Consider the following 72,089-nt stretch of genomic DNA (forward strand, 5'->3'; position numbering starts at 1 on the left):
GACATGGTTACATGTATTTTGTACTGTTTGGCTGAGCTAGCCAAAGAAGCTGTGACTACGTAGTTTTCCAGCTTCAAGGATGACAGCTTCTGGGCCTCTTTCTGTATCTAGACTATACTCTTTAGCTGCAAGGAGGCACTGTTGGCTACTTGGTGAGTGAAATGAAGACATACTGCCGTGTAGTGACTCCTAACACTACTCAAGCAAACAAAAGACACTGCTGTGTATCATACAGCTGCTTGGTGTGAGGCAACTGATATTGATTGTTTCTCACTTTGACACATACCCACATACACACACATTTAGTGTCAGGTTGCCTTTTACTGAAGCTGTACATTGGGAAGAGGCAGGATGCCAGATAAAAGTGACTGACTGATGTCCCTTTTTGACATAAGATGAACCCATGGTCTTGTTTCATTCATATCAAATGACTATGATAATGTTGTAGCTCATCAGAAAATATGTATTGTGTTTCACAGAGATTAGAGGAAAACTTCTCCAACTCTTTATGGGTCTGATGGTGCGACAGTGCAGCTGCTAGTGACCCCAAACAGTCTCTTCAAAATGTACTTTGAAGAGAGAACTGTTTCGTGGTGAATAATAACATTGAATGTAATTGTGTGATATACACTCTTAGAAAAAGGGTTCCAAAAGGGAACCCTGTGTGAAAAAGGGTTCTACATTAAACTCAAAGGGTTCTACCTGGAACCAAAAAGGGTTCTTCAAAGGGTTCTCCTATGGGGACAGCTGAACAACCCTTTTAGGTTCTAGATAGCACCTTTTTTTGAAGAGCGTAGACACTGACATGTGAAGTACTGATTGAATTCAGCATAAGAGAAGCAAAGCATGTGGCAGCAAAATCTGCCAAACATTAAAATACAGTTTTCCAGCCAAAGATTTAGCCTACTAGTCCTGAATTTAAAAAGTACTTTACACAGGAAAATCAGGTTTTTGACTGCACTGGCCCTTTAAAACAGCCCAGCTCTAACTTTCTATCTTTTCCCCCTTTTATATTGAAAGATGTGAAGGTAAAGTGAGGGATACTTTCAGAAGTTCCCTGCAAAGGCAAAACCCTAATTTCAAGTCCCTAGGTCCTTCATCTTATGTTTGGAAATGTAGAACACGGCATTGAGGATATCGGCCTTTGAGTAATGACCTGACGGATCTGGGCTATTTCCCCTGGGCCAGAGGGCCTTCCTCCACAGTGCTGTGCTTTGCCGAGGAGCTTTTACACCCAAAGTTGACAAACACGCACACAAAAAAATTATGAAACATGCTCCACATTTTTCCAGTATTTTCCTGTTTTAAGATGTTGCAATGCAAACTGTGTCCTATAAAAAAAAAAAATGATGCCCATGCTGAAAATATATTTTAGATACCTCCATGTTTGTTTTAGACATTGATTTAGCTGAGATTCCACTTCACAGCATCTGAGCAAGCATATAATGTATAGAACACATACTTTTCATCTGCTGCATGGAAAAGTTTCATCCTAGTTTTTAAAGGACTCTTTCAGTGCAAGTGACCAACCATTTTTTTTAACAAACTTGAAGGAGTCAACATCGTGTTTTTAAGCTGTTCAGGGTGGCAGAAGCTGCTATATCATATCAAACTGTCATTCTGTACTACATGAAACTGAATGGTGGAGCAAAAACATATTTGTCTTCTTGACCCAAAAGACCTCGACCTTAGCCTACATGCCATAAGTAGATTTGCTGATGAACCTCTTACTGCAAATTAAATTCACATGGACATTTTAGGATATGGCCCCATGATTGTAATGGATTGGTTGTGGATCATATCAAACTTGCAAGCATTTCGCTACACCCGCAATAACATCTGCTAAACACGTGTATATGACCAATACAATTTGATTTGGTTTGATCAAGACAGGTGTGTTTTAGACATCCAGTTGGACACCAAAGATCAGTTCCTGGTGATCCAGGATTATACCATTTTCATCACACCACTCCACAGGTCGATAAACACTGGTATTCCTCATTGGGTAGAATCATCTGAGAATTTGATTGCATAAGTGTTTTGGAACAGTTGCATAATAAACAGCTCCCTCCAATGTGAAATCCTGACTAAAATATTGAGACTCAAGGTTATAGCACAATCTGACAGTGCTGAAAGATGCTGTGGACCAGCTCTGCACCTAGCTGTTTATCTGTGTTAATGATAAAAGCCATCTGTACTCACTGTACCATGCAAACCATCCACAATTTAGAGTTGATGTGTGATGCATTAATCTACTTATTCACTGCTGATTCATTCATACAGTTTTATGTAGACATTTTGTGCAGTATAATCCACTCTTTGAGAGAATCCGTAATTGCATGTAGCCACAGATCTACAACAATAATAATTTGGTGGGTGCTTATAATTATTTGTCCTATTTTTTTGTGCATTTGCCAACTACACCTGAGACACCCTCAGAGTGGTATCACGGGTTACCCTATCCCTACATTCGGTTGAAAACTCAAACCCTGGCATTAGAACTAGTGAAATTAAATAGGCTACTTCATGCCGCCATATTTTTCTATAATGTAACGACACTGGGTACACACAATGTGCTATATGCTACATAATGTGTTGTTTTACGTCAGTCAAATGTAGGTACTTTTCAATAAAAGGTTGTGTGCTTAAATCAGAAAATGCCTCTAAGGTTCAAATATATTTAATGGGCTTAGGCTTCAGCAATATGCTACACTCATGGTTAACTTATAACGATGCGTATTTTGCAAGTCTCTAGCTGTAGGATCACGTCCATCTATTGATCTGCAGCCTATGATCAGCCAGCAGAGTATGGCAGGGTGCCACCTGGACGACGTGCATGAAAACCACGCCTGTTCCAAACTCTTCGCCCACTGCTAAATCCATCGACCTTATTCTCCAAGCTTTCTGGAAGGACGAAGTCAGGGTGACCGATAACAGAATGGCAAGCCAAATTTTCCATAAAAAAAGACGCTATACATCCTGAGTAGTTGTAGGCTAGGTTCTGTATTTATTTATAGTCATTAAAATATTAGCTACACTTGTGCTCGATCGAGACATGTAGGCTGGTTAACATATCCCAGGAATTGAACTTGCTGGTGATGATGCTCGTGGATCATGACTGTTCTGGGACTGATGTTCGGTTGGTTCGTCAGCTCAACAAGGGTATGAGGATTCAACCAGGGATATGCAGCGGAGGGACCGAGCAGCAACGGGGATGTAAAACCGGAGACGTCAATGAAAATATTGTTTGTCTGCAATCTCAGGATGAAACGGGACGGGTGTGTCCTGGAAGCCCAGCACTGGCGACAGACACGCGGCTATCCTCCTGTTCCACAGCAGGTAAAGTCCAAAGAAAGCATTGTATATTTTTTTTGTAAGGTTTTCAAAGTAGGCGACACGAGATTAATGAAAACAAATGAATAACCCCTTTACATAGGAGCTCGTATATCTGATTCTGTAGATAAGTGTTGGTGCATGGGTGGTGATACAATGTAGCAAAATGTACAGTGCGCTACAATTTACACTAACACCCCACACTAACTTTAAATTAACAATTCCCGTTTCATCCTGATGAAGCCTAAATGTGATTGTTTTTCTATAGGCCAACTCAGAGTTATTAAACATTAACTTTTTAATTTCCCTTGATGACCCAGATTTAATTGGTTATTTCTCAGCTCATCAGCCATAGTTTTCAAGGTTAATTTTTTATTTGACATAATCTTAGCCAGCAAAACTGCTCACATTCACCCATTATGGAGAGTCATTGACACTAGTATTCCAATATGACACCAAGTGTGGAAATACAAGATGTGAGTCTTTTTAAACCTTTTGCATCATGTTATCTGAAGTAGGCCTACGTAATTGTTTGTAAACGTTGGCACCCTTTCCCCTCAATATATATATTTTTACCTTTATTTAACTAGGCAAGTCAGTTAAGAACAAATTTTTATTTTCAATGACAGCCTAGGAACAGGGGCAGAACAACAGATTTGTAGCTTGTCAGCTCGGGGATTTGAACTTGCAACCTTTCAGCTAGTCCAACGCTCTAACCACTAGGCTACCCTGCCCCCCCAATATAATTAGTCACGTTTCCAAAATGTTAATGCCTTTTTGGCTAATGAATTGCATCTTTTGAGCAGTCTGACTCAACATAGGTCTTGTAGTGTACGTGGAGACAGCATTGCAATTTAGGACCTATTTAGTGCGCCTTTACTTTAAATACATATTGGATAGTTCGGCGCAAATGTTTTCAGTTCATTTTCAGAGTGGCGACAACAAACATCCCCCTGAATTAAAGGAAACATGTATCTCTGAGTACAGTATTGATTATATTGCAGCACTCTCCCCAACCCAGACACAAAGTCCATCCAAAAACAGACGTTATTTATTTAGTACGTTTCAGCAGCCTCTGGCCAGAGTTAGCTCCTCCATTAAAGCTAATCGAACTAATGGGGGCGTTTTTGTCTTCTGTTCTAAAACACAAAACATGTCTTCCAAGAAACTCCAACGCAGTAAATCGACTACTGTGTGTGACCTTGCATGGGATAAATCCAGGTTATCTGGGGAAAATAAACATGTTCTTGAAGGTTGAGTGTGATGTGAGAGTGGCTCTGATCAAGGGCAACCAATGATGATGTTGTCTTTCCAGACCGTGAACCAAGCAGTGGCAGTTACAACGTCTCCACTGGAACGGGAACCTTTTACAGCTGCGTCAGTCAGATCACCATCGGTAATTGTACTTTACAGAATGTCTTACTCTATATCCAAAAGAGAGCGCAAGGGGAGGCCAGATTTGGTTTGGCGGGAAAAAGTCACACTGAAACTTTCAGAAATGTTTGGAAAATAGACCCTGTGTGAAAACGCTGACCAGGCCAAGAAATTCGACTTAAAAAAAAAATGAGTATATCCTTTATCAGGTAGAAGTAGACCAGATCCAATATCATGCATCTTTTACACCTGCACATGAACAATTCCTCAGGTGCTGTATGTGGAGTTCTTGACAAATGAAATTGAAATAGAGTAGCCTAGATAAAAAGCTAATGTTTAATGGATGCATGGATGAGTTTTTGACCAGGCACAAGTCATCCACAGATTGATCATTCTAAATGTAGCACACATGCTTTACCTTGAGCCTCCTCTAGTCTTCAGAAAATGACAAATCAATAGCCTTTCTCAATAAACTGCCTTCAGAGGAGTCAATATACCCCCTGGATGAGTGTGATTTTAAAATCTTTCCCCATTGTTTGGCCAGGATAGGGTACTCTGCATCACTATGGGTCCCCTAAGTGCTAATGGGCGATCAGTCTCCCCTAATTCAACTCTATTGCTTTGCTGTAGTCTTTACTCTAGTAAGTGCTGTTGAATATTGGAAATGAATAAGCATATTATAACCATGGAGAATTCCTGGATTACAAGCAAATGGTGTTCTAAAGTGATGAGTTACATCTAATAAAATGTATTGAATTGATTTATTGATGCAGAATATTCGCCTGGTCAAACATACTGATTGCTGCACTCACCATTGTTTGAATTCACTTATTGACCAGGCTAGCTGATCACAGCCCATGATGAATCCAGATACAATTCCATTTTACTGTAAACAAATTGACCAGACTTTCAGCACGCTTATAGGGAACAACAAGCACTAGCACAAATGACTGAGGATTGGCTGAGAGAAATTGATAATAAAAAGATTGTGGGAGCTGTTTTGTTAGACTTCAGTGCTGCGTTTGACGTTATCGATCATAGTCTGCTGCCGGAAAAACACGTGTTATGACTTTACACCCCCGACTCTGCACTATACACGCCAGCTACTACAGCGAGTGAAATCACTGCAACACTAAACAAAGAGCTGCAGTTAGTTTCAGAATGGTTGACAAGGAATAAGTTAGTCCTAAGTATTTCAAAAACTAAAAGCATTGTATTTGGGACAAATCATTCACTAAACCCTAAACCTCAACCAAATCTTGTAATGAATAATGTGGAAATTGAGCAAGTTGAGATGACTAAACTGCTTGGAGTTACCCTGGATTGTAAACTGTCATGGTCAAAACATGTTGATAAAACAGTAGCTAAGATGGGGAGAAGTCTGTCCATAATAAAGCGCTGATCTGCCTTTTTAACAACACTATCAACAAGGCAGGTCCTACAGGCCCTAGTTTGGTCGACCTGGACTACTGTTCAGTCGTGTGATCAGTTGCCACAAAGAGGGACCTCGGAAAATGACAATTGGCTCAGAACAGGGCCCTTAAATGTACACAGAGAGCTAACATTAATAATATCCATGACATGCTGAATGCACTGAGGTGAGGTGTCTGTTTAAACTACTAGCACACAGCTGAGACACACGTGCCTACCCCAAAAGACATGCCACCAGAGGTCTCTTCACAGTACCCAAGTCAAGAACAGACTATGGGAGGTGCACAGTACTATGTAGAGCCATGGCTACATGGAACTCTATTCCACATCAGGTACAGCGCATTCGGAAAGTATTCAGACCCCTTGACTTTTTCCACATTTTTGTTAAATTACAGCCTTATTCTGAAATTGATTAAATAGTTTTTCCCCCTATCAATTTACACAAAATACCCCATAATGACAAAGCAAAAAACACTTTCCTTTTTGGGGGACATTTTTTTTTTTTTTTAAAACATGTTTTTTTAATGGTATCACATTTACATAAGTATTCAGACCCTATACTCAGTACTTTGTTGAAGCACGCTTGTCAGCGATAACATCATTGAGTCTTGGATATGACGCTACAAGCTTGGCACAACTGTATTTGGGGAGTTTCTCCCATTCTTCTCTGCAGATCCTCTCAAGCTCTGTCAGGTTGGATGAGGAGCATCGCTGCACAGCTATTTTCAGGTTTCTCCAGAGATGTTAGATCGGGTTCAAATCTGGGCTGTGGCTGGGCCACTCAAGGACATTCAGAGACTTGTCCCGTAGCCACTCCTGCATTGTCTTGGCTGTGTGCTTAGGGTCGTTGTCCTGTTGGAAGGTGAACCTTCACCCCAGAGGTCCTGAGCGCTCTGGAGCAGGTTTTCTTCAAGGATTTCTCTGTACTTTGCTCCGTTCATCTTTCCCTCGATCCTGACTAGTGCCCCAGTTCATGCCGCTGAAAAACATTCCCACAGCATGATGCTGCTACCACCATGCTTCACCGATCGGGATGGTGCCAGATTTCCTCCAGACGTGTCGCTTGGCAGTCAGGCCAAAGAGTTCAATCTTGGTTTCATCAGACCAGAGAATCTTGTTTTTCATGGTCTGAGAGTCCTTTAGGTGTGTTTTGCCAAACTCCAAGCAAGCTGTCATGTGCCTATTACTGAGGAGTGGCTTCCGTCTGGCCACTCTACCATAAGGGCCTGATTGATGGAGTGCTGTAGAGATGGTTGTCCTTCTCTGGAAGGTTCTCCCATCTCCACAGAGGAACTCTGAAGCTCTGTCAGAGTGACCATCGGGTTCTTGGTCACCTACCAGACCAAGGCCCTTCTTCCCTGATTGCTCAGTTTGGCTGGCGGCCAGCTCTAGGAAGAGTCTTGGTGGTTCCAAACTTCTTCCATTTAAGAATGATGGAGGACACTGTGTTCTGTTTTGCTAGCACAGACTGGAATATGTTCCGTGATTCTTTCAATGACATTGAGGAGTACACCACATGAGTGCATCGAGGTCGTCGTCTCCACAGTGACTGTACGTACATACCCCAATCAGAAACCATGGATTACAGTTAACAAACGCACTGAGCTAAAGGGTAGAGCTTCCGCTTTCAAGGAGTGGGACTCTAACCCAGAAGCTCATAAGAAATCCGGCTATGCCCTCAGATGAACCATCAAACGGGCAAAGCGTCAATACAGGACTAAGATCGAATTGTACTACACCGGCTCAGACGCTCGTTGGATGTAGCAGGACCTGCAAACTATTACAGACTACAAAGCGAAGCACAGCCGAGAGCTTGCCAATGACACGAGCCTACCAGATGAGCTAAATAACTTCTATGCTTGCTTCAAGGCAAGTAACACTGAAATATGCATGAGAGCATCAGCTGTTCCGGACGACTGTGTGATCACACTTTCCGCAGCCAATGTGAGTAAGACCTTTAAACAGGTTTACATTCACAAGGCTGCAGGGCCAGACGGATTACCAGGACGTATACTCCGAGCAATGCGCTGACCAACTGGCAAGTGTCTTCACTGACATTTTAAACCTCTCCCTGTCGGAGTCTGTAATACCAACATGTTTCAAGCGGACCACCATAGACCCTGTGCCCAAAAACACTAAGGTAACCTGCCTAAATGACTACCGACCCGTAGCATTCATGTCTGTAGCCATGAAATGCGTTGAAAGGCTGGTCAATGCTCACATCAACGCCTTTATCCCAGAAACCCTCCACTCCAATTTGCATACCGCACCAACAGATTCATAGAAGATGCAATCTCTGTTGAACTCCACACTGCCCTTTCACACCTGGACAAAAGGAACACCTATGTGAGAATGCTGTTCATTGACTACAGTTCAGCATTCAACACCATAGTGCCCTCAAAGCTCATCACTAATATAAGGACCCTGGGACTAAACACCGCCATCTGCAACTGGATCCTGGACTTCCTGACGGGCCGCCCCCAGGTGGTGAGGGTAGGTAACAACACATCCGCCATGCTGATCAACACAGGGACCCCTCAGGGGTGCATGCTCAGTCCCCTCCTGTACTCCCTGTTCACTCATGACTGCATGGCCAGGCACAACTCCAACACCATAATTAAGTTTGCTGATGACAGAACAGTGGTAGGCCTGATCACCAACAACGGTGAGACAGCCTATAGGGAGGAGGTCAGAGACCTGACCGTGTGGTGCAAGGACAACAACCTCTCCCTCAACGAGATCAAGACAAAGGAGATGATTGTGGACTACAGGAAAAGGAGGACCGAGCACGCCCCCATTCTCATCGACGGGGCTGTAGTGGAGCAGGTTGACAGATTCAAGTTCCTTGGCGTCCACATCACCAATAAACTAACATGGTCCAAGCACACCAAGACAGTGGTGAAGAGGGCATGACAAAACCTATTCCCCCTCAGGAGACTGAAAAGATTTGGCATGGGTCCTCAGATCCTCAAAAGGTTATACAGCTGCACCATCGAGAGTATCCTGACAGGTTGCATCACTGCCTGGTATGGCAACTGCTCGGCCTCCGACTGCAAGGCGCTACAGAGTCCAGTACATCACCGGGGCCAAGCTTCCTGCCATCCAGGACTTCTATACCAGGCGGTGTCAGAGGAAGGCCCTACAAATCGTCAAAGACTCCAGCCACCCTAGTCATAAACTGTTCTCTCTGCTACCGCACGGCAAGGGGTACCCGAGTGCCTAGTCGATGTTCAAGAGGCTCCTAAATAGCTTCTACTCCCAAGCAATAAGATTCCTGAACAACTAATCACATGGTTACCCAGACTATTTGCATTGCCCCCCCACTGGAATGCTGCTGCTACTCTCTTATCTATGCGTAGTCACTTTAATAACTCTACGTACGTACATGTACCTCGACACCGGTGCACATTGACTCTGTACCGGTACCCCTTGAATATAGCCCAGATATTGTTATTTACTGCTGCTCTTTCATCATTTGTTATTGTTATTTCTTACTTTTTGGGATATTTTCTTAAAACTGCATTGTTGTTTAAGGGTTTGTAAGTAAGCATTAAGGTAAGGTTGTATTCGGCGCATGTGACAAATACAATTTTATTTATTTGATTGGATTTTCTTGGACCTTCAATGTTTTGGTACCCTTCCTCAGATCTGTGCCTTGACACAATCCTGTCTGGGAGCTCTACGGACAATGTTAACTTGCCATAACTATAGTTTTTGTTTTGTTTTGGCAAGTCGGTTAAGCTTCTGATAGGCTAATTGACATTATTTCAGTCAATTGGCGGTGTACCTGTGGATGTATTTCAAGGCCTACCTTCAAACTCAGTGCCTCTCTGCTTGACATCATGGGAAAATCTAAATAAATCAGCCAGGACCTCAGAAAATAATTGTAGACCTCCACAAGTCTGGTTCATCCTTGGGAGTAATTTCCAAATGCCTGAAGGTACCACGTTCATCTGTACAAACAATAGTATGCAAGTATAAACACCATGGCACCACGCAGCCGTCATACCGCTCAGGAAGGAGACGCCTGTCTCCTAGAGATTATTGTACTTTGGTGCGAAAAGTGCAAAACAATCCCAGAACAACAGCAAAGCACCTTGTGAAGATGCTGGAGGAAACGGGTACAAACGTATCTATATCCACAGTAAAACGAGTCCTATATCGACATAACCTGAAAGGCAGCTCAGCAAGGAAGAAGCCACTGCTCCAAAACCTCCATAAAAAAGCCAGACTACGGTTTGCAACTGCACATGGGGACAAAGATCGTACATTTTGGAGAAATGTCCTCTGGTCTGATGAAACAAAAATAGACCTGTTTGGCCATAACGGACCATTGTTATATTTGGGGAAAAGGGGGGACGCTTGCAAGCCGAAGAACACCATCCCAACCGTGAAGCACAGGGGTGGCAGCGTCATGTTGTTTGGGTGCTTTGCTGCAGGAGGGACTGATGCGCTTCACAAAATAGATGGCATCATGAGGATAGGAAAGTATGTGGATATATTGAAGCAACATCTCAAGACATCAGTCAGGAAGTTAAAGCTTGGTCGAAAATGGGTCTTCCAAATGGACAATGACCCCAAGCATACTTCCAAAGTTGTGGCAAAATGGCTTAAGGACAAAGTCAAGGTATTGGAGTGGCCATCACAAAGCCTGACCTCAATCCAATGGAACATATGTGGGCAGAACTGAAAAAGCGTGTGCGAGCAAGGAGGCCTACAAACCTGACTCAGTTCCACCAGCTCTGTCAGAAGGAATGGGCCAAAATTCAACCAACTTATTGTGGGAAGCTTGTGGAAGGCTACCCCAAATGTTTGACCCAAGTTAAACAATTTAAAGGCAATTCTACCAAATACTAATTGAGTGAATGTAAACATTTCACCCACTGGGAATGTAATGAAAGAAATAAAAGCAGAAATAAATACTTATCTCTACAATTATTCTGACATTTCACATTCTTAAAATAAAGTGGTGACCCTAACTGACCTAAGACAGGGAATTTTTACTAGGATTAAATGTCAGGAATTGTGAAAAACTGAGTTTAAATGTATTTGGCTAAGGTGTATGTCAACTTCTGACTTCAACTGTATATAGACAGGTGTGTGCCTTTTCAAATTATGTCCAATCAATTGAATTGACCACAGGTGGACTCCAAGTTGTAGGAACATCTCAAGGATGATCAATGGAAACATGATGCACCTGAGCTTAATTTTGAGTCTCATAGCAAAGGGTCTGAGAATGTATTTATTTATTTATTTTAGTAATATGTATATATTTTAATTGTTTGTACTTTTTACCCCTTTTCCTCCCCAATTTCGTGATATCCAATTGATAGTTACAGTTTTGTCCCATCGCTGCATCTCCCGTACGGATTCGGGAGAGGCGAAGGTCAAGAGCCATGCGTCCTCCGAAACATGACCCTGCCAAGCCGCACTGCTTCTTGACACACTGCTCGCTTAACCTGGAAGCCAGCCGCACCAATGTGTCAGAGGAAACACTGTACAGCTGGCGACCAAAGTCAGCGCGCATGCGCCTGGCCGCCACGAGGAGTCGCTAGAGTGCGATGGGACAAGGACATCCTAGCCGGCCAACCCGGACGGCGCTGAACCAATTGTGCACCTCCTCATGGGACTCCTGGTCGCGGCCAGCTGCGACACAGCCCGTAATCAAACCCAGATCTGTAGTGACACTTCCAGCACTGCGATACAATGTCCTAGACCGCTGTGCCACTCGGGAGACCCCGGTTTTTATTTTTAATACATTTGCTAAAATGTCAACCAGTTTTCACTTTGTCATTATGGGCTACAATGTGTAGATTGATGAGGAAAACATTTAATTGAATCCATTTTAGAATAAGGCTGTAACGTAACAAAGTGTATAAATAGGGAAGGGGTCTGAATACTTTCTGAATGCACTGTAACTGATGATTTAAAAAACAGATAATAATACACCTTATGGAACAGCAGGGACTGTGAAGAGACACACACACACGCCTACACATGATAATACACCCACTCTACACACAAGTACACATGGATTTTGTATTATAGATATGTGGTAGTAGAGTAGTTGCCTGAGGGAACATACTTAATGTGTTGTGAAAAGTGTTATGAAATGTAATGTCATGTATATGTTGCCTTAATGCAACACATTTTTTAACTTTTAGAGTTGTGTATTGTTGTGAATTGTTAGATACTACTGCACTGTTGGAGCTAGGAACACGAGCATTTCGCTACATCCGCAATAACATCTGCTAAATATGTGTATGTGACCAATACAATTTGATTTGATTTAATGTTGCTGGACCCCAGAAAGAGTAGCTGCTGCCTAATGGGGATCCTTAATAAATACAACATAATACAAATCTAGCCCAATTCTAGGCACCTGCATAGTAGTGTACCTTGGTCCCTCTAAGAGGCAGGAAGTGCTGGCGGTGGTGATCTGGGCCTGACGTTCCTCAGAGAGCTAGGCAGGGCATTTATTTTTATGATGACTGCGACAGAGATGTTGCTTAGAACACACTGTATCATTCAAACAGCTCATTGCATGGATGGTTTTAGAGGGCACCCTGAAGCACACACAGGTGTGGATTACCTTGTATGCTATAGCATTTCAAGTAGCATAAAGTTGCAATGGAAGTTGAGATTTCCCAGGGATAAAGATTTATGTTAATCAATAAAGAGTAGTAATAAAGTTGCCACCCGAAGAGGCGATACATTTTTTTCCTACATTCTTAACTCCATTTTACCGCTTGCTTCAGTGTAATATATTGCCTAATAAAAAATGCAATAAATTATGTATTACTGTCTACTGATGCTTTACACAACATTAATAAGAAGGGTACTTCAGCTCTTCAGTATGGGCCATTCTACTCTCAATGTTTGTCTATGGAGATTGTCAGCAACGGTTGTGGCTGAAATAGCCAAATCCACTCATTTGAAGTGTATCTTATGGGGTTGGGGTTGTGTTTCCAGAAAAGCTAAAGAAGGCTCTCTTTGCTCTTTGGTGTGATGCCCGTTGAGCGTGGACGGAGATATTTGCGTTCATGCAATGTCTTTAGGATTGTTGGGTATGTTGGCAACCTTCATGTGGTATGCTTCAAAAGGAAAGTCAAATGCATAAAGTAAACTCTGTTAAATCAATTCAAGTTAAATGTACACTCTGCAGCATGCTATCAATGTTACCATATTTTTCTTATTTAATTCTACAGATTTTACAGAATTGACAGACTTCCACAAAGGTGCTTGCAGTTGGAAATGTTTCACAACATACCTTTTTAATAAAGATTTAGTTGTCAACTGTCAAAACATACTTTTTGTCATAAGTAGCCTCCTCATACTTAGTTATGATACTTCCCAAGATGTATGTGGAAGTAGACCACTGACAAAGGAGAAACGAAGATGGACTCATCAAACAAGGGAAAGGACAGTCATGGAGTTGGCAACATCAACCACTAGAGAGCAGCATTGTTATGGACATAGCACCCACGTTTTTCCTTTTGAACTGGGAGAGCGAAATATGTCAGCATTTTGATTAATTGGTTCAACTAGGGAAGCGGAACCCTGAATTTCTGAGATATGGGAAATGTAATCGTAAGTGGAAACTCAATCCTCCAGAGAGCAACAACCTTAGTTTCATTATGAAACAGGAAATTATTTGAATAATATCACTAATTTCCCTTTTCAAGCAATGGGATTTTTCTGCAATGTCTGACTTTCTGGGATCTATTCAATAACAAGGATTTTCAAAGAACCATGACATTGCTGTAAGAGAAATAGACTAAGTATGCAAGTTGCAAGGACAAGTGTTGACATTCACATGCTTTCCAGGGTTATGTGTTATAGGAAGGGAGTCTATGTTTTGAGAAACTCTTTCTGAGATATTAATATTCCCTACAGGGTTTGATCTCGGGGGCCAAGTGGCCATTGGCATCTCTCATTGGAAGAGTCCATTCCCTCCCAGAGGTCACCCCCTGTGTGACAGTCCTGATGGGGTTCGCTCCGAGGCCTCTGCTGCCACAGCCCCGCATCTCCCTGAGTACCAAGAGCCAGTGTCCTGTCCTGCCTCCCTGTCAATCAACCCTATATCATCCCACTGCAGCGCCAGCCAGGAGACCATCAGCGACAGCAGCACAAGTAAGGTTTCACCTTTCAACTTTGAACCCTGACTTCATTCTAATCTCAGCTCTGTGGTTTGGTCACTAAAAATCCGGCCTAGGAACGGCTTTATCCTGCCTAAGCTCAGAACCTTTGGCGTTCGGGGTAAATTGGTTCTGAGTTGCACAGAAGAGAGTATCCTGGAATCACATTATAGTGTGAACACACCTGGATCGTTCCATATCATTTCACCAAGTCATGACACCCAATATCTCAGATTGTTCTGAAATTATTTCTGTAGTTAGAAACAGATAAGATGTCCTGCAGCATTATTTTGGTGAAATATAATTTGTTGAAATATAATTTGATCTCTGAGAAATTAAGCTAATTGATTGCATCCACATTGCCGATTTTTAATTTAAACGATTCATATAATACTCAATAAATAAATTACCGTGGGGCGTTGGTGGTCTGTGAGTGGCTTTTGACAATTTCTCTGGATTCCTCATGTCTAACTCATTGTTAGAAAAAAGTTTGGTCCAAATTGGATGTTAGGCACTATATTTATTGAATATTATATGAACCCTATACATTTAAAATGGCAAATTTGGGTGCAATAAATTAGCTTAATATCTCAACAAAATAATGTAGCAGGAATGATAATCTTATGTTTCTAACAACAGAAAGAATTTCCGAACAATCTGAGATGGTGGGTATAAAAATTCAGTGCTTGAAACAAATATGGTTGTTACATAAGCATACACACAGTCTATTTCTGGTTAGTACCCGTGGGGGAAAAAGTACCCAGTTGTGATACTTAAGTAAAAGTACAGATACCTTTTAACAGGAAGTTACTCAAGTAAAAGTTAGTCACCCAGTAAAATACTACTTGAGTAAAAGTCAAAGTATTTGGTTCTAAATATACATGTACTTAAGTATCACAAGTAAATGTAATTGCTAAAATATGCTCAAGTATCAAAAGTAAAAGTATACATCTCTTCAAATTCCTTATATTAAGCAAACTAGATGGCACCCTTTTATTGTTTTAAACATGTACAGATAGCCAGTGGCACACTCCAACACTCAGACATTATTTACAAATGATGCATTTTGTGTTTATTGAGTCTGCCAGATAAGAGGCAGTAGGGAGGACCACGTGTTCTCTTGATAAGTGCGTGAATTTGACCATTTTCCTGTCCTGCTAAACATTCAAAATGTAACAAGTATTTTTGGGTGTCAGGGAAAATGTATGGAATAAAAAGTAAATGTATTTTATTTAGGAAAGTGAAGTAAAAGTTGACAACAAAAAAAATAGAATACAGATACCCCCCCAAAAAAGTCTTAATAACTCCTTTGGAGATCGGTGTCCCTTCCACGGGACGGTTGAGGCTAATGCGAATAGCATGAGGTTGTAAGTAACAAGAACATTTCCCAGGAAATAGACATATCTGATATTAGCAGAAAGCTTAAATTATTGTTAGTCTAACTGCACTGTCCAATTTACAGTAGCTATTACAGTGAAAGAATACCATGCTATTGTTTGAGAGTGCACAATTTTGAACATGAAAAGTTATTAATAAACAAATTATTAAATGGTTCATTGGATCAGTCTAAACCGTTGCACATACACTGCTGCCATCTAGTGGCCAAAATCTAAATAGCACCTGGGCTGGAATAATACATTATGACCTTTCTCTTGCATTTCAAAGATGGTACAAAAAAATACAAAATAACATTTATTTTTTCTTCTTTGTATTATCTTTTACCAGATGTATTGTGATATTCTCCTACATTCCTTTAAAAATGTCACAAACTTCAAAGTGTTTCCTTTCAAAGGGTTGCAAGAATATGCATATCCTTGCTTCAGGGCCTGAGCTACAGGCAGTTAGATTTGGGTATGTCATTTTAGGCGAAAATTGAAAAAAAGGGGCAGATCCCAGAACTTTAAAGTATTTTTAATTAAGTACTTTACACCACTGGTTAGCAGACTGTGTTCCAGTTGGATCCTGCCTGAAAGCAAATTGTTAAAATAGTGTTACTAACATGGTAAAGCGTACAACAGACTTGAAAACACACTTTTGGAAAGCAGCCAGCTATTATATATGTAGGGTTTGTTTAATTTGCAGTAGCGTGACACTCACTCTGAGTGTTGCATGCAAGTAGGGTAACTAATGGTAGAATTTTTTAAGGGATTCCTCCTTTTAAAATATACACACTCTATACAACAATTGTGTGTGTTCATCAATGTGTTTATGTGCATGTGTCTGAGGTGCTGGCTTTAAAAAACACATTGACACCCAGAGAAGCAGCAACTGTCATTCCTTTGGTCAACAACCACACTGATAGAGCCAGCCCTGCTCCGATTGGCTACCCTCAAAGCTCCTGTCCCACGGATTGGCTGACGGGGATAACTGATTAAGAATACTGATTGTCTTGCAGCTCTCTTGCACTCCCCCTCACTCTCTCCCTCTCTCTGCATAGACATTCTGCTTGTATTTTTCCCTGAGAGAAGATCTAAGCTGGTCTGCATCTGTTTCTTCCTGAGCTTTGCCTCGTGCCGGCTGGACAGAGGTTTATATAATCTGAGGGATGTTTTGGGGATGAGCAGAGTGGTGTGTGTGTGTGTGTTTGTGTGTGAGGGAGCTCAGAAGCTAGAGCAGAGCGCTGCGGTGCTCGGGAGTGGAGGTAAACATGGGGAATGCAGCTAATTGCCTCTGCAGAAGGTCCTTTTCCTTTTCCCCCTGCGGGGTCTTTAGTACGGGAGCCAAGTTTAGCTAGTTGTAGCTACTGTAGCGCTTGCGGAACCTCCGCTGGGTCGGCCCCCGGGCTGTCGTCCTCTCCTGTTGCCCTCTGAGGGGTTGAAGCTCTCTCCCTCTCTACCCTGCATGGTGAGTGCTGCAGGCAACTTGTTTTAGACCCACAGCAGTGTTGTTGTTTTTTCCCTCTGTAGTGGTTTTGCTGCAGTGATCTCTCTCTCTCTCTGTCGCTCTCGCTCACCCACCCCCCCCCCCCCCCCTCTGTTTCGATCTATTTCTTTCTCTGTCCCTCACTCATATGCTATGACCCAAATGTACTCTTCTTTTACTGTCTATCATCTCTGTTCTCTTTTCACACTATTGTGTTCCTGAACCGTACAGGCATTTGACCTTCACACACGCATACACACACACACTCACTCCTTCTTTCTCCCATCTCTCCTTGGCTCCCATTCCCCCCTTCTCTCTCTCCCATATCGCCCTCCCTCCCACACGGTTTCACTCCGGGGGTTGTAAATGAGCTGTGTGTCCAAAGTGTAGCACTCCTCCATTATGCATGGTTCAGGGAAGGAGAAGTGGGTCAGGGATCAATGGAGACGCCGTGTGTCCAAGCTCTGTTTCCCATCTGACAGGTGTGAAACGGCCATTGTGTTGCCCCGGGGCCTGATGGAGCCTGGAGGTCTGTTGTCCCCTGACTGTGCTGGTGTAGTGGTACAGAACCCTCCTCTGTCTTCCTGGTCCCCATGGCAACCATCCCCCCCCCCCTTTTCTATTTTCCGCTCACTTACCCAACCAGCTAGCCTACTGTGAGCTGTCATGCTAAGGCAAGGTTATGTCATATGAACTGAGGAGGCGCTAGCGATTTCATTGGGGAATCATTTTTTGCAAGAAAGATTTCTCTACTGACAATCCATCAGTGGTTGTGATTCAGGGTTACAAATCAACTAGCAATACTGTTATACTGTAGCATTTTTCATTTAATTCAAAAGTCATTTTCGCAGCATAACTAGCAGTTCATGCACTTCGTTGCAAAACATCTTAATATTCAACAAAAGTTTTATTGTACCCAAGAATGTAAGCCTGGAATCCTTGGTCTTGTTTCCTTGATGCTTGGAGAAGTCCGCTAAATAGTTATTTGAAAACCAACCGAAACTAGCTTCGACTATTTATTTGAACCCTACTTCTGATTTTTAAGTATTCTCATGTAGCCTAGATTGTTGGTTAATCGGTGTGTCTGACTGGGTATCATGCAACATTTGCTGTTGTCTGTCCTGTTCAACAGTTTTAGATTGTTTGTAGATTCCATGATGGATATATTTTGTAGGTGGTCTAGTTTTTGACGAGTTCACCATTTCCAGACATTCAGATCCAAAAATGGGCGTCCATCCCAAAATATCTCGGTGCTCTGTCTGTTTTCCTCTGCTGCCAAGGCTGAGGTGACCTCACCAGTAGCTTATGTTACAAATGAGTGGCGATTCCATATGAAACCAGGACAAAGAAATACCATGATTTTTTGGGATTTTCACTATTTTATTCATATCATTTTTCTTTGGGGGAGGTATTGTTGACATATTTGACATTTGTATCTAAAAGTATAATTGAGGAAAAAAAGTTGGCATATTTATAACATTTTGTCCTGGTTTCATATGGAATTACTCAAATGCAGGTGTGACAGAGAGTCTTATAATGATACAGATTAAATGAGTGCCGACTGTTTAAGCCATAGAATTACATACAGAATCACATGAATTAAAGGACCACTATGAGCTCAGCTCACTAAATTGGTGTGCTCATAAATGAAATGTGAAATAAATATTCTGAATCAATACTAGCCAATCTCTTTTTCATCATGTAAGAGGTAACATTTATGGGAATGAGGGAAAAACAATTTGACTCTTGACAGAATTATTATTTTGTAGGAAACACTACTTTTGTGAATAGTTAGATATTACTGCACAGTTGGAGCTAGGAACACAAGCATTTCGCTACACCCACAATAACATCTGCCAACTATGTGTAATTGACCCCAAAAAATGTATTTGCTGTGAATTGTGAGCCAGGCTAAATAATGTTAGCTAAACAGTGGCGATTTTAGCATGTAAATCTTGGTGGGGCAAACAAAATAAAATGTGGGATGCATGCCAGCAAAGCCACAACACAACACTAAACAATACATTTATTGCACTATAACAGTGACCACAAACTGGTAGGGCCTACATGTATTTTGTATTTAACCTTTATTTAACTAGGCAAGTCAGTTAAGAACAAATTCTTATTTACAATGATGGCCTAGGAACAGTAGGTTAACTGCCTTGTTCAGGAGCAGAATGACAGATTTTTACCTTGTCAGCTCGGCAATTCTAACTAGCAACCTTTCAGTTACTGGCCCAACGCTCTAACCACAAGGCTACCTGCCGCCCCAATAAAGCTGTCATACATAAAGCTGTCCCAACAGCAGAGTCCCAACACCTTACCACTGCTACACTTGGCTTTCAGCGGAGCCTTGTCTGGCAGCGAAGAAAGTTAATTCAGCCTCATTTACTGCCTTTAAAAAAAACATAGCTGATATGGCTGACTTGCTTAAAAAAATGTGGTTTCTACTGACAATTGAGATGTACAAACTATGGCATAAGAGGACGACAAGCGGATAAGAGGCAATCCATCATTTCGATTAATGAGCGAGCAACGACGGACGTAGTCAATAACTATTTGTTCAGCACTTTTGAAATGTACAGCGACAGAATTCCGAACATGGGCCGTTCTTAGTGTACTCCCTGTACAACAAGTCAGAACCGTAGGAAAAATAAAGGGGGCACATAAACAGACAATGAAAGCTCTTACAATATTCAATTATTATATTTCTCTAAAACAGGTTATAGGCTACATGTGCACCACCTAGTTAGAACAGTAGATAACATTAACCTGTTGCGTCGACCAAACCCGGATCCGGGATTCTATTTACAGACCTAAGCTCATTACCATAACGCAACGTTAACTATTCATGAAAATCGCAAATGAAATGAAATAAAGATGCCATCTCTCAAGCTTAGCCTTTTGTAAACAACACTGTCATCTCAGATTTTCAAAATATGCTTCTCAACCATAGGAAAACAATAATTTGTGTAAAAGTGGCTAGCTAGCATAGCATTTAGCGTTAGCATTAGCGTTAGCATCCAGCACGCAAGATTTCAACAAAAACATAAAAGCCTTCAAATAAAATCATTTACCTTTGAAGAACTTCAGATGTTTTCAATGAGGAGACTCTCAGTTAGATAGCAGATGCTCAGTTTTTCCAAAAAATATTATTTGTGTATTAGAAATAGCTCCGTTTTGTACATCACATTTGGCTACCAAAAAAAAAAATGAAAATTCAGTCCTCAAAACGCGAACTTTTTTCCAAATTAACTCCATAATATCGACTGAAAACATGGCAAACGTTGTTTAGAATCAATCCTCAAGGTGTTTTTCACATATCTCTTCAATGATATATCGTTCGTGGAAGCATGGTTTCTCCCCTCAATCAAATGGAAAAGTACAAGCAGCTGGCGTTTGCGCACCGAATTCCACGCAGGACACCAGGCGGACACTTGGAAAATGTAGTCTCTTATGGTCAGTCTTACAATGATATGCCTACAAATACGTCACAATGCTGCAAACACCTTGGGGAAACGACAGAAAGTGTAGGCTCATTCCTTGCGCAATCACAGCCATATAAGGAGACAATGGAAAACAGAGCTTCAGAGATTCTGCTCATTTCCTGCTTGACGCATCATCTTGGTTTCGCCTGTAGAATGAGTTCTGGGGCACTTACAGACAATATCTTTGCAGATTCTGAAACTTCAGAGTGTTTTCTTTCAAAAACTGTCAAGAATATGCATAGTCGAGCATCTTTTCGTGACAAAATATTGCGCTTAAAACGGGAACGTTTTTTATCCAAAAATGAAATAGCGCCCCTAGAGATCCAACAGGTTAATTAAGAGGTGAAAATAGACAAAATTATTAGGGTAGGCACACTGAACGCTGTTTGGGTCTTTGCGTGTCAAAAATATACATGTCATATAACACTATTTGATGCATTAAATAAGCTTTTAATTTGACAAGTCAACTTACACAATTCTATTATAGAATGTTGTGTGTGCTGAATTTGCACGTGCAAGCCAAGCGCCACCACTACTATTAGTAGCACTGTACGAAACAAATTTGCAAATAGCCACACACCTGCCACAAACGATGTGTTTACAATACCACGTTGGTGAAAATTAAACAAAATATTAAGATGAGGCACATGGGCTACTAACAGCTTACTACACAACATACACTTAGTATTACTTTTTTAGCTACAGTATACATATCTCCCTTGCATATTACATTATTTATGCTGCAGCATACAATACATTTTTGGACTCACCTTGTGAAGGTGGAGCGGCGGTCCTTTGTGGGCAAATTTTGTCATCAAAGTCTTGCATTCTCTGGATTTATGGTGGGTACACTGGGGGGAAAACAGGGGTTGCTTTGCAATGTTGCAGTCAGCCACTGATTTCTTACAAACCACTCATTGATGAATTTGTGATTTCCAACTTGTTGTGTAATCTTTATATCCAATGGCCGATGAGCACCGATACATTTTATCTATAATTTCTATTCATTATTTCTCTTCATATATGACAGGGATTAAAAATGATTTGCCAGTAGATTTACTTCATTCATGGTGAAGACTTGCTAGCTAAGACTTTGAAAGTAAGATGCTGACATGATCAGTCCAATCAAAGCTACTGTACATATAACGTGATTTGACGTCATTTTATCTGTGGCCAATGATCTTGAGACTTGTAATATAACTCTATGGCAGGACCCAAAGGACTGAAATTTTGGATGTCTACTCTTACTAAGGACTTAAACTTGGCGATGACATAGTGTCCCAATGAGTGACAGAACACTGAGCCAATCTCGGCGCAATGCTCCTATTTTCTGCTGGCTCGCCCCACCACCACAGAAAGCACTGAGCTGGGCTGAAACACCTCCATTTTGGAGCTGCCTCACGCAATAAAACCAAAAATATACCATGTTTGTCGCCACTGTAGCTAAATGGTGCAGCTTTACTCACAGATTAGCAAATAAAGTCACCTAAGAATCACTGTAGTCCCATGTTACATTTCCTGAGTGTAATTTCATTACATCCACTGAATGTAACTTCGTACTTTGTTTTGCTGTCTGCTAACTTCATTGCATCTTGGTAATGGCCCCCATTCCTGGAGGAATAGAGCCTATTTTTCCCTCCATGTGGTAGACTCAATCACTAACTTAATAACCTGTCAAGTAAGACTGCTTACCTGTTCATGTGCAGAGGCCATGAGCCACTGTTGGTGCTATCTGGGATCCTTGGAACTTCCCTGCCCTTACTCTAACCAGTAACCGTTTTAAATTTCAACTTCAATGGGGTGTCGTCAGAGTTGGGAAATCCCAAGGATCCCATTTAGACTTTTCCCATGAGCCAGTCTATTTGTCCTGCAATTAGCTGGTGATGTGATGCAGCACACCTGAATGTAATGTACTTCTCATTATCAATCAGAGGTTTCTGATAATACACTTTCTGATAATACACTGAATAGTACTATGTGTTTGTGACTGTACAATGGTTTTGTGTGAGGAAACTACTTAAACCAACTAGCTTAGCCTGAACATCCTCCTGAGATAGCTAGCATAGCAACATGTTAGCAATGGCTTGGCCTCCACGCTTATGGCATGGATTACCACATGACAATTGCCATTTTGTGTGTGTACCTTGGGTCAGGATTTTGGCCGATATGCTCATTTACTCTGCACTGTGACTGTCTGACTCGGTGTAAATCAGTTTGTGTGTGTGAGTCTCAGTTGGTAGAGCTTGGTGCTTGCAACACCAGGGTTGTGGGTTTGATTCCCATGGGGGACCAGTATGGGAAAATGTATACACTCACTACTGTTGATCTGGATAAGAACATCTACTAAATGGCTATAATGCGTGTGTGCTGCAACCTAGTGGTCACTCAGAGGCAACAGAGCCACTGTTGTTAATTATTGATTGGCTTTATGTTTCTCTATGGACACCTAGGCTTCTATGCTGATATCATATCTTATCATCCAACCTAGATCAACCTAATGGTCTATTAATGGGCCAATCATCTTGTTCAATATTTATAATTTTCCAGGGTCTAATCTACTGACTAGTTAATATAAATCATGTAAAGTATATCTTAAATGTAAAGTGTTTTTCTCAATGTTGTGAATTGTGCTTAATCTTGAATTTAGAGGGTACTGTGGTAGTTGTGGTAACAGCACGATACAGACCTTGTGTTTGGAAGTAGCAGGTCATTTGGATTTTGATTGGCCCAGATGGAATTTTAAAGTGTGCAAATGATATGCTTTGATGTGTTCATTCAGACCGGCAGAGCTGCGTTAGACAACTCTTTCAGATATGAATGTTATTATGGATGGAATCATTCGATTTCTATAGTGCCCCCTAGCAGCTGATGGCGGAGTGAAACGTTTATTACAACTGAAGTCACGGAGGGAACCCGACCATCGATTTCATCCAGGAAGAAAGAGTTTGTGGTGGTTTTATTACCTGCTGTTATTTCAATACCTCAGCCACTGCGGGAAGGGAGCGTTCTCCCTCCCACTCCTTCTCTGTATGTCTGGGGCTCAGCAGAAATATTTTGCTGAGTCGCGGAGCTGTCACAAAGGGAAATTCAGCGTTCAGACCAGCGACGACCTTCCCCAGAGCCTCGTCAGATGGACGAGTGGGTCACAGACCTCTTCAGAGGGGTTGTTGTTAGCCTACTCACTAGGCCATGTTAGATAATGGCTCCTCTCAGCGGGTGCACAGGATCACTTCAGGGCACGCAATTTATTTCTCTGATCAATTGCATTAGTGTCAACAATGTGCAAACAATATAGCTCAGTGTTTGTATTATTTATTTTATACAGGCTTTTTTGCTCATCTTCATTAAAGGGTGTCAATTATTTCAGGCCCGACTGTATAGAGATAGATATATCTATACATCTTCTTTGGGGCCACTGTAAAGTTTACTAATGATTTGCATGTCTGTATAATAGTGATGGGGGTGTATTATTTTGGGACAATATTATATATTATATATATTTGACACAAAGTATTTTATTTTTTATTTTTTGCTACTATTGGTAGCGTTAGCTAGCGCTATCGGCTGTGGGCCTACCTGCGCCAAAACGCTGGTATTTACCTCCTATATCTTGTTCTCCATCTTCTTTTTAAATATTAAGCCAACATGGTTTCAGCACTTTTATTTCCCTGACTGATCAACACTCATTTTCTCATGGCTCTCCATCGTCCCGCTGCAGCAGACATATGGTGAGCAATATGTTTGAAACATCAAATCACAATAATATCACAGTATCGAATCACAATAATATCACAGTATCGAATCACAATAATATCACAGTATCGAATCACAATAATATCACAGTATCGAATCACAATAATATCACAGTATCGAATCACAATAATATCACAGTATCGAATCACAATAATATCACAGTATCGAATCACAATAATATCACAGTATCGAATCACAATAATATCACAGTATCGAATCACAATAATATCACAGTATCGAATCACAATAATATCACAGTATCAAATCACAATAATATCATATCACAGTATCGAATCACAATAATATCATATCACAGTATCGAATCACAATAATATCACAGTATCGAATCACAATAATATCATATCACAGTATCGAATCACAATAATATCACAGCATCGAATCACAATAATATCATATCACAGTATCGAATCACAATAATATCACAGTATCGAATCACAATAATATCATATCACAGTATCGAATCACAATAATATCACAGTATCGAATCACAATATCACAGTATCGAATCACAATAATATCATATCACAGTATCGAATCACAATAATATCACAGTATCGAATCACAATAATATCACAGTATCGAATCACAATAATATCACAGTATCGAATCACAATAATATCACAGTATCGAATCACAATAATATCACAGTATCGAATCACAATAATATCACAGTATCGAATCACAATAATATCACAGTATCGAATCACAATAATATCACAGTATCGAATCACAATAATATCACAGTATCGAATCACAATAATATCACAGTATCGAATCACAATAATATCATATCACAGTATCGAATCACAATAATATCACAGTATCAAATCACAATAATATCATATCACAGTATCGAATCACAATAATATCACAGTATCGAATCACAATAATATCATATCACAGTATCGAATCACAATAATATCACAGCATCGAATCACAATAATATCATATCACAGTATCGAATCACAATAATAGCACAGTATCGAATCACAATAATATCATATCACAGTATCGAATCACAATAATATCACAGTATCGAATCACAATATCACAGTATCGAATCACAATAATATCATATCACAGTATCGAATCACAATAATATCACAGTATCGAATCACAATAATATCACAGTATCGAATCACAATAATATCACAGTATCGAATCACAATAATATCACAGTATCGAATCACAATAATATCACAGTATCGAATCACAATAATATCACAGTATCGAATCACAATAATATCACAGTATCGAATCACAATAATATCACAGTATCGAATCACAATAATATCACAGTATCGAATCACAATAATATCATATCACAGTATCGAATCACAATAATATCACAGTATCAAATCACAATAATATCATATCACAGTATCGAATCACAATAATATCACAGTATCGAATCACAATAATATCATATCACAGTATCGAATCACAATAATATCACAGCATCGAATCACAATAATATCATATCACAGTATCGAATCACAATAATATCACAGTATCGAATCACAATAATATCATATCACAGTATCGAATCACAATAATATCACAGTATCGAATCACAATATCACAGTATCGAATCACAATAATATCATATCACAGTATCGAATCACAATAATATCACAGTATCGAATCACAATAATATCATATCACAGTATCGAATCACAATAATATCACAGTATCGAATCACAATATCACAGTATCGAATCACAATAATATCATATCACAGTATCGAATCACAATAATATCACAGTATCGAATCACAATATCACAGTATCGAATCACAATAATATCATATCACAGTATCGAATCACAATAATATCACAGTATCGAATCGCAATACAATCACAGTATCGCATCGCAACAAAATCACAGTATTGCATCGCAATACATATAGAATCACAATGCATATAGAATCACCATACATATACAATCACACTGCATATAGAATCACACTGCATATAGAATCACACTGCATATAGAATCACCATACATATAGAATCACACTGCATATAGAATCACCATACATATAGAATCACACTGCATAAAGAATCACCATACATATCGAATCACACTGCATATAGAATCACCATACATATAGAATCACAATGCATATAGAATCACCATACATATAGAATCACAATGCATAAAGAATCACCATCCATATAGAATCACACTGCATATAGAATCACCATACATATAGAATCACACTGCATATAGAATCACACTGCTTATAGAATCACCATACATATAGAATCACCATACATATCGAATCGTGAGATTTGCCATACATTATCATATCGGCACCTAAGTATGGAGATGATAATATTGTGAACTCCCTGGCATTTCCCAGCCCTACTACATAGGGCTCTGAATTCACCTATCTCCCATTTCCTAACCAACAGAAGATGTCTCCTGAAGGTTTGATAAGGTCTCAAAAGTTACAATGTAAATGTTCCAGCTCCCTTACGGTTAGGTTATTTTATTTGTATTTTTATTTTATTGAACCTTTTATTTAACTGTGGGTTTTATTTTACTTTATTTACTGAGCTTTGATAATACCCCTCACCCTCTCTTCTGTCATCTGTTTTCCACTAAATGTGGGGCCTCAGTCTTTACTGATGGTTGATTATATGATGAACTCTCTCCCTCTCATCTCTCTCTATTTTTCTCTCTTTCGCTCTCTCTCTCTCTCTCTCTCTCTCTCTGTTTCTCAACTCCAGGTGTGAGTTTCTCTCTACATGGGGCTGAGCTCCAATGGCAGAGCCCCCACAGACGCAGAGTTCTGCGGGCCCCGGCCCCTGGGGTTGAGGCTGCGGATTTCTCCTTCCCCCCCAACAGGTCGCCAGTCAGAATGGAGGAGTCCTTGGCTGGGGCTCCTGATTCCCCCAGCACACAGGACAACGTGCCACCCCCCGGTAAGCCATTTGGCACCTCCTTCAAGGGGTACCTCAACCAAATAACATTACCATAATGTAACTGTTGTGCAGCATCTTTATTTATTTATTTATTTATTTATTTTTCTCACCAATTGTTAGTAGTTACTATCTTGTCTCATCGCTACAACTCCCATATGGGCTCGGGAGAGATGAAGGTTGAAAGCCATGCGTCCCCCGAAACACAACCCAACCAAGCCGCATTGCTTCTTAACACAGCGCGCCTCCAACCCTGAAGCCAGCCGTACCAATGTGTCGGAGGAAACACAGTGCACCTGGCTACCTTGGTTAGAGCGCACTGCGCCCGGCCCGCCACAGGAGTCGCTGGTGCGCGATGAGACAAGGATATCCCTGCCGGCCAAACCCTCCCTAACCCGGACGACACTAGGCCAATTGTGCGTCGCCCCATGGACCTCCCGGTCGCGGCCGGGCTGCGACAGAGTCTGGGCGCGACCCCAGAGTCTCTGGTGGCACAGCTAGCGCTGCGATGCAGTGCCCTAGACCACTGTGCCACCCGGGAGGCCCCAGCATATTTTTAAAGAGCAAATTTTATGAGACAAAAAACACTTTTGTGAAGTTGAAATCTGAGTGGTAGTCATGCACTTCATTTTTAAAAACATTTTTTAAAGATTTTTGTCTGTTAATTTTTTTGTTAGATTAAGTAAATTAGGAAGTAATCTAGGTGTCTACAGAATCAGAAACATATTGAGGGTTTGACGAATTACGCTGAGTTTTCTGCTGATGTTCTGTCCAGTTTTGAAGGATGTGAAGTTGTTAATGGAGAGTTTGGAGGGACTGAGCACTCCGTCCAAAGATGGCGACTCGACCCTGCTCGACCCCGGGACCAGTAGCATCCTGGACGACAACACCAGGACTGACCCGGCACCAGAGGTGAGAGGTCAATTACAGGTGTGTCCGTAAAGCACGTATGGTCGATGTGGGTTGAAGCTGGCTGCTGTCAGTGTTATTCTTATCCTCCTTGGGGGAACTGTAAAGACGTTTAGTCTTCTTAGGGTGAGCTCATTGGTTTCTTACTACGGTAGTGTGATATATAACCCTTGGAAGGGCATATTTAGATCTTGTGCTTATGAGCAAAGCACTTTAGCTCAACCGCCTCTGTAAATGTTAAGCAGTGCTAATGGTAAAATATATTAAAGTCACTTTGGGTCAAACAACCTTATAGTGGTTACTCCCTCCCTCTGTTTCTCTCCCCAGGTAGGGAGAAGTAGGTCCAGTGGCTTGTGCTTCAGCGATGGCAAGTGCCACATCGACTACATCCTGGTTTACAGGAAGTCCGGTCCGCAGTCGGAGAAGAGGGAAATATTTGAGCGCAACATCCGGGCCGAGGGCTTGCAGATGGAGAAGGAGGCGAGTACTACGTAGTATTACAGTAACATACTATTACAGTAACAGTATATTATAGTATGACAGTATTACAATAGTCACTGAAGCTCTGCCTGTCACTCATAAACCAATACAAATGTGCTGATGGCAAGTTTCATCCTCAATCCTGTTTAGAAGGAGCAGGGAAGCAATTGTGCTGAGAGTGTGTGTGTGTGTGCGTGCGCTTTTGCATGTGTGTGAGTGGCTGATGCCTAGTGCGCTGACGCAGTAACATCAAGGTCATCACGTGGAGCATTCAAAGAGACTATGCTTCTTCTCTCTTTTAACAGCATCATTTGCTGTCAGACTGCTTAGGATGACAACAAGATGCAAGGCAGAATTCTGCTTGAAATTATCAGAGAATGCAGTACTGACTATATAACTGTGCTACTGGGATTTTGAAGAAATCAAACTCACATAGTTTGGTATCTTTTAAAGATCCTAGTAAAAACTATTCCACAGCCATGACAGTGAAGGCCTGTGAACTGTTCTGAGATCAGTCACAGGAAATTGATGTCACAGGAAATGATGAGAGAGAAAAGAAAATCAATATTTCAACTGTCCCTTTCCTCTTTACGTCCAGGTATGAAGTCCATAAACTTCTACTCTTGAAGATTAGTCCAAATGAGGACTAAAAGAGATCCAAATAAAGTCAAATCTACTGAAGCTCGATACATGTGTGGCAACATGATTTAGAATAGAAACATTTTCATTTAAAACATTAGATTTTATATTATTCACATTTTTTTCACGTGCTAAGAAACTGTTCTAAGAAATATTATCAACAGGACGTAATACTTCTAATGCTGGGTCTTTTCCCCTCAAACAGTTGTCTGTGTGCAACAGTGATGTGATCTTCCTGAAGGTGCATGCTCCCTGGGAGGTGCTGTGTCGCTACGCAGAGCTTATGAACATTCGGATGCCGTTCAGGTGGGGAGACGAACACACAGCCTCTGTAGTTCCGGACACTCACACACATAAATCACATCGACAGACACTGCCTGTCTCTCTCTCTCCCACTCTCGCTCTGTCTCGCTCTCTCACTCTCTCTCTCTCTCACTGACTCTCTCTGTCTCGCTCTCTCACTCTCTCTCACTGACTCTCTCTGTCTCGCTCTCTCTCGCTCTCTCTCGCTCTCATACTATGAATCTACAATGATTTGCAATGCACTTTTATTTTCTGTATTTCTTCATGTTTGTTAGATAGAATCTGACCCCTCTAGAGCACTCTCACCATTCTAACACATGTGAGCACCGGTACATGTGTTCCAGAGGCTTAAGTGACCTAGACTGCTAGACCGCCCCAGGCCACTGCAATGCATTAATGCACTGAGATTTTTAATAGTTGATAATGTTGTGGGAGTTTTCAGGAGGAAAATCTACTACATGCATCGACGGTACAAGTTCATGAGTAGGTGAGTGCGAATTGATTTATTGATTTGAATTTTGGGGCACAACCCTAATGTTAATGGTCTCTGGCTGTGTGTGATGTGGTTTGGGGTTTTCTGTCACCATCCAGGATGGAGAAGAGAATCAACAGATTTCGAGGATGGCTGCCTCGCAAACCCATGAAGTTTGACAACAACACCCTCCCTGACCTGGAGGAGAACGAGAGCTTTACCGCTCCCTTCAGTCGCTCCAGAATACATCAGTGAGTGTGTGTGTGTGTGTGTGTGTGTGTGTGTGTGTGTGTGTGTGTGTGTGTGTGTGTGTGTGTGTGTGTGTGTGTGTGTGTGTGTGTGAGAGTGTGAGTGTGTGTGTGTCCACCACCAGTCTGGTATATGTTTTTTCCTTACTAACTTAAAGGTGAAAATGAATCGATGTCTTCCATCTTTAAATGACAATTCTTAGTTTTGGGTACCACATTCTTGCGATGTAAAGAAATGAACAAAATTTCCTTGTGGGTGTGGTCCAATTTTAGGGGCCTTTTTGGGGGGGCTCACAAGCGCCCGTCGAGGCAAAATGATATAGAATGCACTGAGATGACATCAGGCCAAAATGGTGTGCTTTTCAAAAGCTCAATCAATCCAACGGACTGGAACGGTCTAGAAGAAATATGATCTAGGATCCTTTTCTGTATCTATATTATGTTACAGTTTCACCATTCACAACAAAGACACGTTCTTCAACAACGCCACCAGGAGTCGCATCGTCCATCATATCTTGCAACGGGTCAAATATGAGGAGGGCAAAGACAAAATGGGTGAGATTGTCATCGTCGTCTAACAGTTACAAATGGCCTGTGGATAATACATTTACACTGTAATCATTTAGCAGACTCTCTTATCCAGGGTGATTTACAGGAGAAATTAGGGTTAAGTGCCTTGCTCAAGGGTACATTGACAGATTTTTCACCTAGTCGGCTCAGAGATTCGAATCAGCGACCTTTCAGTTACTGGCCCTACGCTCCTAACCGGTAGGCTACCTGGCACCTCTCCAAGTAGTACAAGTCCACTGCTAGATGTGTTCCACGTTTGAGATACAGCATGTCTCTGGTGTGTAGAGTTATTGACGGTGTCTTCATGTTCTTGTTCATGCTCCAGGGCTGAATCGTCTTTTGAGCAATAGTTCATACGAAGCAGCTTTTCCCCTTCATGAGGTAATGCACTGACACTTCACACATTGGCTTGGAAGAGAAATATCACGTGTAGGGTCTTCATTTGAGTCAGTTCACTACAGCAGGAAAATAATCCTGCAGCAACGGGAAATGTGAATTTATATTTGATTTATTTAATGGACATTTTTGTAAGGGTTGATACATTTTTCATTGGGACAAATCAAGTCTGATATTTCAAAGTGGAAATTACCAACTTTAGAAGCATTTTTTAAACTCAAATACACTACAAGTTTGCATTTCCTGTCAGCAACAAAAAAAGTGATCAAATTAAGATCCCACATCTGTAGTTATGATGGTACATTACGTGTGTGTGTGTGTGTGTGTGTGTGTGTGTGTGTGTGTGTGTGTGTGTGTGTGTGTGTGTGTGTTAACAGGGGAGCTACAGAAGTAAGAACTCCATCCGGACGCATGGGGCAGAGAACCACAGACACTTGCTGTATGAATGCTGGGCCTGGTGGGGTGTGTGGTACAAGTACCAGCCACTGGACCTCATAAGGTACAACACTGTGTTAACACTCCTGCTCTAGAAGGACATCACGGGTCTAATACAATGTATTATCTGCACCTTGCAGGTTGTCCCTAGATCCTGCAAGCAATACAACTTCACCAGCCACATGTATTAAAGCCACATGAATGAATCAATGGAGTGAATTTACTAGATCATTAAAAACGTTTGAAGCCACATCATTGCAGTGGTGGTACATAATGGCATGTTTGTCTCCTGGCGGTGTTGTCAGGCGGTACTTCGGGGAGAAAATTGGTCTCTATTTTGCCTGGCTGGGTTGGTACACTGGAATGCTGTTCCCTGCGGCGCTGGTTGGGCTCATGGTCTTCCTCTACGGCTGGTTCACCCTAGACCACTGCCAGGTCAGGTAATGTGAGCTCACCTAATACTCATTGGTCTTCTTTAATTAGGTTTTTACCTCATTGTTTTACCTTAGTGAAGGATAAAAATATGTATAAAATACTATGTTTGGTCTTGTGTTCTTCAACTAGAAAAAATACCAAACAGTGCATGCTTTACACTGGTGTAAATTTGGCCTTAGTCTGATAGAAGTCTATTACCAATGCTATCAATGTCTTAGTCGTGTGGCAACACTGACACAGGCTAATAAATGCACTAAGAATTGATGAGTGTATGGAACCAGGCTAAAGGTTGTCTGTGATTCTCCAGTAAAGAAATCTGCCAGGCCACTGACATCATCATGTGCCCCATATGTGACGAGTACTGCCCCTACCTGAGACTCTCAGACAGCTGCATCTATGCCAAGGTGACTTCCGTACTACCATGTTAAACGTTTGCCCCAGACTGAGCACTGCTGACAAACATCAGGGCAGTTGTGGCTAATTCCGATCCTGGAGAGCCACTGGGTGATTCAAATGATTAACTAACGATGGTCATGAATTTAGACCACAATTATTTTGTGTTAGAGCTGGGTTGAAACAAAAGCCTGCGTACACTGCAGCACTCCAGGAACAGTGATTTTTGTCATATACTTTTTAAAACAATATTGCATTTTTTGACAAACATTTACTCCAGAGCTATGCCACAGTAACATAAGTATAACACATTTAGCAAGGTAACCTTTTTACTTCACATTTTTGTCATTTAGCAGACGCTCTTATCCAGAGCAACTTGTAGTAGTGAATTAATACATTTTCATACTGGTCCCTCATGGGAATCGAACCCACAACCCTGGCGTTTCAAGCGTCTCGCTCTACCAACTGAGTTTACACGGGACTTTGTGATCTTTCTATACAAATGTGACTACTTTGTGTTTGCACTGAATTCATGTTTTCAGAAATCATTTCTCTAAGCAATTGCTGTGTTGTGATGTGTTTCTTGGCTTTAGGTCACCCATCTTTTTGACAACGGAGCAACAGTTTTCTTTGCTGTATTCATGGCTGTGTGGGGTGAGTTTTTATCATTTATTATAAATATGATAGGTTCAATTTAAAACATCTAATTTTATTGAAAAATAAAGTTTAAGAACTAACTTACTCAACCGTTTTATGGATCAGCATTCCATGCTCACTATATTTAAGTGTCAGTATTTACAGTGAAGTGTTACAGGGTCCTCCTCAGCATTGCACAAGATCCCAGGCAAAAGGTGTATAGGGAGAGTTAGTGCAGGGCCCGGCCTCCTCATCGTCATAGCAGCAGGGTCTAGGCAGGGAGGATTCAGCCACTTCTACGTCATAACGACAGTAAGCCGGTGGTTTCAGACTCTTCAAGTCCTCTGGAAGTTGAATGATGGAGGAAGGGACTGAAACATATGGAATACAGGTGTTATTAACATTGCCTCCTGTTTAGTCGATTGAAAGGTTGCATTTCAACCTGCTTAACTTTTGATTTCAGAATGTAGTGGGATCGAAAGTGTTCAGTGGATTTGATAAAACCAAAACAAACGTTTTTGTCAAACTACATACTTGCCTTGGTCAGTTCATTGATCACTGCACTGTCAAGGCAACATCCCTGGAATAGACCTACCTGTTGTGAGGAGCTTCCCCGTAGATGGCAGGTTTTTAAGAGCCTGCTTTAGCCTCGTGTCAAAACTCCAGCACTTCAGCAGGCAGAACACAGCTAGGTAGAACTGCAGGCCAAAGGCCAACAGAAGCGCCAGCCAAATGAAGACCTGGGCGGCTGTGTGAGAAGACAGGTGGGGAAAAAGAGTTAGGGAGAGAAAGAGTGAGTGAGATAAAGGAAGAGAGCAAAGCTGGTAGACTGACATGGAGGAAGGGATGATCAAATGTCTACAGTTTATCCAAAATGTCCCTGGGGAAATGGACCCAGATTAGACCAAGCACCTCTGGACAAGCGCGCCTAATGGCCAGGGCCAAGCCCTTTGCAACGTATAGCAAAGTAACCATACAGAAGTTGTAGACTGTAACCAGTGTGGTGGAAAAAGGCAGTCCGATCTCAATATAAAAAGCTTTATTACGAGCATGCATGCAAGGGAAAACCAATTTGACTCGCTATTTGTTCTCCACAGACATTTTATACAGACCAAGGATGGGCGGGGTGTTTCACATGCCCTTCAAATGAGTCTGGTACTTCTGCTTATCACCACAGATAGTAGACTCTGAGAAAGACCAATCATATCAAGGACATGTCCAGGTCATGTCAAATTAAAAATCGAATTTCCTCTTCCACACCAGTCCTCTTCCATCTGTTTTCCAGAAACGTACACAATTGAACAATAGGCATGAACAATGGCTTTAATACACTGTAGATACCTGACTGTAAGCTGCCCAAACACTAATCCATATTACCAGTCCTCTATTTTCCAGATAGTTCAAATGAGAAATACAAGTTGTGTGATGTATCTTCGATTCTTCTCAGGTGACTTCCAAAGCTGAGGTGGTGAGTGCGCTGCCAGACTGTGCTCATATTAAAATAGCTGTAACTCTTAGTTTTTCAATTATTGATTGCACTGCAAATTCAGACATTGTCTTCAGGGCTAATGGAAACCACTCTTATAAATTTCCTTGTCATTCATCTTTTATGGTGAGCAATTTATGGTATAGAGGGATTTAACTTCCGCATACATTGGATCAGGTATTCATTACACACTCTACATATAATACTGTACTGTAAGTCAGCAATTTAAATTCAGTTTATCCAAGAATAATTAATTGACCAACACAAACAATGGAGCAATGCTCCAAGGTGCATTCCAGGCCATTTTCACATGCAATATATAGCACTTGATTTACAGTTGAAGTAGGAAGTTTACATTACACTTAAGTTGGAGTCATTAAAACTCATTTTTCAACCACTCCACAAATTTCTTGTTAACAAACTAGTTTTGGCAAGTGGATTAGGACATCTACTTTGTGCATGACACAAGTCATTTTTTCCAACAATTGTTTACAGACAGATTATTCACTTCTAATTCAATGTATCACAATTCCAGTGGGTCAGAAGTTTACATACACTAAGTTGACTGTGCCTTTAAACAGCTTGGAAAATTCCAGAACATGATGTCTTGGCTTTAGAAGCTTCTGATAGGCTACTTGACATCATTTGAGTCAATTGGAGGTGTACTTGTGGATGTATTTCAAGGCATACCTTCAAACTCAGTGCCAAAAGAAATCAGCCAAGACCTCAGAAAAAAATTGTAGACTTCCACAAGTCTGGTTCATCCTTGGGAGCAATTTCCAAACGCCTGAAGTTACTACGTTCATCTGTACAAACAATTAGTATGCAAGTGTAAACACCATGGGACCACGCAGGCTCCATACCGCTCAGGAAGGAGACGCGTTCTGTCTCCTAGAGATGAACGCACTTTGGTGCGAAAAGTGCAAATCAATCACAGGACAACAGCAAAGGACCTTGTGAAGATGCTGGACGACACATTTACAAAAGTATCTATATCCACAGTAAAATGAGTCCTATATCAACATAACCCAAAAGGCCGCTCAGCAAGGAAGAAGCCACTGCTCCAAAACCGCCATAAAAAAGCCAGACTATGGTTTGCAACTGCACGTGAGGACAAAGATCGTACTTTTGGAGAAATGCCCTCTGGTCTGATGAAACAAAAATAGACCTGTTTGGCCATAATGACCATCGTTATGTTTGGAGGAAAATGGGGTAGGCTTGCAAGCCGAAGAACACCATCCCAACCGTGAAGCACGGGGGTGGAAGCATCATGTTGTGGGGGTGCTTTGCTGCAGGAGTGACTGGTGCACTTCACAAAATAGATGACATCATGAAGAAGGGAAATCATGTGGATATTGAAGCAAGATCTCAAGACATCAGTCAGGAAGTTTACGCTTGGTCGCAAATGGGTCTTCCAAATGGACAATGACCCCAAGCATACTTCCAAAGTTGTGGAGAAATTGCTTAAGGACAACAAAGTCAAGGTATTGGAGTGGCAATCACAAAGCCCTGACCTCAATCCTAAAGAACATTTGTGTGAAGAACAGAAAAAGCGTGTGTGAGCAAGGAGGCCTACAAACCTGACTCAGTTACACCAGCTCTGTCAGGAGGAATGGGCCAAAATTCACCCAACTTATTGTGTGAAGCTTGTGGAAGGCTACCTAAAACGTTTGACTCAAGTTAGCAATTTAAAGGCAATGCTACTAATTGAATGTATGTAAACTTCTGACCCACTGGGAATGTGATGAAAACTGAAATAAATCACTCTACTATTATTCTGACATTTCACATTGTTAAAATAAAGTGGTGATCATAACTGACCTAAAACGGGGAATTTGTTTTAGGATTAAATGTCAGGAATTGTGAAAAACTGAGTTTAAATGTATTTGGCTAAGGTGTATGTCAACTTCCGACTTCAGCTGTATGCGATTCACTCACCCGCCGTTGGCGTGGGTTCTGGCTGCCAGACCCAGACGTCTGACTGGGAAAGGTCCAGAGAGAAGCTGTCATTCTGGGGACGGCCCATCGCTCTACTCCTTTACACCGGACCAGGACCAATCTAGACAAGACGGAGACATTAGCATGTAGCGTCAACCACATATTGCTTTAGATAACAACAACTTGGACTTGACAGAGGCTGTCATAATTCTTCATAAGAGCTTGTGACAGTAGGGTTTGCATGTTTCTTCAATGCACGTTATGGTTACTGATTGCATACTTCATGAGTCAAGATTTTTGTCATACTGTTCACTGTTTGAATGGTCACGTGTTGATCAGTGGTCGTTGTTTGTGATGGCTTTACTAACATGGAACCCAAACCGGCTGCGCACGTGCGATATCGTGCATACAACTATTTTGTCCTCCCACACCAAACGCGATCACGACACGCAGGTTAAAATATCAAAACAAACTCTGAACCAATGACATTAATTTGGGGACAGGTCGAAAAGCATTAAACATGTATGGCAATTTAGCTAGTTAGCTTGCATTTGCTAGCTAACGTTAATTAGCTAGCTGAATCGTTTCTACTCATCTCTCCTCCTTCCAGGCCTTTTCATCTTTGAACTTATATGGTGATTGGCATCTAACTTAATTTTACCACAATGACCGGCAAAACATTTCATCTTTCAATCACCCACATGGGTATAACCAATGAGGAGTGGCACGTGGGTACCTGCTTCTATAAACCAATGAGGAGATGAGAGAGGCAGGACTTTCAGCGCGATCTGCGTCAGAAATAGGAATGATTTCTATTTTAGCCCTTGGCAACGCAGACGCTCGTTGGCGCGTGCGAGCAGTGTGGGTGCAATAATTGAATAACATGGATTTCTACATTTATTTTGTGACACTCGCGCATGCGACGTGTCCTGTCTGGTCAGCATGTTAGGCATCGTGTACTTAAAGCTTGAATCCAGCAGTGAAACTGTCACATCTGTTTGCGATATTACAACAACAAAGACGTTACTTAAAACAACAAACTGTTTTTCCCCCCTCGGACATCTTTGCATACATGAGAGAACAGCAGAGTATGTAAGATGCTGGATGCTTATTTCCTCAAAACAAGAACAGGTGGGGTGCCAGTGGTGCTGTTTCGCCAATTGCGGATTTCTTCCCTAATGTGTTAGCGAGATTCATGTGTAGGATAATGGGGTCAAATGTAGGTTAAATCTCCACCATTCATCATTCTCTTGAGTGCAATGTCTACTAAAAATATTTGATCTAACCCTGCCTTTAATTAATTAGTCACAAATTGGCGATTTCATCTCCTTGGTACAAAGTTACAGTACTTCAATGGTCAAATTGTCACGGCTGTTGAAAGGAGAGGCCCAAGGTGCAGCGTGGTAATCGTACATTTTCTCTTTATTTGGAAAAAAGACGCCGAACAAAAACAACAATCACTACAAAAACAAACCATGAAGCTAAAGGCTATGTGCCCTAAACAAAGTAAACTTCCCACCAAGAAAGGAGAGAAAAAGGACTACCTAAGTATGGTTCCCAATCAGAGACAACGATAGACAGCTGTCCCTGATTGAGAACCATACCCGGCCAAAACATAGAAACACCAAATCATAGAAAACGAAACATAGAATGCCCACCCCAAATCACACCCTGACCAAACCAAATAGAGACATTAAAAAGCTCTCTACGGTCAGGGCGTGACACAAATATATTGCATGAACTCTGCTTCACTCAACTTCATGCAACAAAGTAGATCAGCTGAAAACGTGAAACAGTTACAGTAGGTAGCAAAAATGAATAAAGTACCTGAAAAATGTAAGTAATACATGTCGGCTACACTTCAATAGCACACTACTCTTTTGTAACAATCCCATAGCCTACTCACGTTTTTAGTCTTTTTGTTGTTTTTGTTGCTAAAGCAAATGATGGAAAATCTACAAGTGATAAACAACCTAACTGCATTCGGTGCTCTTTCAACTGGTAGATTGCAATCATTTACTGTAGTGCAATTACATTTACATTTTAGTCATTTATCTGACACAATATCCAGACACACTTATAATCATGTAGGTGCATACAAGTGGAACCAACCACAGGTATAAAAGTATGACAATAAAGCAAAACAGTTCAAAATACATTTGGGATTAATCAAGGCTAAATAACTGCATAGGCCCTCAGATACTTAATAAAGCATGGTTCCCCAACTGGCGGGCCGTGGGCCGAATTTGGCCCGCTGGTGCTTTTTTTTGGGCCGCCAAAGTTTTCTGAGCAAAAACATTTTCTTTTTTTTTGTGGTGAATTTTCATTGTTGGACATGAGACTGTAAAAAAGAAAACAGTTCATCAGCTTTAAGTTACTTTAATTCAAGAAATCTGTTCCCAAGTATTCTCACGCATAATAGAGAGACAGGACGTGATCATATACAAATGCAAGCAAGGTTTGAAATGATTGTTTTAGTCAAACATAATCTGTTTGGGCAGTCTTTTTGCAGTCTACAAATTATTTGTAGTTATGTTCTAACCTCCTAACCATCCGCTCAAGAAAAAACTGTCCCGCGGCTGAATCTAGTTGATGATCCCTGCAATACAGTATCGTTGGACTGCCTGCAAATAAGTATACAACTCAACCTACCTGGGTTTGTCTGGAGAGCAGGGGCTCTTGCTGCAGGGCCTTGCTGTTGTCCAACACTGACTATTTCTTGGCATTCACCTACAGTAGAATAACCATTGAAATCACTTCATTAACATTCCTCTCAAGTGAGCTCCCCTGCTGCTGGCTCTGCAGAAACATGTGCCTTTCCACCAAAAGAGACCGCTAGTCACTGGCCGGCCTCGTGCAACTGTCTGGAACTACTAAAACATGTGCCTTTCCATTCAGAGCTACTAGTTTAACTGATCTTAGTCCAGCCTCTGCAAAGAGATATTGCTCTGATTGTCAAGTGACACACTGGTAAACAGGTTGGCAATGGGTAACCCATCCAAAGGACCTTGTTCAGGAGAACCTTTCCTCTCTCTCTTCAGTGCTTTAAAGGCAGCAATGGCTTGTTGGTGAAATGACCTATTGTGACCATCCTAAATAGCTAAACTAGTGAACGATTTTAGATAACTGAAGTAACAGTATGAATCCTGGCACTCAGCAACCGTGCTGCAAAATACTTGTGTTATTGTCTTATCTGAATGTGTAGAACTTCTAATCATTTTAAGTCATGCAAAACAACCTTCCTTCGACAAAGAAAGCGATGGTTGAATTTAAAGGGTTCCTGTTTTTAGCGGCATTGCAAGAGATGGTTGAATTTAAATGATTCTGTTTGTAATACATTGCCAACATTGTTTTATAGCTTGAACACAAGTGTACATATTTGTCCCACATTGAATATGACACATACTCACCTAGCCCTAACAACCCTCAAACACTAACCTAGTTGTGTATTTTAGCAACCGTGTTTCTCGAGTTCTGGAAGAGGCGGCGAGCGGTCCTTGCGTATGACTGGGACCTAATTGACTGGGAGGAAGAGGAGGTAAATATATCTTCATTATGATCAGCATCATGAAATTAGAAATAATCTCCCAGGCATAACGTGTGTGTGTTTCTAGCAAGAAGAACTTTTCAGATTTTCTAGTGATTTTTCAAAAATACATTTCTTATAAGATTTTAACAATCATACCATGAAGGTCCTAGGGACGTTCCACTTTGCTAAAATATACAAAATATTACAAGAGGGAGCATTGCCTTGAGATTCCCACTCGGGTTATGACTAGGTATGAGTAGTGGGAACTGGGTTACTGAGATTTTCCACCCAAACCCAATCCCTTTTCTTTGGATAAATAACAGCAAGAAACCCGTAAATTATTTCTAGTCCTTCTCTCTGCTATCGCATACAGTGGGGCAAAAAAGTATTTAGTCAGTCACCAATTGTGCAAGTTCTCCCACTTAAAAAGATGAGAGAGGCCTGTAACTTTCATCATAGGTACACTTCAACTATGACAGACAAAATGAGAAAAAAAATCCAGAAAATCACATTGTAGGATTTTTAATGAATTTATTTGCAAATTATGGTGGAAAATAAGTATTTGGTCAATAACAAAAGTTTATCTCAATACTTTGTTATATACCCTTTGTTGGTAATGACAGAGGTCAAACGTTTTCTGTAAATCTTCACAAGGTTTTCACACACTGTTGCTGGTATTTTGGCCCATTCCTCCATGCAGATCTCCTCTAGAGCAGTGATGTTTTGGGGCTGTTGCTGGGCAACAAAGACTTTCAACTCCCTCCAAAGATTTTCTATGGGGTTGAGATCTGGAGACTGACTAGGCCACTCCAGGACCTTGAAATGCTTCTTACGAAGCCACTCCTTCGTTGCCCGGGCGGTGTGTTTGGGATCATTGTCATGCTGAAAGACTCAGCCATGTTTCATCTTCAATGCCCTTGCTGATGGAAGGAGGTTTTCACTCAAAATCTCACGATACATGGCCCCATTCATTCTTTCCTTTACACGGATCAGTCGTCCTGGTCCCTTTGCAGAAAAACAGCCCCAAAAGCATGATGTTTCCACCCCAATGCTTCACAGTAGGTATGGTGTTCTTTGGATGCAACTCAGCCTTCTTTGTCCTCCAAACACGACGAGTTGAGTTTTACCAAAAAGTTATATTTTGGTTTCATCTGACCATATGACATTCTCCCAATCTTCTTCTGGATCATCCAAATGCTCTCTAGCAAACTTCAGACAGGCCTGGACATGTACTGGCTTAAGCAGAGGGACACGTCTGGCACTGCAGGATTTGAGTCCCTGGCGGCGTAGTGTGTTACTGATGGTAGGCTTTGTTACTTTGGTCCCAGCTCTCTGCAGGTCATTCACTAGGTCCCCCTGTGTGGTTCTGGGATTTTTGCTCACCGTTCTTGTGATCATTTTGACCCCACGGGGTGAGATCTTGCGTGGAGCCCCAGATCGAGGGAGATTATCAGTGGTCTTGTATGTCTTCCATTTCCTAATAATTGCTCCCACAGTTGATTTCTTCAAACCAAGCTGCTTACCTATTGCAGATTCAGTCTTCCCAGCCTGGTGCAGGTCTACAATTTTGTTTCTGGTGTCCTTTGACAGCTCTTTGGTCTTGGCCATAGTGGAGTTTGGAGTGTGACTGTTTGAGGTTGTGGACAGGTGTCTTTTATACTGATAACAAGTTCAAACAGGTGCCATTAATACAGGTAACGAGTGGAGGACAGAGGAGCCTCTTAAAGAAGAAGTTACAGGTCTGTGAGAGACAGAAATCTTGCTTGTCTTTAGGTGACCAAATACTTATTTTTCACCATAATTTGCAAATAAATTCATTAAAAATCCTACAATGTGATTTTCTGGATTGATTTTGTCATTTTGTTTGTCATAGTTGAAGTGTACCTATGATGAAAATTACAGGCCTCTCTCATCTTTTTAAGTGGGAGAACTTGCACAATTGGTGGCTGACTAAATACTTTTTTGCCCCACTGTATCTCCGTGATCAATCATCAATGCTCACATTGAGGACAGACAGCCCACCTCAGTATGGAGCACAGACTTTTTACAATTATTTTTATGTTGAGGTACATTCATGTAATATATTTTTTTAAACACCCCCTTTGTAAAATTAGGGTTTTACATTTAATAAAAAATATATACATTCTGCCCACTTATTTTCCTTGGCATGTGTTTGCCAGTTTTGCACATATCTAAATATTACCAAAAGGCAGGGTTAAACGCTAATACACACGTCACACAACATTAGGGGAAATATTATGAAAGTTGTGTATATATAGGTGTAAGCCTACTAATTATAGAAATGTAAAATAGGCCTTACTACATAAATTTTTTTCAATCAAATTTACTTGCCTATAATTGTAACTTTGTGGGCTGCAGTTCCTGCACCAGCATAACAGCTTCTCTCCCAGCTTCATGGTTTGAGCGATGTCCATATAAAACAGTGACACAGTCCACACTCCAAAAATGAAACACTTTGAATGACACTTCCAGTTTTGGTGGGATGTACTGGGTTACCCGGGAGAAAAGTGGTTTTATACTCGGGATGGAACATTTGTAAAATACCAGGAAAATATTCAACCTTGGTTATGACACTCTGCTGTGTTCTTGAAATACCCACAGTTATGCGTTCTACAGCTGTTTCAAGAAAGCCAAGGAGACGTGTCATGATAATTTTGCAGTCGTTTGCAGAACATTCTGGGAGCGTTTGTGGCTCAGCCAGCTTTCTGTGTGCTGCAGGAGGAAATCCGCCCCCAGTTTGAGGCCAAATATTCCAAAAAGGAGAGGATGAACCCCATATCTGGAAAGCCTGAGCCGTACCAGGCCTTTACAGACAAGTACAGCCGACTCATCGTCTCAGCTTCTGGAATCTTCTTTATGGTAAGTCCCTGGAGTAGGTATAGTGAATATTTCATAATAAATTCATTTGAGTAAGGACAGATTCATTAAAATGGTTTGCATGTTGCCTCGTGCTTGCCGCAAAACCAGTTTCCCACTGGGTTTTGTTTGAATTCATTCAAATCTTCAGTAAGTGGCCCATGCAGGAATCAAACCCACCACTGTGACGTGGCAAGCAAGCCAACACAAGCCAGTGAGCTATCAATCAGATTTGCCTTGTTGCTATCGGTGTGTCTGACCAGAATGTTTTATTGACCACAGATCCTGGTGGTGATCGCTGCCGTCTTTGGCATCGTGATTTACCGCGTGATCACAGTCAGCACTTTTGCCGCCTTCGGCTGGGCTCTCATCAGGAATAACTCTCAGGTGGCCACCACCGGCACAGCCGTGTGCATCAACTTCTGCATCATCATGCTCCTCAATGTGGTAAGGGCTTTGTTGAGAAATGCATTTAGGATTATGAGATTAAAAAAGTGGCATATATATATATATATATACACACACACTGAGTGTACACAACATTAGGAACACCTGCTCCACCCAAAGGACATCTGGCAAACCAGTGGTTAAAAACTGATAATTGATGAAAGGGGACAAAGGAGGCTGACACAAGTTGTGCAGAGCAGCAGACGTGCTACAGTTAGTCAACTGACAGTCCAGTACAACATTGGTGCCCAAAAACATACAAAAGAATGCACAACTCGTCATACCTTGACACGAATGGGGTATGGCAGCCGACAACCTTACAGAGTTCCACTTCTTTCATTAAAAACAAGAAACTGCGTTTGCAATGGGCTAAGCAACGAAGACACTGGAGAATTGGAAAAACATTGCCTGGTCTGATGAATCCTGGTTCCTGCTTTTTCACATTGGTGTGTGTCAACATTGCAGCCTAGTGGTGATGGTGTGGGGTGTGTTTTCATGGCACACATTAGGCCCCTTGATAAAAGTGGAGCAACATTTGAATGCCAAAGGATATCTGAACATCATTACCAATCAGGTGCATCCCTTCATGGCAGCAGTGTATCTGTCTGCGAATAGATTTTTAACAGCAGGATAATGCCCCATGACACAAGGCTAGGATTGTCCAGAAATGGTTCCACGAACATTAATGAATTCAGCTTAATGCAGTGGCCTGCCCAGTCATCAGATCTCAATCCAATTGAGCATCTGTGGGATGAGATGGAACAAGCTATTTGGAGTAGAGATCCACTACCAGCAGTTCATGGGGGAATCATAGGAGTCAACATGGGCCAGCATCCCTGTGGAACGCTTTCGACGCCTTGTCCGTGACCCGATGAATTGAGGCTGTTCTGAGGGCAAAGGGGGGTGCAACTCAATATTAGGAAGGTGTTCTTAATGTTGTACACTCAGTGTATATTGTCTATCAGCGGTGAAACCCTAACGCTTTTTGATTCAGTTAACTACAGTTGTGCTCAAAATGTTGATAAAAATAGATCCTAACGCCCTTCAATGTCATGACGTATCGCATTTTAGCTACAACCTCAATGAGAGTCAAGAGAGTCATAGAAAACAAACCCTATTAACTGGTAACCTTGTTTCTTTTCAGTTGTATGAAAAAGTTGCCCTTCTGCTCACCAATTTAGGTAAGCTACAACTGTTCCTCCATCTGTCATCATGCTGTAACATGCCATCCTCAGAGGTAATTACAGTCAATATAATGCAGGGGCTGTCGTTTTATACACACCCTCTCTCCTTCTGTCGCCCTCTCTTTATTCTTCTTTCTCTCTTATTCTCTATTTTCTCTCTCTTTCTGTTTCTCTGTCTCTCCCTCTGGCTCTGTGTCCACAGAGCAGCCGAGGACTGAGTCCGAGTGGGAGAACAGCTTCACCCTGAAGATGTTCCTGTTTCAGTTTGTCAATCTCAACAGCTCTACCTTCTACATAGCTTTTTTCCTGGGCAGGTGAGGAAACATCTCTACTTCATGGTGTAAATCGTAATACTCGGCTATATTTCATAGAGATTAGTTAGTAAAATGATGTGACCACCTTTGTCAGGTTCACTGGTCGGCCAGGAGCCTATATCCGCCTCATTAACCGCTGGAAACTGGAAGAGGTGAGTGAACTTGTATGTTTTTCATTGGGCTTTTGAAATGTGTTCAACTTGGAAAATGTATAGTGGAAAGTACTCTCGTGGACAGATGCACATAACATAAATGGTAGTAGCATCTGTCGACAGACTGTGGGATGCCACTACGAATTAGGAACTTTGTTCCAGTACGTCGATTTTTCATCGCTGATCGCATCACAATTTTGCAGTTGCCCGCATCTTTCGAATTTAGGAAGTGGAGGGGACATTTTGTCCCGTGGACTTGCCAGAAAGAGGGTGGAGACTTCACTAGTCTCTTTAGTATATTTCCTAACACGTCTCCGCCCAGAACTGAATTGAGTTCATGCCGCAAATACCCCCAAAATTTGTTCTGGGTGTCCCAGATTAAGTGTAAAGTAGCTTGGAACACTGTATTCTAACTCTAACCTCTGTGTTATGAACCAGAAAACTAGGGTTACTGGATAGTTAGTTGAGGAGTTATGATTGAATAAAGTGTTGGTGCTTTTTCCCCTTTCTCTGTAGTGCCATCCCAGTGGTTGTTTGATAGATCTCTGCATGCAGATGGGTATCATCATGGTGCTCAAGCAGACCTGGAACAACTTCATGGAGCTGGGCTACCCGTGAGTATGGCCTGGCTTAGCCAATTAGACGCAACTAGCACCTATCGTGTCATCCCCACCAGTCACCCCCTGTGACTTTATAATGGCTTGTTTGTCAGGCTGATCCAGAACTGGTGGACGCGGCGAAGGCTGAGGCAGGAGCACGGCCCCAACGCCAAGGCCAGCTTCCCGCAGTGGGAGAGGGACTACAACCTGCAGCCCATGAATGCCTACGGACTGTTTGACGAATACCTGGAGATGAGTATGTGCCCTTTGACCCTGAGCCCACGTTTAAAGCAACTGTCCAATGAAAATCTCACTTTTAAAACTTAATATTCTGTAAACTCATACCCAAATAATGTTGTTGACTCATCCTATACTTGTATTTGTGGCCAAAGCATACATTGGAGAAAAACACCTTTAAAAAACACCTCAAATAGACCATTTAATAAATACTTGCTATTTCCACATAGAGGATGATGTCATCCTCCTGGCCAATCAGTTGGTCTACTCATATATTTTTTTTTAATTACCAGTGTACACCCACACCTTTCTGTTGTTGGGCCGCAACGTTCCAATACAAAAAAAAGCTGCTTTTTAACATACTTAAGTACCATTTTTTGGATGAAAAATATTTCACTCATATTGTAATTAGTTCTAGGTTATATTCCATAGAAATCTGGAAACACTGGACAGTTACTTTAAAATGCAAATCATTTCTATCTCACTATCAATCAATTGACCAATCAGAAGAAACCAGTGTGGCTCGAGCGATATAGACCTGAGTGAGCAACCAAGTAAGCCACTGCTCTGCATTGAGAACACTGAGAGTCATTGTCGTCATCATCTTGTACACAGTTAATACACAAGTGCAGAAAACATAGCTAACTCCTCTGTGTAAGATGGGTGTAAAAATGTGTTGGCGTTGTCATCGATAGATCCTCTTCTTTCTGTTTGTCCCATTCCCATCACTGGTGCTTACACTGTTCTGTTTGTTATGTTCACACGCTTTGACTAGAAATGGCTCAATTGTAGACACTTTGGAATGATTTGGACATGAAATGCTAAACATGTTCATTTTGGGGATATTGAGTTACATTGGTCTTTGGACAATAAAACAACAATGTTAGAATTTGGGAATTGTGGCCACTGGCCAGGTATATAAAACCAAAGGATGGATTGATGTCTAACCTTATCTCTAGATGTCTTACAGTGTAAGGAAAACAATGTACATGTGTATATTGGGTGAACCATTTCCTTAAACAATTTGGGTAACACTTTACAAGGGGTTCTTATTACCGTGTAATTATTCCTGTGAGTACAGTGTAATTATTCATGTGAGTACAGTGTAGTTATTCCTGTGAGTACAGTGTTACAAGAATGTTAATTACTCATTGTTACACTCCAACTTAGAGCAGCACAACTAACCCTAGCAGCACCTAGACGTAACCGTTAGTTACGCTAACAGTAAGTACAGTGTAGCAATGACTAATTACAATTATTTTTGCACCGCTTACAATAATAATTCAACAGTAATAAGAGTAGTGTAATGTAAATTGTTAATAAGTTGAGAGAACCTATTGGTCAGATGTGGGACACCAACTCCGTTGTCATTTTTCCCTGATTGCCTGATTGCTTGCAGTGAACATGAAAGGTACTGTAGAACAAAATGTTGTTTACTAGTTAGGTCATGAATGCATGTGCCAAATATGTTTATTGCGCTCCTTGCCATCATATTCTGCTTTGCCAGGCAAACTGCACATGGAGAGGAGAAAGGCCATGAATATTAGCTAAGGATCTAATTACTTCTATAGAAAACCGATTTCCACTGGGCACAACAGTGTTCTTTGAGGGGCTGCAGGTGGTTCTGTGGTGGACAAAGTGCTGGTGTTAGTGCCAACTTTTTCTCCAGGCTGCCAAAACAATAACACACTTGACTACAGTCTATTGATGACTATAGATCACCTCAGAGGATGTTGATTAACCTAGCTAGTTTCTGGGTGGTGGAAATGACCTTTCTGTCTGAGAGATTCCAGACTGAAATACAGCCTATTTGAATAAGTAGCCAGTTCATAGATTAAACGTCACAGGGCCCACATAAGGCTGAAAACACCTGTCATAAGAATAGAGAATTTCTAACAAATTATACCAGTATCACAAATGACCCGGGAATGTAATTTACCAAGAAAACACTGGTGTAAAGAATGAGTGGTCATGACCTGGGTATGATGTCATTATTGAAAAGTTAACTGAAGTATAATGCTATGCAATTCTCCATGTGAAATGTCCACATCAATCTGTAAGCTCTTCACCTTTACAGGAATGACATCCTCTAAAATGGCATGCAGCCTCTGCCAACTTCACTAACTAAGAGAGATCATTATTGAAATGTCATCATTTCACTATTTTATAATCCTCTAATACAGTCTGATATTTAGGAACTGTTGAGTAAAAACCGGAACATGTTTGGACAGTAAGATCTCTAACCTGCTCTTGTTACATTCTAGAATACGTTGACCTACATGACTGATTTATACTCTTTGCCCCCCTGGGGAGCTGGAGGTCGAAGGTCAACCATAAACTAGCACTCGTACAGTGTTTGCTCACGTAAACCATTATATACAAGCCATGTACTGTATATATCATGTTTACATTTATTTACCATCAATGTGAATGCTGGTAAATGTGAATAATTAACGTCTACATAGATTTTACACGTGTATATTGAAGGAAAAGTCTGCCCCAAAACTATCTTTTGGTATTTGTTAAATTAGTCCATGGTTGACATAGTCCCAAAATGTTTTGCTTGTCAGCGCTCAAGTTAAGACGTAACTTTCAAAATACAGTAATCATCACTATATGATGCATTTTGCATTATATGATGCTGCGGTTTGCACCATACGGGGATGATTTCTGTGTTTTGAAAGTTGCATATCTTGAAAACTTGAGTGCTGACAAGCAAAACATTTTGGGACTATGTCAACAATGGACTAATTTAACAAATACCAAAAGATAGTTTTTGGGGTGGAGTTGTCCTTTAAGTATGATTATTAAGTATGATTATGTGAGGTATACATAAAGCAGGCACATGCCATGTATTAATCACACAATGGTTACTTGAAGCATTTCTCCTACATGTGTTTGGTGTAGACAGATTTATGTGTGACAATGTCAGATGACCGTGACATTTATGACAGTGACAGATCAGTGTAACGCTTGGGCTAGGATTCCGTGGTTGCATGCAGCTATGTCCACATGCATGTGTCACTGTTTATTTTAACCCATATTGCTATTTTAACCCATAATGCTATTTTAACCCATAATGCTATTTTAACCCATAATGCTGCATAGATCCATTATGTGGCGTCTCTGTAGGCTTTTTGAATGCTGATTTGTAATTACGCTCGATGTACTGTGTCTGTGACTTCCTTGGCGAGGCTCTTCACGAAGCACAAAATCAAATGGCAAACTTTGTCCTGTGAAATGCCCACACGCACTGACATACAGTAACAATTGTGACATTGAATGGTATAACCTCAAATCATATTGCCCTTTCTGAGTGAATATGGCTTTGGGGTGGCCATCTGTACAAAATGTAATGGGGTTTTTGAATGGGGTTTTCAATAGACTACTGTTGACGCTTTACTCCCTGTGTCTGTGTGTTTCAGTCTTACAGTTTGGCTTCACCACCATATTTGTGGCAGCTTTCCCCCTGGCCCCGCTCCTGGCCCTCCTCAACAACATCATCGAGATCCGCCTGGACGCCTACAAGTTTGTCACCCAGTGGCGGAGACCCCTGCCCTCTCAAGCCAAAGACATAGGTTAGGCTCATCTTCCGGTCTGACAATCCCCTACTGTAGGGCCATTTTCAAAGGAACGCAAAACATGCCATATAGACGTAATTGTTCTACGCCAACACCCAACACCGTGCCTCAACTATTTTCACTCAATGGAACCCTATTTCATTAGTTTCAGCACAGACAGATGATTTTAGCGGGCCAGTCTATTATGCTTTATACTTTTGGAATCATTCTCAAACCCCTTTATAAGTATTCTTTGAAGAAGTCCTGACAGGCTGCTTGCTGGTGAACTGTAATAAATCATTTGCATCGGAGCAAGAACATTGTTATTTTCTCTCCAGGGATCTGGTACGGCATCCTGGAGGGCATCGGTATCTTGTCCGTCATCACCAACGCCTTTGTCATCGCCGTCACCTCCGACTTCATCCCACGCCTTGTCTACGCATACAAGTACGGCCCGTGTGCCGGGCAGGGCCGGGCCGGGGAGAGGTGAGCGAGCCTGACCACAGTGACCACACAGGCAAAGTGTCTGCCTTTGACATGTTTTCTGGCATCACAACGTCAAACCACTGACATTTTAATGTTTCCTGTCCAGGTGCATGATGGGATATGTGAACGCCAGTCTATCGATGTTCAGAGTGTCTGATTTTGAGAACACGTCGGTGCCCAGGACAGATGGATCGGATACGTTTGGAGAAGCAGTGAAGTACTGCAGGTAGGTTTGGTGACCAAAGAGAGTCTTGGTATGGTTGGGCTTGTTTAAACAGAAAAGTCATAACCTTTGACCTTTCGACCCTGTGCTTGACCCCCCAGGTATCGTGACTACAGAGAGCCCCCAGACTCGCCCGGTGAGCCATACTCCTACACACTGCAGTTCTGGCATGTCCTGGCCGCACGACTGGCCTTCATCATAGTCTTCGAGGTTAGTTTGTACAGTATATTCCATTCAACAAAACCATAACACAATATTCAGCCGAGATGACATTCTGTAATTTCTGTACTATTGGTGTTGTGTTCTTTTGTAGCACATGGTTTTCACCATCAAGAACCTGATCGCCTACCTGATCCCAGACCTGCCCAAGGACCTGCGGGACCGCATGCGGCGGGAGAAGTACCTGATCCAGGAAATGATGTACGAGGCCGAGCTAGAGAGACTGCAGAAGGAGAAGAACGAGAAGAAGAAGAATTACAGGGCCCATCATAACGCATTGCTCTGAATGCACAAGCAGGTGATAAATAACTACACTGCACTGAAGGGACCAGCACAGAATGCAGACAGACAATCTATAACAGTTTGCAGGCTGCAGAGTGTGGCACATAGGAATTACATTTATATATAGGAAGAATAACTCACCTGTATGACCAAGATGTAGCACCACTCATCTGGGTGAAGCACGGCTGTCATTTTATGCCTGAACGCTCAACACACATCAGCTATCGAAGTAAGATTTGCCAATTGAAGCACGGGACGACAAGGGACCAGGTTGTGCAAGGAAGGGAAATAAGTAAATAAAATAAAAAAGTAATGTCCCTTTTGTTCCTGTTGTCTAGAAGTTCCACTACTGTTGTGATTATCTACTGACACTCTCTCTATGACTCCACAGGTCATACTGGTGTCCATTTTTGCTCGGTGGTGTTGTGAGTGGGAATGACAGAGAACTGGCTGCATGCACGCCAGGGACTGTCCTGCCTGTCTGCGTCTCCCACTGGACCAGGTGAGCGCCCCCAAGAGGACCGTCAGCATGCTCCTCGCCATGGTGTTCAAACGTACTGTACGTCATTCTGAATCCGAGAGGCCAGTGGGTGAGGGGGGAAAAAAGAGGACATACGTTGGAACATTTTACAATGGGTTTACTACTTTTTTCCCCCCAGATTGCTCCTTCCACTTTGGACTCTCAACTGTACATATCTTGAAAACCTGAATGTAGATTTCAAAGAAACACAAAAAACAAACTTTTGCAGTTCTGTTGTCACAACTTAAAGAAATATTCTGTCATCTGTGCGGTTGAATGACAAACCCTGTTTACAATCCTAGCCTTTTCATTTTGAGGACAAATTCATGAGGAATCATGATCAATTGCTTTTACAAGGTTGTAAACCTTCGGCCATGTTCTCTGCTTACTTTGTGTGCTGCTTACAATGTTATTTTGAACCGTTCCATCAGATCTGTGTTAGTGGACGCAGACTGCTCAGACATCCAATGCCTTCCTTTACAATGGATACTAATAAGAGTAATAAAAATTCATATTTGTTACAAACCGGTTTTGTAATTGTCCCATTTGCACTTTGCTGTCATTTTAAAACCATCTCAACATGTTTCCATCTGACAGAATGTGCCACTACGAGAATCTCCATGGCGGTTAGCACATCCTTAGCGGGTAGGTCAGGTTGTCAGAGCACAGTATGCATCACTAACACTGATGTCTCCTCCAGCTCGTTTAGAGGCTGCCCACCAAGTAACTGTAGCTACTGTCTGCCTCTAGTGTCTAGTGTGGTAACACCTGATACCCCCTCTGCAGTTCCCTACTTGGCCACCAAGGGGCGCCAATACACCTATCTTCTGATGCAGCCACAGGCATCAACAATGAGAGAGAGAAGGGAATAGGTGCACAGTTCTCACATTTTTTTGTCAGGTGTCCAAAGATAAACACAGTCATGTTCTGATACTTTGAAGATGAGAAGTATCTTTATTGTTTATTGTATGGTGGTTTTTTTGTGCCCCTGGAAGAATTCTTGTTTGGTTTACACCATTATTGGTGTAAAATATCTGTCAAATCCTTAAAGCTTTATGTTTATTTAAATGCTCTCTACTGTTGGCAGCTTTCTCCTGTACGTTTATATAATTCCTAGTGTCTACATGTCTATGTAATAGTAATACACATTTTGCCAAGGGCAGCAGTTGGTTCCCCAAGCACCGCTTCAATATCGACCACTTTCTTTCATATCCGTAGGAATTGTCAGACTTGTTTCACACATTTGGCACTATAACAGCCTATCAAGGTGAACTAGCTTGTTATCCCTTTCTGTGATAGGTAACAGTTACATTGAGGATAAGACGTCATTTAAAACTGTTACAGCTCCTATTCATGATTGACTTTCAGGGGTCTAATAAGACAAAAGAAGAAGATGGCTGAAGTGGCCAGTCAAGGTCGTGTTGGCAACCAGAGCACACTGAAAGGCCTTTTCAGCAGCATACACAGGGCTGGATTCAAGCAGAAATCGCATGTTCCTGTTTGAGCACAAAATACACAAATGTTGGGGGGAAATTTCTTGGCTGTATGTCATTGAAGAGAGACAGCATTTTGGTTGGAAGTTGATTGTCTTGACAACGGAATCACACCCATCTTGCAACTGTCTTGACCCTGGAAGCCTGAGAAAAGGACTTTGTAATGCCACTGGGAAGTTCCAAACCATTCTGTATGTTTTATGAAAACCGCTTTTACAGTATGTTGTCTATGGTCATATTGTGTGAGCATTATAAAGCCATTCTGAGGTTACATAAAGTATCCCTTCTTAGTCTAACGGTCTGACCTTGACTGGAACTGATACATGTGGAGCTGGAAGCTGTTGGAAATCACATCAGCATGCTAAATCCTCCTGACCCTTGGAAAATGCTTGTAATCTGCTGTTCAGATTTTTAACTTTCGCTTGTACATGATGCACATCACTGCAAATTGGAGGCTATAAATTCTATGGAATCCAGTGCCATGTCCTTCAGGTTGGTTACTGTGGTGTGGTGGAGGAGTTAGCGCAGGGTGCACATCCACACGTAAACTCTCCATTATGAGAATTAAAAACAGGAGGGGAAACATGGCGTGTTTGTTTCCTATTAAGGCAAATGTTCTCCTCTAAGAGGATTATCCCTGACACCGGCTTTGAGTTGCGTAAGGCTATCCTGGGAATCTGCGATCATATCAGCCATGGCCTCATATTCTGTATTTTTTCAGAAATGTCCAATACAAAGTGTTAGGGACCTGGGAACATAGAATGAATGAATAGATTATATTTATATGTACAGGCTCCTGTTTGATGGGATGTAAGCTTCATTTGAGTTTTCATCCTTTTCGTTCAGACCAGTGACCAGTGTTCCTTGACCCGTCTGGGTTTTTTTTCTTCAAATTTGTATCCCTCGCTAGTCTTTTTAATTAATCCAACTCATTTCTGAATACTTATTCATGCAGAACTACTCAGTCTACCTCTCCAGTCTGTCTCAGCCACGATTCCGACATCAAACACAATGTTATACCCAGACCTATTGGTGTTCAATATCATTTAATAGGAGTTCTCAAATATAGACTTTCAGATTTTAATTGAAGAGACCCCTGCATTGTGTGGTTCCTTGAATGCTGCTTGCCTCATGATCAACCATGCCTGATACCTGAAAATCCATGTCAGCTCCTAGAGCTAATTCTAAGGCTTTAGCTCGGTGGGCTACCACGGACAACTTGGGTTTGATACTGGTCAAATTTGTATACCCCAGGATCAAGGCTCACGGGTAAAAGCTATTTTGTCAGGATCCGGAACTTCAATGTGAGGGTGAAAAAGCTCTAGCACACCTGAATCACACAGTGATGGTCCCTCAGGCATTTCCCAACCCCAGTGAGAGCTTTGCCAGAATAATGCATAGGCCCTTTGAGCAACAGAAAGCACCAACACACAACTGATGTTTCTAACATGGTCTTGTATTTTTATCATATGTCATAAATGATTTCAGCACTCCCGTGGCGACAGTGCCATGGTGCACGTCCTTGAATGTCAGGGCCCCAGCTGTCGGCCCTAATGTTGCTGATGAAGAGCCCTCCTCGCAGGCTGTTTGCACAAACAGATTAGATGTATGACTGTCTTCCTCTGTCCCTGCTACAGGGAGAGAAAGAACCACTCACTGGTTGCCTGGAACGACACAGCAGCCTGTTCCATCTCACACACACACACACACACACACACACACACACACACACACACACACTTAAGTGTGTCTACAACCCTTGTAACAGCGGATAGATAATAATGTAGTCTAATAACACGGTTGATGATGTGGAAAGCTACTCTCATCCTGTCCAAACCGTGACCTGCTGCGTGCACCCAATACGTTGAAAGGGACCATTTTTAAGAGTGAATCTGTCAGCCCTTGTCCCAGTGAAAGTGGCAATTATGTCAACAGTGCACCACTCTTCACCTTCCCCACACAAGAAACTGGGTCAAAGGTACCACGTTCTATTTATTGACTTGTCCATGGAATCCATTTCTGTTTATATGAAATGTTATGGCACCATTTTACCAGTCCTGTTCTAGGAAATAGTGTCACAACAAGAGTCTTATTCCCCTCACTTTAATAGGTCCACCGACCATACGAATGAATTCATTCTGAAAGAACACATAAAATTGTTATAAATTGATGATAAAAAACATTATGAAATCAGTTCCATATTTAATAAATAAACAATCATTTAGTGTGTGCTGCATCTCTCAGGCAAACATTTTGAAATGCTGCTTAATAGTTTCATAGCCAATCATGTTTGACCTTTTTCTTGCATCATGTAACTGAATATCATTTAGAGATTAGGATCAAATGTCAAATGTGAAAGCTTTCAGAGGAGGCATGTTAAAAATCTAAGTGAATAAATATACATTTATAGATCTGGCTAAATTTGCTGATGCAGACCCATCATAACTCTTATCTCTTTTAATGTATTTGTCTTGTTTCACAAGCTCCTGCTAACCTAACCTGTTAATTGACTTGTTTACTTTCCAAACGTACATCTCCTTCTTGCTGAATGTTTTTTTTTTTTTTTAACCTTTATTTTAACATGGAAGATGTGCCCTGTATAATACAACATAAATATACACATTATACACACAATAAAACACCCAAAAAACTGTAATGGGAAGCACAAATAAAACATTACAAATCATGTGTAACTCTGTACCAGAGTTACACATGGAATAAACAAACATACAATCAATAATACAGTAGAAAAATATATATACAGCATGTGTAAATGAGGATAAGAGGGGTAAGGTAATAAATAGGGCGTGGTGGTGAAATAATTACAATATAGCAATTAAACACTGGAATGGTGGAATGTGCAGAAGATTGTACAAGTAGAGATACTAGGGTGCAAATGAGCAAGATAGATAAATAAATACAGTATGGGGATGAGGTAGATTGGATGGGCTATTTACAGATGAGCTATGTACAGGTGCAGTGATCTGTGAGCTGCTCTGACAGCTGGTGCTTAAAGCTAGTGAGGGAGGTAAGAGTCTCCAGCTTTAGTGATTTTTGCAGATCATTCCAGTCATTGGCAGCAGAGTACTGGAAGGAGAGGCGGCCGAAGGAAGAATTGGCTTTGAGGGTGACCAGTGAGATATAACTACTGGAGCATGTGCTACTGGTGGGTGCTGCTATGGTGACCAGTGAGCTGAGATAAGGCGGGGCTTTACCTAGCAGAGAATTGTAGATGACCTGGAGCCAGTGGGTTTGGCGACGAGTATGAAGTGAGGGCCAGCCAACAAGAGTGTACAGGTTGCAGTGGTGGGTAGTATATGGGGCTTTGGTGACAAAACGGATGGCACTGTGGTAGACTGCATCCAATTTGTTGAGTAGGGTATTGGAGGCTATTTTGTAAATGACATCGCCGAAGTCGAGGATTGGTAGGATAGTCAGTTTTACGAGGCTATGTTTGGCAGCATGAGTGAAGGATGCTTTGTTGCGAATAGGAAGCCAATTCTATTTAATTTTGAATTGGAGTTGCTTAATGTGTGTCTGGAAGGAGAGTTTACAGTCAAACCAGACACCTAGGTATTTGTAGTTGTCCATATATTCTAAGTCAGAACCGTCCAGAGTAGTGATGCTGGACGAACAGTCGGGTAGGGGCAGCAATCGGTTGAAGAGCATGCATTTAGTTTTACTTGCATTTAAGAACAGTTTGAGGCCACGGAAGGAGAGTTATGTGACATTGAAGCTCATCTGGAGGTTAGTTAACACAGTGTCCACGGAAGGGCCAGAGGTATACAGAATGGTGTTGTCTGCGTAGAGGTGGATCAAAGAATCACCGGCAGCAAGAGCGACATCATTGATGTATACAGAGAAGAGAGTCGGCCTGAGAATTGAACCCTGTGGCACCCCCATAGAGACTGCCAGAGGTCCAGACAACAGGCCCTCCGATTTGACATAATGAACTCTATCAGAGAAGTAGTTGGTGAACCAGGAGAGGCAGTCATTTGAGAAACCAAGGCTGTTGAGTCTGCCAATAAGAATGTTGTGATGGACAGAGTCGAAAGCTTTAGCCAGGTCGATGAATACGGCTGCACAGTAATGTCTCTTATCGATGGTGGTTATAATATCGTTTAGGACCTTGAGCGTGGCTGAGGTGCACCCATGACCAGCTCTGAAACCAGATTGTATAGCGGAGAAGGTACGGTGGGATTCTTCCTAGGTTTTGGCCTTTCTAGTGAGTTTTTCATAGCCACAGTGCTTCTACACCTGCATTGCTTGCTGTTTGGGGTTTTAGGCTGGGTTTCTGTACAGCACTTTGAGATATCAGCTGATGTACGAAGGGCTATATAAATACATTTGATTTGATTTGATTCGAAATGGTCGGTAATGTGTTTGTTAACTTGGCTTTCGAAGGCCTTAAAGGATAGATAGAGGTCTTTAGCAGTTTGGGTCTCGTGTCTCCCCCTTTGAAGAGAGGGAATCTCAGACGATACGAAATAGAGGTTGAACAGGCTAGTAATAGGGTTTGCAACAATTATGAACACTAACACATACAGTGGGGAGAACAAGTATTTGATACACTGCCGATTTTGCAGGTTTTCCTACTTACAAAGCATGTAGTAATTTTTATCATAGGTACACTTCAACTGTGAGAGACTGAATCTAAAACAAAAATCCTGAAAATCACATTGTATGATTTTTTAAGTAATTAATTAGCATTTTATTGCATGACATAAGTATTTGATCACCTACCAACCAGTAAGAATTCCGGCTCTCACAGACCTGTTAGTTTTTCTTTAAGAAGCCCTCCTGTTCTCCACTCATTACCTGTATTAACTGCACCTGTTTGAATTCGTTACCTGTATAAAAGACACCTGTCCACACACTCAATCAAACAGACTCCAACCTCTACACAATGGTCAAGACCAGAGAGCTGTGTAAGGACATCAGGGATAAAATTGTAGACCTGCACAAGGCTGGGATGGGCTACAGGACAATAGGCAAGCAGCTTGGTGAGAAGGCAACAACTGTTGGCACAATTATTAGCAAATGGAAGAAGTTCAAGATGACGGTCAATCACCCTCGGTCTGGGGCTCCGTGCAAGATCTCACTTCGTGGGGCATCAATGATCATGAGGAAGGTGAGGGATCAGCCCAGAACTACATGGCAGGACCTGGTCAACGACCTGAAGAGAGCTGGGACCACAGTCTCAAAGAAAACCATTAGTAACACACCATGGATTAAAATCCTGCAGCGCACGCAAGGTCCCCCTGCTCAAGCCAGCACATGTCCAGGCCCGTCTGAAGTTTGCCAATGACCATCTGGATGATCCAGAGGAGGAATGCGAGAAGGTCATGTGGTCTGTTGAGACAAAAATAGAGCATTTTGGTCTAAACTCCATTCGCCGTGTTTGGAGGAAGAAGGATGAGTACAACCCCAAGAATACCATCCCAACCGTGAAGCATGGAGGTGGAAACATCATTCTTTGGGGATGATTTTCTGCAAAGGGGACAGGACGAATGTACCGTATTGAGGGGAGGATGGATGGGGCCATGTATCGCAAGATCTTGGCCAACAACCTCCTTCCCTCAGTAAGAGCATTGAAGATGGGTTGTGGTTGGATCTTCCGGCATGACAACGACCCAAAACACACAGCCAGGGCAACTAAGGAGTGGCTCCGTAAGAAGCATCTCAAGGTCCTGGAGTGGCCTAGCCTGAACCGAATAGAAAATATTTGGAGGGAGCTGAAAGTCCGTATTTCCCAGCCAAAGCCCCGAAACCTGAATGACCTGGAGAAGGTCTGTATGGAGGAGTGGGCCAAAATCCCTGCTTTAGTGTGTGCAAATCTGGTCAAGAACTACAGGAAACGTATGATCTCTGTAATTGCAAACAAAGGTTTCTGTACCAAATATTAAGTTCTGCTTTTCTGATGTATCAAATACTTGTCATGCAATAAAATGCAAATGAATTACTTAAAAATCATACAATATGATTTTCTGGATTTTTGTTTTAGATTCCGTCTCTCACAGTTGAAGTGTACCTATGATAAAAATTACAGACATTGACATGCTTTGTGAGTAGGAAAACCTGCAAAATCGGCAGTGTATCCAATACTTGTTCTCCCCACTGTATACACACGCACAGACAGGCACACACACAAGCACTTAGCCAAGCATCTACCTTAGGGGTTTGTGCACGTGCAGTCAGCTGTTAATCATAATCAGCCAGTATTTCTCTGTCTGTGTTTTCAAAATCTCCCATGTGTTTCACTATGGTAATTCAGCCATGTAAAGTTTATTTTTGTATTTTATTTAACCTTCATTCAACTAGGCAAGTCAGTTAAGAACAAATTCTTATTTACAATGACAGCCCCTAACGATGCTGGGCCAATTGTGCGCTGCCCTATGGGACTCCCAATCACACCCAGTTGTGATACAGCCTGGAATCAAACCAGGGTCTGTAGTGACGCCTCTAAGATTGAGATGCAGTGCCTTAGACCTCTGCGCCACTCGGGAGCCCAAAGGTGCTGTATTGAAAAAGTTGACAGTGTTACAATTCATAACAGTAACCGCGTTTCCACCCACACCATATATAAGAAAATCACAACAGCTGTGATGGAAACAGGAGGTTTTGGTAAATTTTTATAACTTCTAAGAGATCATTTGTTCTTTCTTTTTGTGTGAGAAGTGGCAGTGGAAACGCCTTTATTGATATAGTAACCATCATATCGAAGTAAACTTGGAGTCACGCGATGACATGGTGTGTGTGGTCCTCCCACTACGACTCAGAAAATCATGCCGTTTATTAGGCTACAAAGGAAATAAATGATGATGAACTTCACAGGGTGGTGAAAGTATGAGCTTGATGCTCCTTTCCAATAAATGTTGGTCTTATTCATCTGTTATTTACCAGGTAAGTTGACTGAGAACACATTCTCATTTACAGCAACAACCTGGGGAATAATTACAGGGCAGAGGATGAATGAGCCAATTGTAAACTGGGGATTATTAGGTGACCATGATGGTTTGAGGGCCAGATTGGGAATTTAGCCAGGACACTGGGATTAACACCCCTACAATAAGTGCCATGGGTTCTTTAATGACCTCAGCGAGTCAGGACACCCGTTTAACATCCCTTCTGAAAGACAGCACCCTACACGGGGCAGTGTCCTGCAGTCACTGGGATATTTTTTTAGACCAGAGGAAAGTGCCTCCTACTGGCCCTCCAACACCACTTCCAGCAGCATCTGATCTCCCATCCAGGGACTGACCAGGCCCAACCTTTGCTTAGCTGCAGAAGCAAGCCAGCAGTGGTATGCAGGGTGGTATGCTGCTGGCACAAACATGTCAAGTTCTGTTGACATGATTATCAATGCTGGGCTGCCATTTGACAAATATAAATATTATCGCTCTTATCCAAAATAATCTCATGTATTGCAGACTAAGATACCCGCAGAGCCTACCCGCACTGTATCTGCTGGCTGTTGGCTAGAGCGCACGTGCCAAGACCAGAGTAGGCTAATTGTTTATTTAACGCAATACTTTTTTGTGACACAACTATTGGTAGAGTTGAAAATGTCATGGAATTCATTGAACAGTAGATTTCAAATTTTGTACATGAAAACTAAGGTGAAAAAGTACATTTTGTGTGCACTACATCATCACGCACTGATTTTAATCCACAACAATTCAGTTTGGTGGAAACACCACTGTTGGGAAATGTGCAGATTTTAGAATATCAACATGAAAATCTGTCGCCAATTGAATGGAAACCTAGCTCCTTACTAACTTAAATAACTATGTACCAGGAATGAGCAGCAGGTGCAATCAATCAGGCTTGATTGACATTTGGCTTCTTTGTCATTTTAAAAAGTGTTACACAGGAAGAGGAAGAAGGAGAGCCAGGTATGAAAGATGGTGGGCAGTTTTATTTAGGGAAGTAGTATTTGGGCACAAATGTTTAAAGAGGTACAACTTGGGAGACCATAAACCTCGGAAGAGTTAGTAGCATAAACCAAATACATGTTTATTCATCACATGCTTCGTAAACTAACAGTGAAATGCTTACTTACAGACCCTTCCCAACAATGCAGAGAGAAAGAAAATCAGAGAAATAATAGAAAAATTAAAGTAAAAAAATAATGGAAAAGTCAAACAAGTAATAATAATTATACGGTGAGTAACAATAACTTGGGCTATATACAATGTACTCAAAGCATGCACAGACCAACTGTCAACTGTCTTCACAGACATTTTCAACCTCTCCCTGACCAAGTCTGTAATACCTACGTTTCAAGCAGACCACCATAGTACCTGTGCCCAAGGAAGCGAAGGTAACCTGCCTAAATGATTACTGCCCCGTAGCGCTCACGTCGGTAGCCATGAAGTGCTTTGAAAGGCTGGTCATGGCTCACAACAGCATCCTCCCGGACACCTTAGATCCACTCTAATTAGCATACCACCCCCAACAGATCCACAGATGACGCAATCACACTCCACACTGCCCTTTCTCACCTGGACAAAAGGAACACCTATGTGAGAATGCTGTTAATTGACTACAGCTCAGCGTTCAACACCATAGTGCCCACGAAGCTCATCACTAAGCTAGGGATTATGGGACTAAACACCTCCCTCTGCAACTGGATCCTGGACTTCCTGACGGGCCTCCCACAGGTGTTAAGAGTAGGCAACAAAACGTCTGCCACGCTGATCCTTAACACTGGGGCCCCTCAGGGGTGTGTACTTAGTCCCCTCCTGTATTCCCTGTTCACCCATGACTGCATGGCCAAACAAGACTACAACACCATCATTAGGTTTGCTGACGACACAGCAGCGGTAGGCCTGATCACTGACAACGATGAGACGGCCTATAGGGAGGAGGTCAGAGAACTGGCAGTGTGGTGCCAGGACAACAACCTCTCCCTCAATGTGAGCAAGACAAAGGAGCTGATCGTGGACTACAGGAAAAGGTGGGCCGAACAGGCCACCATTAAAATCGAGGGGGCTGTAGTGGAACGGGTCGAGAGTTTCAAGTTCCTTGGTGTCTACATCACCAACGAACTATTATGCTCCAAACATACCAAGACAGTCGTGAAGAGCGCATGACAAAACCTTTTCCGCCTCAGGAGGCTGAAAAGATTTGGCAATGGGTCCCCAGATCCTCAAAAGGTTCTACAGCTGCACCATCGAGAGCATCCTGACCGGTTGCATCACCGCCTGGTATGGCAACTGCTCTGCATCTGACCGTAAGGCACTACAGAGGATAGTGCGAACGGCCCAGTACATCACTGGGGCCAAGCTCCCTGCCATCTAGGACCTATACAATATGCAGTGTCAGAGGAAAGCCCATAAAATTGTCAGAGACTCCAGCCACCCTAGTTATAGACTGCTTTCTCTGCTACCACACGGCAAGCGGTACCAGAACGCCAAGTCTAGGACCAAAAGGCTCCTCAACATCTTCTACCCCCAAGCCATAAGACTGCTGAACAATTAATAAAATCGCCACCGGACAATTTACATTGAGTCCCCCCCCCCCCCCCTTTTTGTACACTGCTGCTAATCTTTGTTTATTATCTATGCATAGTCACTTCACCCCCACCTACATGTACAAATTACCTCAACTAACTGTACCCCCGCACACTGACTAGGTACCGGTGCCCCCTGTATATAGCCTCGTTATTCTTATTGTGTTACTTTTATTAGTACTTTTTATTTTAGTCTATTTGGTAAATATTTTCTTCTTCTTGAACTGCACTGTTGATTAAGGGCTTGTAAGTAAGCATTTCACGGTAAAGTCTACACTTGTTATATTTGGCGCATGTAACAAATAAAGTTTGATTTGATACACAGGGCACCAGTACCAATTCGATATACAGGGGTACGAGGTAATTTGAGGTAGATATGTACATATGGTATAACTAGGAATAAGTGACAGATAATAGGGGTGGCAGGTAGCCTAGTGGTTAGAGCTTTGGACTTAAAAACTAAAGGTTGCAAGATCAAATCCCCAAATTGGTAAGGTACAATTTGATGTTCTGAATTAGGCAGTTCCTAGGCTGTCATTGAAAATAAGAATTTGTCCTTAACTGACTTGCCTTGTTAAATAAAGGTAAAAAAAATGTATAAACATTAGCAGCAGCTTATGTAATGAGTCAAAGTTATTTCAAAAAGGGTCAATGCAGATAGTCCGGGTAGGTATATGGCTAGCTATTTAGCTTGGGGGTGCAACTGTAGAACTTTTTAAGGATTTGCGGACCCATGCCAAATCTTTTCAGCCTCTTAAGAGGGAAGAGGCGTTGTCGTGCCCTCTTCGTGACTGTGTTGGTGTGCTGGGCCCTCCGTTTCCTGTAGTCCACGATCATCTCCTTTGTCTTGCTAACGTTGAGGGAGAGGTTGTTGTCCTGGCACCACACTGCCAGGTCTCTGACATCCTCCCTATAGTAGTCAATGAACAGCATTCTCACATAGGTGTTCCTCTTGTCCAGGTGGGAAAGGGCAGTGTGGAGTGCAATAAAGATTGCGTCTTCTGTAGATCTGTTGGGGCTGTATGCGAATTGGATTGGGTCCAGGGTGTCTGTGATGATGGTGTTGATGTGAGCCATGATGGAAAACCCATGTTTTACTGTAGTTAGTACGTTTCCTTTGGAGGTACTCCTAACAACTAATTCCGCTTCATTGACTTTTCCATGCACATGTACGTACATTGTGGATTTGCATAGGAAAAACATTGCATATGCCATTGTTACTTGTTTTTAAAGGCCCACTACTGCAGCCAGAGAGCTCAGCCAGCCTGAGGATTCATCCGTAAGAGCCTGGTCATCAGTTGGTGAGTCCATGTGCCAAGACATTTGTTTAGTTCGTTGACATTTGTACTAACAGGTATACGAACCCAAGTACATATTGTTGCCAAGATAGTGAGTGAATGCCTCTTGGCACTCGGAATAATTTTTCGTTGGGCAACTGAGAAACAGATTTAATGAATCAGGTCCTGTCCAGTCAAAAATGAGGATTTCCCTGAAATTCTATCATATTGGTACAGTCAGCATCACCAAAGTTTTGAAGTTCTGAAAAACAAAAGATAAAACTTCATCTGAAATAGCAAGGCTTTCAAAAAGATGTTATATCTGACAAAAGATAAGCTATACAGGTTCAGATCAGGGAGACGCCCCTCGGCGTGACCAGAAGGTAAATACAGGTGTCTGGCGTAAACCATCCCATTTCTAGCATTCAATCCTTGATGTGTCGTGGTGGTTGGACACTTTTGCAGGGCTCTTGAGACCATCTCTTTTGATGATGATTTCCATGGCAACCGTCCCTAAGGCAGAGTGTGTCTGTCACAGTGCCCGGGATGGGAAGCTCATAATTATGTAGGAAGTCTGGATTACGTTGTAGGCCTCCCATTCAATTCCCTTATGGCTAATGGAATTGACTTCACTTTGTGTGTGGGAATTAAATGGACTCAAACTGCTCTGTAGTTTCATCAGGTACTGTTGTCTCTGCTTACTAAAGCATCACTTGTGATGCTATAACGGTGTCAGATGTGCCCGTACACATGCAATGGGTGTGGTGACTAAACATGTCTTTATCCAAAATGGAGGCCTGCTATCAAGAATTTTGTTTCCCAGTTTACCTATATAGTAGGAACTGTTTTGCTATTGATCTAAATTCATATCTGATCTGATTGCCCGGCAAGCTAGCAACTATTTGGCTGTAGGCTCAATTCAAGTTTACAGCGGGCAAGGAGTTCACCCTTAACTCTTTGCAACATTGTCCAGCACCTCAGAAAAGTTAAGACAATCATTATGGAAAGCAATGAAAGCTACCAAGTTAGTTATACATTTAAAGGCTATGTGATGGATTAAACAAAGCTACAGTATATGATATAACTTCACACATGGAGATATTATCTTGGCTGTTACGGTAAAATCAACCTACAGTCAGTGTTGTAGTGGAGGGTATACAAGGTATACCCCGTATACCCACTTATTTTTCAGTGGGCATTAAGTATACTCACTTGAATCCCCACGATGCATATCAAAGTAGGACTAGTGTAGTGGAGGTACAGTGTACGCTGTATAAATTAATAAGGCTGATGGAACAGACCATTTTGAATCAACATCTTAAAATGTTGATCAACTATTATTTCTTCACATTTTAAGCGCACCAATGTGCACACAGATTTTAAATGTAAAATAAATGCCTGAAACTAGATCCCCTACATACTGCTCTTGACGAGAAGGGGAAAAAGCTGTCGGGGGAGGTTCTCTTCTGCACTGTTCAACCAATCCAGGACATGTGGAGGAGGAGTTAAGCTGGAGCATCACCTCATTAAAATCCAATAGAAAAAGTTGCATCACAGGCTCTATTTCCCTCAAAACTGAACATCCAGTTGTTGGGGACTCAGCAGAGGCTACATGGTGGTAGGCCTACTCGCAAATGTTCCAAAATGCAATTTGCGGGAAAACCTTGTTCTGAAATGCCCATCGCACATGTGAGCAGTTTCATGGACAGAGATCTAAATATCTGTTAGACATTTTAAAAGAGGGGAGCTCTAAAGATGCAACATCATGGGTTGCTAATATGACTAGGATTATGCCTTTGGTGGCTAGACAATGAAAGAAAGTTGAAAGAAAACCAATAAAACAGGAGAATGCATAAGAGGAAGTATTTTCTAATGTAATTGCTGCCAATTGATGGGACTTCTGGTATATGGAAAGGCTTTCCCAAAACCTTCTCAATTAAATGTCAACCAGCTACAAATTAGCCTACCTGGCTGAATGATATCATGATTATTTGCATCAATCCAGTGCCTATTTGTTTCGTAAACTCCATCTCATGTGCTACAGAAACACCGCTAACCAAACAACAGTGCTATGTGCTTGCACACTTGAATCAAAGGGTAACTACAATAAAAAATACATCTCTTTGATTTTTCCAAGATTTTCTGGGAAGAAGTTCCTTAGTGACCTTAATTCATCAATCAAGTACAAGGGTGGAGCGAAAACCCACAGACACTCGGTCCTCCGTGGAATGAGTGTGACAAGTGTGACTTAGAACTTTAAATTTAAAAAATAATAATATTCAAAAAGTGACTTAAAAACCTTAGAAAATATATAAATAAGAAACCTGTGAATTTCTGACTCAGTTGACAGACTCATTTATCTGTTTCAATAGAAGGCCTACTATTAGCCTACTTGCACAGTACAGCTTGGGGAGGCCTGACTGTGAAAGACCAAATATGGGATTTATCATTTTAGGTCATTCAGAGTGTGTCACTATTTCTCAGACGTTTTTACACAGGGTGCCTTTCTGTTGCCGGGTGGGCCATTTTTTTTTCTTCTCACAATTAGAGTATATCCACTTCTCCAGGCACCACTTAACCACTGCCTACAGCGATTCACATAGTGTCCTATTTAGGGAGGGAATCTGTGTAGGATGGGTTGTATCATTCAAGCTAATCAGATATTTTCTATTCAATGCAAAAAGCTGTTAGGTGGGTGAGAAGTGTTTCATGTTGGTTATGCTGATCAAACCCTTCAAAGTTAGATTTATACCATGCACTAAATTTGTTAATATAATGTTATTCCTAATAGGATATGTGGGTAATACTACCCCGTGGGAGGCATATAACTTCAATATAACACCACCAGGCATTGGTCATGTCAGCGGGACCTTTTCGAAGCACACAGTCACAGGAAATGAGGCACATGAGTCAGGGGTATGGGCTGAATTTAAAGCTCCATGGTCTTTAGATTGTCCCAAAAGACTTGAAACGTTGCCAGATAGGCCTAATAACTGCTGTTCAATAGACATGGCATACAGTATGTCCTTTGTTGTGACAGTAAGAGTACTTCATATTCAGTTATGAAATATATTATGTGTTATCCAAAGTAGACAAGTTCAAGTGTTGATTATTTGGTATAAATATATACTGTAGGCCTATAATTATCTTCTTATACAATCAATCTATTGTTCCCTTTTCCAGGTGCCAAATACAGTTCAACGCACCAGTTTGTTGAAGTTCTTCTCCACTAAAGACTGTGGTAGAAGACATATGGTGATTTCCATAACCATGCTACTCTCTATTCTGATTTAAATAGGCCACTGTCTTCGTATGACTTGAAGGGAAAGGGGGATGCCTAGTCCGTTGTACAACTGAATGCATTCAACTGAAATGTGTCTTATGCATTTAACCCAACTCCTCTGAATCAGAGAGGTGCGGGGGGCTGCCTTAATCAACATCCACGTCATCGGCACCCGGGGAACAGTGGGTTAACTGCCTTGCTCAGGGACAGAATGAAGGGCAAACTGCAGTTGCTACATCCATTATTGGACTTATAAATTAATTATATATACCCATTCTTGAAGAATATAACGTAATGCCTCATGAGCTTAGTTCAACTGTCACACCCCATCTGAACCCAAAATATAAGCTGGTTTTACTACAATGATTGTAAACGTTGTAAATGTATAGCCTCAACACTGTATAGCCTAAAAACATAGTTAAAACATGGTATTATTGGTTAAAACAACACCTTTGATATTCTGTATGGTCAGTCCTCTGTCTATGAATTTAAATGGTTAAATTTAAGGCCCGTCCCTCAGCTTTTTACCAAAAGAGAGCAGGGTTGACGCTTTGTTATTGTTTCAACAGCGGATTGGCCCTTTAAGTGGAGACTTGAGAGATATGGGATAAGCCACCTAATTGTGTCTGCGCAGGATCCTTTCAATGATTTTAGAACATGAACAACAGAGAATGCAATGCAATAACGTGTTTGGCAAAATAAACATCCTGCTGGGCAAAAACTGGTTGAGTTGATTCAACTTTGATGACGTTGAATCAATTTGGAAAAATGATTGGATTTAAAAAAAATCAGCAACATAAGGGTATATCGGGGTGTTTTCACCTAACTTTAAACATAAATCCAATGACATGGTTAATTTTTTGTTGCTGTATTGAATTTAGTTGACAACAAATGTAAATCAAAACTAGACGTTGAACTGACGTCTGTGTTCAGTGGAATGTAGCCTACATAATTCAAGAAAAAACCTTTGATTGCACTTACTGATTATGGATTTGATCAATATCTGTGATTTCTCTTCACTTTCATAACCTACATTTCTTGATTAGACTTGTATATTACAAATGGCATTTGATTAGCCTTTAGCAACAATAATTGTAAATAGGGTAGTAGTAGCCACCTGGGGCAACTGCCCCCCTGTAATTCACATAAAGACCACAAGATGTCAAATTATTTTTCCAACACATTCCCTGGCTGTCACTGACTGTTCTTGCTGAACAAAAAATGTCCTGTGTCATTACAACCTTGAGATATTTCAACAAAACGATTTTGTGGTAAGTTGATCTAATTTTTCACATTTAGCAAAAGTTGTAGATATATTATAATTAGTTAGATCGATATATTTTTGTTACAAATTCAAGTAGGAAAGCCTTAGAAATAACCAACTTGTTTAGAGAGAAACATGTTGATAGTTTGAGTATGTTAGATGAGTGTGTTGGGGCAACTCTCCCCCCTACTAGGGGGTAACTGACCTCTGGTTGTTACCCCTTTATGGTTATGAATGTTTTTATTCCTCAGTTAGACAATGACTAGCCCAGTTAGTGCTAGTTTATGCTAGCTAGCAACTTCACTAGCATTAAATGCTTGCCAGCTAGCTAGTTAGCATAAGCTGCTAGGAGTGCTAGCTAGCAATCTCACTACCAGATCGTCTGAGGAAAAATATATTTAAAAAGATAACATAACTGTTATGCGGAGTGGAACAGGGGAACCCAATAACAGACTCAGACAACGAGAGTGGGAGGAAGTAACCAAGGTATTTATTGAACCCCAGGGGGGAGATGGAGTGTAGGTCAGGGAAAGCTTGTGCGGGTTGCTGGAAACCAGGTGCGGAGGCTGAGGCTGGAGTGAGAAGGGTTGAGACATGGTAAGCAGGTCCGGAGTAGCAGGATGACTAGACGTGGTACAGGCACCAGAGTCAGAGCGGGTAGAATTGTAGGGGAGAGGAAAATAGCATCAGGCAAGGAAACCAGGATCTGAATAGTAACAAATAGCTAGCCACGTAGACTGACTGAGCAGATATTACAATCTGGCAGTGGCAGGGCTGAGTATTTGTAGAAGTCTTGATTATGGAACAGGTTGCAGCTGGTGGGGATCTGCTCTGACTCCAGCACACAATCACACACACACACACACACAGAGAGAGAGAGGGAGGGGGAGAGAGTACTGGAGGAGTGGCGGCAGGTCAAGGAGACACAGGATGAGCAGTAGAGGGCGTGGCAGGAGCAGATGTGACAATAACTTAATTTCAGTTCTAAATGTTTCCGCTAGTGACTGATAGCTTTACTGTTAATTCAACTTGATAGCCTTTTAGCTATTTTACGCAGCATTTTATGTTATATAGTTAGAAAAAACGTAGATAGCTAAGAGAGAGCTTTTCAATTGGCATCTCTCCCCCTGTTTTCAGTCACAGGTGGGGATTTAGGTGCAAGCAGTGCTGGAGGTGGGCTCATGAGTTGTGCTCCAATTTTACTAGGGATAGCTGTATTTGTGACCTACATGTTCTAATTAGAATTGTGCAATAGCAGAACATAAGAGAGTTGCCACATCGTTACACTGAGTTAATTAGTTAAATTACTGGTATTAAATGTTATATTCCAATGTTATTTAATGTTATTTATATTTCATTCTAATATTATATTCCAATGAATATTTTTTTGATTAATTAAAAGCACTATTGAAAACCTTTTGCTCCTGAATGTCATTTTAAAGACTGCTGGGATTTAAGATCTTGCATTATTCAAATCATATTTAGTGTAATGGTACATAATGGATTGTATGTGTAATGGTACATAATGGATTGTATGTGTAATGTTCCTTTTCCATACAATCCATTATGTACCAACAGAGAAAGAACAAATAAAAGGAATGTGCAGGTGAGCTAAAAAGAGGGACTTTACATCAAATCTCCTCATAGTGCAGGTATTAATGGTGACATGTGCAACACCATCCCCCCATATTTAATTTAAATCATTAAAATAAGACAACTAGACTTAGCTTTTCAGTATTACTTACTAAATAGTTTCTAAATAAAACTGATTAAATGGATTTTAACACACTTGTGTGAAACCCTATGCCATAATCTTCTACCGGGGTAGGTTAGCCTACCTATTTTGACCAAAAATATAAACGCAACATGCAACAATTTCTAAGATTTTACTGAGTTACAGTTCATAGAATGAAATCAGTCAATTGAAATAAATTCATTAGGCCCTAATCTATGGATTTCACCTAACTGGGCAGGGACACAGCCATGGATGGGCCTGGGAGGGCATAGGCCCACCCGCTTGAGAGCCATGTCCACCCACAGCGAAGCCAGGCGCAGCCAATCAGAATGAGTTTTTGGGTTACACGTGGTGTGCGGTTGTGGGGCCTTTTGGATGTACTGCCAAATGCTCTAAAATGACTGGGTGTCTTATGGTAGAGAAATTAACATCCAATTCTCTGGCAACAACTCTATTGGACATTCTGACAGTGAGCATGCTCCCTCAACTTTAGACATCTGTGGCATTGTGTTGTGTGACAAAACATTTTAGTGGCCTTTTACAAGGTGCACCTGTTTAATGATCGTGCTGTTTAATCAGCGTCTTGATATGCAACACCTGTCAGGGGGATAGATTATTTTAGCAAATGAGAAATGCTCACTTACAGGGATTTAAATAAATTGGAGCACAACATTTGAGAGAAATAAGCAACGCTTGTATTTGTCGGGGACACGAGGAAACAAGTCGCCTAATTGGTTTAATAGCCTAATATCGATGTGCCATACGTAGTTTGTGCGCAACCGCTACCACAAAAAGGTGAACTGAACAACACGCTTCCTGAGTCCTGAAAGCTCTGCTTTCATTCGGACGCTTTTGAAGTCTGTTTAGAGATGACAACGCCGCTTTTGAACTGCGCAATCATGTGGCATTCTGCTTGAAAGTGTATTTTATTGTATGAAGTATTGGATATAATTTTTTTACGGAATATAGCCTACGCATCTTGTGTGAGATGAAAACAGTTCCAGAGAGCGAAATACGTTCATTGGTTATGGTCACAATACGAAGAAACGATGTCGCATTATTGGATCTTCATCGTTTGGAAATGTAAGTGGTTTTGTTAAACGTTCTATTGCTTGGACCTTTTGTTTGGCAGCTCTCTGGGAGTCTTTTCAATGAGACTCAATCTATTCCATTTTAGCCTAATTTTCAGCTGGTAAAATAACAGTTTCACTAGTAGTTGTAAACTACATGGTGGTTCGAGCTATTCCACTGTAAGTAGACAACCATCTGGATTTTGCTCGTTTAGTTATCTAATTCAATAGCTAATGCCTCATGAGTTTAGTTCAACTAACACCATAAGAACCCAAAATGTCAACATATTTTACTCCAATGTTTGTAAATGTAAACAAGCACTGTAAAGCAGGGCTGCCCAACCCTTTTCCTGGAGATCAACTGTCCTGTAGGTTTTCAGTCCAACCCTAATTTGGCATATCTGATTCAGCTGATTCAGTCTTGTTGAGCAGCTAATTTAGTAGAATCAGGTGTGTTAATTTATGGTTGGACTGAGAACCCACAGGGCAGCCCTGTTGTAAAGCCTCAACGTGGTTATAATTATAATAGCGCTGTGGATGCAAGGACTGATTATCTATTATGTCTATGAATTTGAGTGGTTACATTTCTCCATGTCCATCCCTCAGGTTTTTTTTTAGCAAGAGGTGGGATGGCCACTTTGTTTTAATTAAGGACTCTAGCATTAACTTTTTTTCTCTGCAAAATAACCTTAACTGTCATATGACAGTATTGGATGCCAATACCCATCTTTCTCTCTCTCTCTCTCTCTCTCTCTCTGTGTCTCTCCTCTCTCGCAGTTCTTTTTGAATGGGACGCTTAAGAGTGGCTCCTAAGATGTTTGCAACTTCTTCACCAACAACCTGAGACTCAGCCCTCAAACAGTAGAATGTGTCCCGTTGTGCCACAACCACTGTGTGTGTCTATTGACGGGCACTTACATGGCTTTAGGGTTACCTTGGCATTCCTCCTGTCCATGTGTCTGTCCCGTATGATGTTCACGGCCGCCTGCCCACCACCCTGCCTGTGTGCCAGTGACATCGTCTCCTGCAGTGGTCGCAATCTGTCAACCGTTCCCCCTGACCTCCCTGGCTATGTCACCCGATTGGACCTCAGCCACAATGTCCTCACTGCTCTGCTCTTGGATTGGTCAGACCGGCGTCTGGACAGGCTGACTGTA

General features: G+C 41.6%; 2 protein-coding genes across 5 annotated transcripts in view; both read left to right on the forward strand.

Moving 5' to 3' along the window:
• Positions 1-2,791: 2,791 nt before the first annotated feature.
• Positions 2,792-53,880, forward strand: LOC110499954 (anoctamin-4). 4 transcript variants are annotated; one of them, XM_036957207.1, is made up of 30 exons: positions 2,793-3,162; positions 3,264-3,339; positions 4,649-4,729; positions 14,035-14,271; positions 27,136-27,330; positions 28,103-28,239; positions 28,564-28,716; positions 29,561-29,661; positions 30,101-30,145; positions 30,250-30,381; positions 30,827-30,933; positions 31,274-31,329; positions 31,722-31,843; positions 32,085-32,219; positions 32,522-32,618; positions 33,201-33,261; positions 40,123-40,205; positions 42,936-43,076; positions 43,356-43,520; positions 44,665-44,701; positions 44,907-45,018; positions 45,113-45,170; positions 45,687-45,784; positions 45,883-46,025; positions 49,432-49,584; positions 49,905-50,052; positions 50,159-50,278; positions 50,377-50,485; positions 50,589-50,792; positions 51,168-53,880. In XM_036957207.1, the coding sequence occupies exons 1-29, from the start codon at positions 3,115-3,117 to the stop codon at positions 50,778-50,780; spliced, it is 3,342 nt and encodes a 1,113-aa protein (XP_036813102.1). In that variant the 5' UTR covers positions 2,793-3,114; the 3' UTR covers positions 50,781-50,792; positions 51,168-53,880. The 4 variants fall into 4 exon arrangements, with proteins under 4 accessions (XP_036813100.1, XP_036813102.1, XP_036813101.1 ...); XM_036957205.1 differs by having other exon boundaries at positions 2,792-3,339; XM_036957206.1 differs by lacking the exon at positions 4,649-4,729 and having other exon boundaries at positions 2,793-3,339.
• A 16,421-nt stretch (positions 53,881-70,301) lies between these two features.
• The window catches only part of LOC110499956 (amphoterin-induced protein 2), a 3,876-nt gene continuing 2,088 nt past the window's right edge, over positions 70,302-72,089 (forward strand). The window contains exons 1-2 of the mRNA XM_021577015.2: positions 70,302-70,945; positions 71,710-72,089. The exon at positions 71,710-72,089 is cut by the window's right edge and continues 2,088 nt beyond it. Coding sequence (XP_021432690.1) covers positions 71,799-72,089 — 291 coding nt within the window. The 5' untranslated portion in view covers positions 70,302-70,945; positions 71,710-71,798. The remainder of the gene's footprint in view (positions 70,946-71,709) is intronic.

The sequence above is a fragment of the Oncorhynchus mykiss genome, chromosome 21, assembly GCF_013265735.2.
Source record: "Oncorhynchus mykiss isolate Arlee chromosome 21, USDA_OmykA_1.1, whole genome shotgun sequence".
NCBI classification, from domain to species: Eukaryota; Metazoa; Chordata; class Actinopteri; order Salmoniformes; family Salmonidae; genus Oncorhynchus; species Oncorhynchus mykiss.

What these genes read in the sequence shown, in the direction of transcription:
- LOC110499954 (XM_036957205.1), top strand. Translation starts at nt 3,099, where the DNA reads ATGATGCTCGTGGATCATGACTGTTCTGGGACTGATGTTCGGTTGGTT. An exon ending in GGAGGGCAAAGACAAAATGG is followed by an intron (nt 30,934 to 31,273) that starts GTGAGATTGTCA and finishes TTCATGCTCCAG; the next exon opens with GGCTGAATCGTCTTTTGAGC. An exon ending in GAAGCAGTGAAGTACTGCAG is followed by an intron (nt 50,279 to 50,376) that starts GTAGGTTTGGTG and finishes TTGACCCCCCAG; the next exon opens with GTATCGTGACTACAGAGAGC.